The 72,089-nt window shown below is 35.3% G+C and overlaps 1 protein-coding gene and 2 pseudogenes across 1 annotated transcript; 1 reads left to right on the forward strand and 2 right to left on the reverse strand.

The window, feature by feature from the left end:
* Positions 1-23,124: 23,124 nt before the first annotated feature.
* Positions 23,125-29,542, forward strand: LOC138331080 (uncharacterized; annotated as a pseudogene).
* A 246-nt stretch (positions 29,543-29,788) lies between these two features.
* On the reverse strand, positions 29,789-31,125 carry LOC138330800 (uncharacterized). The gene is made up of 3 exons (XM_069278318.1): positions 30,950-31,125; positions 30,762-30,833; positions 29,789-30,659 (listed from the first exon to the last, which is right to left on the reverse strand). The coding sequence occupies exons 1-3, from the start codon at positions 31,105-31,107 to the stop codon at positions 30,524-30,526; spliced, it is 366 nt and encodes a 121-aa protein (XP_069134419.1). The 5' UTR covers positions 31,108-31,125; the 3' UTR covers positions 29,789-30,523.
* Positions 31,126-60,432: 29,307 nt separating this feature from the next.
* Positions 60,433-61,748, reverse strand: LOC138331159 (uncharacterized; annotated as a pseudogene).
* Positions 61,749-72,089: the final 10,341 nt, after the last annotated feature.

Genomic DNA, 72,089 nt, shown 5'->3' on the forward strand with positions numbered 1-72,089 from the left:
ATTTTGGATATCAGCAAACACATTTTGGTTAATCTATCACCACTACTGTTAGCAACTACTGTGTAACTCAGCAAATCAAGATAGGAGACATTGGTATTCGGTAAGAAATGCATATATTTGATGATACTGATGAATAAACGTGAATTTGAACTGTTTACAAAGTGTTGGGTGGTCGAATTGACTGATTTGAATTTACGCTGATAAAACGGATCCGACACATAACATTGACATTTTTCAACAGAAGAAGACAAACGAGGCGTCAAAATGACCACAATAGAACAAAAAATACATATCAGGACCATATAATCCAATATATGTAGTTATTTCTACGCAGAAAATGAAAAAATAGGATTTTTAGCTCAAAAATGGTAATTTTTAAAGTTTTCATATTTGGCTTGACGCAGCAAAAATGTTTGCCAACATCAAACAAATATTTCTAATAAGTTATTTGACCTCTTATCAATAAGTAAAAACAACACCAACCAAAAAATCAATGTTTACATTGTATAAGCTCCGGTTATAACGTCATCAAGATGGCCGCCATTTTACTGTTGGGCCACTTGGATTTTACGAATACACCAGAATGCCATTTGGACTTGCCAACGCGCCTGCTACATACCAGCGGCTGATGGAAGAGTGTTTGCACGGGCTTCATACAAAGATTTGCTTCGTCTACATTGATGACATTATTGTCTTTGCACCGGAATTCGAAAAACACTTATCCCGCTTGGAACAGGTTTTAGACCGCTTGCGAAGTCATGGTCTCAAGCTTTCTCCCGACAAGTGTTCCCTCTTTAAACCCAAGGTCACTTACGTAGGGACACGTAGTCTCCGAATAAGGCATTGAACCAGATCCAGCTGAAATAGAGCGCGTTATCCAATGGCCCCGTCCTGAAACACCAGAAGACGTGAGGAAGTTCTTGGGTTTCGTAGGATACTATCGTAGGTTTATAGGGAATTTCTCCAGGATTGCGAAACCTTTGACCATCTTGATGCCTGCACCTAAGAAACCTAAAAAGGTCAACAAGAGGAAGGCGACGGACAAGCCGGAACCGTGCAAGTGGATCTCGGAGGATGAGCAAGAGGACGCTTTCAACAAGTTGAAATGCAGTTTAACGCAGCCGCCCATCCTAGGCTACCCAGACTTTGGGAAACCATTTTCCTGCATACAGATGCTTCCGGTTTTGGACTTGGCGCCGTTTTATACCAAGAGCAGGACGACTTAAGAGGGTAATAGCGTATGCCAGCCGTGGGTTGTCGAGATCAGAGCAGCGGTATCCAGCGCATAAGTTAGAGTTTCTCGCTTTAAAGTGGGCAGTTACTGAGAAATTCAGCGACTATCTCTACGGTAACCAGTTCACCGCTGTAACCGACAACAACCCTTAACATACGTGCTGACCTCTACGAAACTGGATGCCCCCTCGCAACGATGGGTCGCGGCGTTAGCGGCATACGACTTTGATATTGTATATCGACCCGGGATAAACAATACAGATGCGGATTCGATGTCAAGACTTCCCAGTCTAACCAGCGGGATTGAGGATGGACAGACTATCCCTAATTCAATTAACGGATGTCCTAACCTGATTGACAGTAAGACAATACCAAATACTCAGCAAACATGTTATTTTTGCTATATTAACTATACCTGAGTTTACCTGTGTAAAAGTTGGCTATAGTCTGTATCAATTATGTCGATTAATTCCAGGTGTAAAGGTAAGAAGGGAAGCAGAATTTAGCTGTATCAAATGAAAATATATTTTTTATGAAATTATAAATTAAGAAAATGGTGTGTGAATTTGGCTGTACCAAATGTAAACCTTATGATATCTAAGTAATATGTTTAATCTATGTTTCAAAATAAGGATGCATGTTGATATGTATTGCATAATCATTTTTTTTCATTATTATATTAAAAAAATCTGTGTTATTTAATTAATCGTTAATTTACATTTTTTTTCATTTTAATATTTTAATTAATCCCCGATATATTTGAGCACATATGCTTTCTCTTGTTTTCCTATTTAGGACAGACTTTTGGTTTTGATGTATTCAAGTTATGAAACCTGTTGTCAGTTTCTGATACATTGCATATCACATTTACAATGTATATTTACAAACAAATGTACACTTTTTAGCTCGACATCAATTTTCGGATAACTATACATGTGTATCCCAGTCACTCCGGCTATATATATGCTGCTTTGCCTCAATTTTCAGTTATTTTGAAGGAAGATGACTTTATTTTTTTATATTTGTTTCAAATTTTGAGAATTCATTAAAGTAAATAATGGTGTAACAATCTTTTAACATACAGTAGATTTAAAGCTGACAATGCAAGTTAAAAACATGCATTTGAAATTTAAAAAAAAATATTAACGAAATATTTTTTTCCAAAATTGTTTCTGAGACATCCCCTAGTTATCACAGTGTGGTATCTAAGGAAGTGGCAGCCATTTTTCTTTTGCTCTGCTTAGTAACCTTCACTGGCCAACCCCCTATATAAAGCACGGGACACTTGACACACGTGTGTCATTCTAAACATGTCTTGTCTCAGATACACATGCCCCGATATTGGAAATAACAATATCAAATTGAAAATAAACATTGCACTAACCTGCCAATATTTCATTGAAGTAATAGATGAATGTGTTGTCAGCTATATCCCAACATATGTCCAATACGAGCTAATAAAACACTTCAATTTACACGAAGTTTTACATGTACATGTACATCGACACGTGTGTGTGATAGTTGTCGCTCGTTCGGGTCAGGTACGTAGTCACGTGTATACGGTCAGTTGAGTGCATCGGGTACGATGACATACGTGGAGATATGTGGACGGATTATTGTTTGGATTTCTATTCACTTGCGTTGAAATTTTATTTTGAGAAACATCTGAATGACAACTTAGAGGAATTGACATGTTAATTGCTAAAAAAAGGTCCCATATAGTTTTACAAGTGAGGGTTTTGTTTACCTATTTGTAGGTGATATATACTGTGGAATGCTAGGTGTATAGGTACATGAATGAGCGCACGTGTGTCGATTCACGCGCTTTATATAGGGGTCGGCGAGTCGTCGGAATGTAAAACAAAAATGGCTGTCCTCAACCGGGGAATGTCTCATAAACGATTCTTGAACAACGAGTATACTTATTTCAAAAAAGATCATTTTAATAATTTTAACTTGCATTGTCAGCTTTAAGGAATCTACACCGATTGAGGGATAAATTAGATAATCATTGAAATAACACAGACTTAACAGAGATTTGTTTAACATCTCATGACTAGAAATATCTATACCAAAGGGATATCATTCACCTCAGGAAAAATGACATTGATAGTTTCAATGGTATTATGACATCTAAGAGGTTCTTCTATGATTTCAGATGATCAAACAAAAACGATTCAGAAAATAATATTTTACTGTCAGTGTTATCAAACTAAGCACATAGTTGTTACCCGTGTGTAATCTAGACACTATATGTACATGTAAAGTGCAGTATTATATGACTCTTTCATATGTACATATGTAGGATAGAACTATTCCACCCGAGGGTACAGAATTTTGGGTCAGAACCGAGGCTTACATATGAAAGAGTTATTTTCTCACATTGCTTGTCGAATTACTTGCACGAAAGGTGAGGCAGCCATTTTGTGACAAAATCTTAACTTCTTAAATAATCGATCGATTTTAAAAATAAGAACGCCATTCGAAAGAGCTCATCAAAGTTTGGTTAAAATATAAACAAGAAATCTTAGGTAAAACTGTTTGAAATGCAAATTAAACAAATGAAATGGTAAATAAATCCGACAAATCAATCGAAATAGAAGAAAAATGACGTCAACTTTGGCTGACATGACGTCATCTCATTGTTTTTTCAATTGTGACGTCACAGCTATGTAAGATAGATTTATCTTACATAGCTGTCTTTCATGGGACAACTCTATCTTACATGGCTAGCTATGTGAGAATATATGACTCTTTCATATGTACATATGTAGGATAGAACTATTCCACCCGAGGGTACAGAATTTTGGGTTAGAACCGAGGCTTGCCGAGGTTTCTTACCCAAAATTCTTTACCCGAGGGTGGAATAGTTCTATCCTACATAATTTACATATGAAAGAGTTATTTTCTCACATTGCTTGTCGAGTTAGATGCACGAAAGGTGAGGCAGCCATTTTATGACAAAATCTTAACTTCTTAAATAATTGATCGATTTTAAAAATAAGAACGCCATTCGAAAGAGCTCATCAAAGTTTGGTTTATATTAATAAATATAAACAAGAAATCTTAGGTAAAACGGTTTGAAATGCAAATTAAACGAATGAAATGGTAAATAAATCCGGCAAATCAATCGAAATAGAAGAAAAATGACGTCAACTTTGGCTGATATGACGTCATCTGATTGTTCGGCAATTGTGACGTCACAGCTATGTAAGATAGATTTATCTTACATAGCTGTCTTTCATGGGACAACTCTATCTTACATGGCTAGCTATGTGAGAAATATATGTTCCCCGTTTTGTAAACATTTTGGCATTAATTTCTGTCATATTTTGGTAATAGGCTTAAATATATAATTCTATATAAGATAATAATTGGTTTACTAGTATTTTACATACAATTTCTCAGCATCTGCATTTATGTGAAAACCTATATATAAGACTAGGCTATTGAAAAATAACTATATTACAGCAGTATTATAAAACAGTTTCTATCATCCAATTAAAGGGAGAAAGATTACATTTGTTTATTTAACTATAATTTTATATCTAAATGCTCAGAAAGCAAATATATATAGATTTACAAAATGATTGTTAGATTGCCATCAAGATGTGGAAAATTAACATAATTAACTTACATTATATATAATAATAATAATAAAAATACTGTAAGAGGTATCTTCATAACTCCAATTGTTCTGAAATTAGAACGATTTTTTAAGTGTTCCAGCAAAATTAATGTAGTGTAACTTGCTTACTTTTGGAGAAAATTGACTTTTTGTGCCCCTATTTCCCTGATGCAAATATTCACTTTTGCCTTACTTGGAAGGTCTTTATCACAACGGTGTTTATTCCCGTTGAAAACAAGCGTTCTGACGCCCTTCGCGGGTAAAGTTCATTTTACGAATTTAAAGTCAACAAAAGAAGCGGAACGATATCAAGAAACAATGCATTTTCAGCTCTAATATCGACATTAGGTCGGACACAGAACTCGATACCGCAATAGGAAAATATTACTATGTCAGTAAATAAACGTTTGATTTCTTTTGTTTGATTCAATTTCTGATGACTTGATCCCTAGACTGGTTCCCTTCCCTTAGTTCTCTACTCTCCGCCAGGCTGCGCTCCGCTCACTAGGGACCGGTAGCGGGTAACCATGATGATTTTTTTGATTGGTCAATCTACATATCCGGTTCGCTGGCATCACTTTTTTTAGACGTGGGAAACCCCTTTACGCACGAAGCGACGGATCGTAACGTAAAGAATAAATAATTTATTTGAACGATATATAAACAAAAGTTAAATTAGGTTTTCAGTTTTGAAATCATTTCGTGCTAACAGAGTTTAGGGTGCTCATAGGAACGACGTTAATGACGTTATTTCTCTTAACGGAAGTAGCCGTCCCCATGATGACATATCATGCGCAGAAATGATGCGCACTCTGGAGTAGGAATTCTCACTCAAGATGGCTACTCGCTACCGGTCCTCAGTGAAGCGTACGCAAGGGAGGTAACTGAGGCGGGAACCAGTCTAACTTGATCCCGAACATTCCAGTGACGTCACTTTTAGTAGGAGTGAATGAAACGACAGTCAGTCCCGCCAAACAGTGACGTCACAATCACCGAAATGACGTCGCTTACATATTTCCCACGGTAGTAAAAAGGAGTACACACTCATAGTGAATGCAAATAACAGGCAATTTGCTTTCGTTTTGAATACCATCTTCTGTATGTATAATTAAAAAGTTGCAGGATAAACAGAATACACGGTCACTATCTTACAATACAATTTTTATCTTGATGTCGACACTGAAAACCGAGATGACTCGGCAAAACCTCCTCACCTCATTTCATCGCACAAACGATAGCAAAAGCAGTATCTAAATGTTATTCCGAGACCGTAAAATGCAATCTTGGTCACCTCAGTCAAAACACAGGGGCACGCAATTTATGACAGAAACGTTAACTAGCAATTTGAAACGTATGTCATTTAAAAGTATTGGATACCTTTTGATATGCACGTGTATATCATGATTTTTCAAGTGGCTGCCCATTGTCTCTTCACCGTAGGGAATGATCTGAATTATATCCTTTCTCATTGTGAGAGGATTATCTCCGAGCATCATACTTACCTGCTAGGTGAAACAAACTACATAAGGCTTATACCACTTCTCGCTATAATTACCCGCCGATAATAAAAAAAATGATTACTCCCCTTGGACTACAATGACTGGTCCCTCCGCGCATACGCATACCAATCTTTTATGAAGGTCTATAATGGCATTATAAATAAACAAATAAGAGGGGAGGTGGGCGGGTAGACCTAGCAGGTAAGTATGATGCTCGGAGAAAATCCTCTCACAATGAGAAAGGATATAATCTCCTTCGCATCATACTTACCTGCTAGGTGAAACAAACTACATAAGGCTACAGAATACAAAGCTTGTAATAGGAGGTGGGATTTGTTACTCACTCAACTAGGCCTCTTCATCCACCCTTCAGTCTTATTTCTGTTCTGTCGTTAGGACGGCACAACCAAATCTGCCAGTCTCACGACTCATATTTCTCAAATAGTGACTGGTGAATGTAGACTCTGACTTCCAGGAAGCAGCCTCCATGATATCCTCCATCGATACCCCTTTAAACAGGGCGAAGGAAGTGGACAAGCTCCGAGTATCGTGTGCCTTTGCCATTGAAAAATCTTCTTCCTTGGCCTCTTTATAACATCTTTCAATAGTTTGGACAATCCATCTGGAGATGGTATCTCTAGAAGCAGCATGACATCTATTATCCATGTAAGTGACAAAAAGCTTGTAAACAACTACGTCTTCTGCCTGAAGCAATAGCAACTAAAAATACAGTCTTGAACGTCAAAAATTTCAATGGACTATTTACAAGAGGTTCAAACGGAGCTTTCATTAAACAATTCAACACTAATGAAAGACTCCAAGAAGGTGCTAGCCTTCGTTGAATTGGTCTGTTATTTACATATGCTTTTAGCAGGCTCTCTAACCTTGGATGGTTTCCTACCTTAATCCCATTCCAACCTGGATGGATCAGCGAAATAGCCGACCTATACCCTTGAATAGTTCTAACTTGTAGGTTTTTCTCGGAAAAAAGATATTCCATGAACTCTGCAATCTGACTTACAGTTGCCAAAAACGGATCGATCCCGTTCTGTGAAGCCAATTTCGAGTAAATCCTAACTCTTGCATTGTTTGTGTGATAGGTACTAGATCGTCTAGCCCCGACTGCTCTCTCAGCAACTGCTGCTGAAAACCCTTCCGCATCATACTGTCTCATGACAACTTCCATGCAGTCAACTGGAGAAGTTGAGGAGATGGATGCAGTTTCTTGTTGTGAGGCTGTCTGATCAAATCCAGTCTCTCTGGTAACTTTATTGGATACTCTATTAGGAGATCTATTAAATCTGGAAACCATGCTTGTCTCTCCCAGAATGGTGCTATCAGAATTAGAGTTATCTTCTCTTGTTGTACCTTCCTTATCACTCGTACTACCAATGATAAATCGGGGGGTAAGCATAAGCGTACATCCCTTCCCAATTCTGAGCTAGAGCGTCGACAGCCAAAGCCTGACTGTCCGGTACCGGAGACATATACACCGGGAGTTGATGATTGAGTTTGGATGCAAACAGATCTATCTGTGGTTCTCCCCAAAAATGAAAAATTTGATTGAGAACCTGTTTCTGCATGGTCCATTCTGTTGGAATAATCTGAGACTTCCTGGATAGAGCATCTGCTGTTAAGTTCAACCTGCCCGGGATGTGAATTGCCCGGAGTTCTATCCCCTGTTCTATACATAACTGAAGTATCTTCCATGTTAGTATACAAAGGGTCGGAGAATGAGTCCCCCCTTGTTTGTTTATATACGAAACTACTGTTGAATTGTCTGACTGGACTAGAACTTTCTTTCCTTGTAGTAGAGGTATCATCTGAGAAACCGATAGGTGAATAGCTTTTAGCTCTTTCCAATTGATATCTTTGTCTATCTCGTGGTGTCCCCAGTGCCCTGAGAACTTCTGATCCTGAATGTGGGCCCCCCAGCCCTGTCCTGAGGCATCGGTAGTTAGGACTAGATCTAATGGTCTGTCCGTCAGATCTCTGCCTTTGAACACTGCTAAATCGTTCTTCCACCAGAGGAAAGAATCTGTTAACATCCTTGTTACCGGGCTTGAAAAATACACATCCCTTGTTCTGGGTCTCCAATGATACAGAAGGTACAGTTGTATCGGTCTCATATGGAGCCTGGCCCATGGAATAACTTCTATGCAAGAATTCATTAGGCCCAAGATCCGAAGAATCCAAAAAATCTGTACTTGCGCCATCGATTCTATCTGTACAAGACATTTTCGAAGAGCACAGATTCTTTCCTGTGGTGGAAAAACTAGACCCAGGTCTAGTCGAAAATGAGCTCCTATGTACTGGAAATCTTGAGTAGGGAAAAGTTGTGATTTCTCCAAGTTTGGAAGAAAACCTAGATTTGTGAGTTTGGGAAGAACTTTCTGAATTCCTCTGACTAGAGATCTCTGTAGACGATCGCGAATTAGCCAATCGTCTAAGTATGCATGAGGGTGAAGTCTCTGACCTCTCAGGTGTGCTAACACTACTGATATTACCTTCATAAAAACCCTTGGACCTGATGATATACCGAAAGGTAGGGCAACAAATTGGTAAACCCTTCCTAGAAAGGCAAATCTTAGAAATTTTTGACTGTCTTTGTAAATTGGAATGTGGAGATAAGCATCTGTGAGATCTATTGATGCTGCCCAATCTCCCTTGTTTAGGGCTAGAATGATTGACCTTAGATTCTCCATCTTGAAATGTTGGTATCTGATAAACTGATTTAGCGGTTTTAAATTTAGAATGGGTCTGTAACCCCCACTCTTCTTGGGGACAACAAATAGGGTGTTGTAAAACCCTGGACCGAAATCCCTTCCTAGTTCTATTACTGCCCCTTTCGTAACAAGAGCTTCTACCTCTGTTTTTAACGTTTGTGCTTTCAGGTTGTCTGATGGAACCTTGGTAAATATCACTGTCTCGGACAGCGGAGGTACTCGATTGAATTCTATCTTGTACCCCTGTGACACTACCCTCAAAACAAATTTGTCTGAAGTTATCTTCTCCCATGCTTTCACAAAGTACTGAAGCCTCCACCCCCCACTGGAATTTCTGGTAATGGAACTTGACTGAGACTGGGGGGGGTAACTCCTAGGGGTTCTGAGAGAGGCCCCGCCCCCTTCCTGTATTTTTACTAGATCCACCCCTATTGGACAGGTTATTGTTGTACGATCTTTCTTTGTTAAGGGAAAACTTTTGATTGTAGTTGAACTGTTTGGCTGGGGAAAAACTGGGTGCTTTGTTCTTAACACCCCCCTCTAACCTTCTGAACTTCCTGTCAGAGCTATTATGGGATTCATCCTGGTTGTTAGGGGCAGGAGGTCTCTTATTGCTCCCTGATCTCTGAACTGAGCCCAAAGTACGGGCTGTTTCCCTAACATCTCTGATCAGCTCCGAAGACTGATGAGTAATTTGTTGAACTTTGTTGTTGAACAACAACTTACCTGTCGGGGACACTTTAGTAAGTTCCTGCCGAGTGTTCTTATCATAAATCTGCATAGCGTCTAGATATAGATTTCTTCTCGCAAGAATACATCTAGATGAAGCTCGGATGGATAAGTCACCGATATCAGAGAGGGTGGCTGCTAAGCTTCCTAATAACTGGGACATTGTCTCATCTGAGACTCCTTGTACTTCTCCCCTTATACCCTTAGATAGGGCTGTCAGAAAATATGAAGCATGAGAGATAGCTCTCTGCTGATGACGAAGGGATTGATCAATGGAGACAAAAACATTGTCTTTCTGTGAGTCACGAGAGGGTAAATCACCCTTGGACCCCTTCGCACTCTTTTGACTATGTCTCATAGACTGAATGAAAGTGGAAACAGCCGTATCCACCTCGGAAACCTTCCCAAACTGCTGAAAATCTTCATCAGGTCAGCGATATTGGGACCTATGTCTTGCCTTAAAGGATGCAAATTTTGGAAATGATTTTTCATTTTCATTCCAAGAACTTAACAGCATGCCCTCTGCTGGTAACACTGGACCTGACTCCTTCGGGGTATTTGGTAAACCGGCAAAGGTCTCAGCCAAGAGGGAAGATCTAGAGTCCTTCTGTTCCTCTTTACATTCTATATTTAAAGGTAGGTTTCGCCAAACCAAATAAATATTTTTTTGTGAAATTCGATAAGCGGAAGAAAAGATGAAAAAACATATTAAAATATCTCAATTTAATTTCTTTATGTGTTTGAGATTGAACAAATGTGTCTTGAATCCAAAATTGAAGGAAATCCTTGATTTATTACGGTGTCCGTCAGACAAAATAATATGCAAATGAAGCTGCGATGGATTGTGTTGTCGAAGTTTGGCGCATGCGCATTGTCACGCACTAAAAGTAAACAAAATGGCTGAACGAAAGTGTGTGAGATGAAAAAAATATATCTGAATCGGCAACAAAGTGGAGGAAATTATAATGGATTCGGTAGCACCCTAGGATATCTATAGGGAATTGAATTCAGAGATGGCATGTAGCAATAGAAGAAACAGAAGCCACATCTCAAGCGGAACTTGCCGGGATCTGTTGGGACTCGTGTAACGGCATTGCACGTGGTGAGTTAAATTTCAACACATATGCCAGCGCACAAACAACCGCAGACTAACTACATGTATATTTGGTGTACAAAGTTAGCGAGCGTATGTAAGTAACATGAAGTGTTTTAGAATATATGATATGTATAAACGGTCCCTCGCACTTCGATTTGTTGTTGTTGTTTTTTAACTAAACATGCCTGGGCAAGACTGTCACTTCTATTTGACATTTTGTTGCACGCTTCCGTTTGTTGCTGCGGCCTCGTTTTGGAAAAAATACGTCATGTTCTACGTAAAGCTTGACTTCGCTCTATTTTTAGAGGAGTATTTTCCTGGTCAAGCTAGGCAACTGACCACCCATATCGTTCGCTGTATGCATAGAAAATGATCTGAATATTATATCTATGTATAGGATAAATTTCAATTTCGTAGTCTTTATATTTCATTGGGCGAAACCTACCTTTAACATAGTCTGTACATCAGAGACTAACTTATTCCACGAGGGAGGCACTCCCTCTCTATCAACAGGAGTCTGACCCTCGTCAGACTCAGCCCCCACAGATTGAGAGTCTAACTCAAAGTTAACATTAGAGCGACTGTTCTGGGGCAGAAAAGTAGAGAAATTAGGCGTCAAAGTACGATCTGACATCCTATGTTCCCTCTCCCAAGATCGTTTTTGTTTAACGGTAGAACACGAAAATGAGAACGAATCGTCCTCGTCATTCACCACTAAAGTATCCGGATAGTCGGAGAACTCGTTTTGGGCCGATTAGCTGACATAGCTTCTTTAATAAAGCTGCCCATCTCCTGTTTCCAGGACTGAAGTTCTCCCTGAATCATGCTCATAACCTCAGACTTCGAAATGCCTTTCGAAGATGACCCCTCATGGCGTAATCTGTCAGTCCCTTTACTCGGGGACTTAGCTCCATGCGAGGCTGATTTTTCTCTTTCCGGAGTCGCCCTCTCCAGATCTATGTTATGGGGAATGTTGCTCCCTTTACCAGGGTTCCCTCTTTCAGAAATCGAATTATTTGACCCTTTACCGGAGTCCGATTTCTTGTTATTTTTCGACATATTGACCGAGCACCGGAGCACGTGGTTACAACACGTTGGTGCTAGAATCGTCAAAAAACGATCAATAAACTGTCCGACAACGTATACAAAGTAAAGAAAACGTTGTCCAAATACTTTACAAGTTGTGAAAAATCGATAAAAACCCGAAAGTAAAAACTTACGTTGACAGAAAATATAAATCTTTAGATACGAAGTGGAATCCGAACAAGCTGCAATGGCCGCCGAATAAAAGATTGGTATGCGCATGTGCGGAGGGACCAGTCATTGTAGTCCAAGGGGAGTAATCATTTTTTTTATTATCGGCGGGTAATTATAGCGAGAAGTGGTATAAGCCTTATGTAGTTTGTTTCACCTAGCAGGTAAGTATGATGCGAAGGAGATGTTACATTTCGCATCCATGGGTATTTATCTAAATTCAAAGATTTACGGCAGTCAGAAATACATCCTGGAACAGCACACCAGTATTTTGTCTTAAAGTTCTCACCTTTGGCTCTGCCCATTTCACTGCATTAATGTGCATATACAGCGATTGCGTGAAGCTGGGCTGGTCGCTAATGACGCCATCAAAAATGTGCCCTAAATTCTTGGCGGTCACATGATCAGATCACCTATTTCTATCTCCGCATCAGAAGAGTTCATTTATCTCGGAAACGGCGTATTATACACAATATATATTATATGTTATAAAATTAGGTTAGCTTTTTATTGTCATTATTGTTATATACACTGTATGTGATATTTAAACGAAAACACATATTTTACCTAAGAAGCCAATTATATATATAATGTAAGTATCGGTTAGCTTGTAATAATAATAATAATTTATTTTATTAGAGTGTAACACATTTTTCAAACATACAATAAAATATATTTGAATTAAAATGTCCAGTCTAAAAGACTTACGAGACACTGTTAAAAATATAAACATTCGATATAGTACACGTTATAGCTTTGACAATATGTACATGTAGCTAAAAAGAAATTGAACGTCTTTTCTTTAAAAAACTGAATATAGAACTAGCTAAAATCGACTGCATTTCACTGTTTGACATCAAGAAATAAAAATTTTCATCAGAACTATACTTTAAAAAGTCATTATTGATACTATTAGCTTTGTTAAAAAGTCTTTGCCTTTCTTCATTATAAAAGGTACAGTCGCATAAAAATGTGATTCAGTTTCTATTTCGTTAGAATCACAATATTTACACAGCCTTTCTTGTAAAGGAGTCACTGGGTTCGTGAAGCGGCCTGTCTCTATATGCAGTGGTAAACTGCCACATCTTAGCTTATAAGCAGCTAAGACACTACGGTGTGGTCGTGGTAACGAACAGGTTACATACGGTTCCGGCTGTAGATCTTTTCTCAACTTGTTACCGTTCACAAGACCTCGGTCATTCCACAACTTATGAAACCATTTTTGTTCCTCGCGTATGAATACTTTGCGTTTGATTTCGTCGAGAATATTTCTTAATGCACTCGTAGCCCGATCGATCAATTCGTTGATTTCATAGTCTCGGGCTATCTTATGGGTTCTTTTGTACCATGACTTTCCTATTCTAGATGACCATTTGGTGACCTTATGTAATATTCTGTCATGTGACACTGATTGAAGCCGACAGTAAAAACGGAACACTTCAATGTGTTGTTTTCCTACGCAGGAGATCCAACCCATGTCACCAGCCTTTGCTACATTAGAGGTATTTCTTGTTACTCCCAGGAATATACGTGCTGCACGGTTTTGAATGTTATTTATTGCTCGATGCTCGGTAATCCCCCATATCGCAGAGCAATAAAACAGAATAGGTTCTACTAGATTTTCATAAAGTTTTGTAAACACAGCATAAGACATTTCACCGGATGCAATAAATTTAGTATTAAGAACACCTAAGGCTCTACCAGCTGATTTTGCGAGTTCCTTCACTGCAAGCTTTAAGTCCATATATTCGTCAAGCCATAACCCGAGGTACTTGTAGGCACTTGATATTTCCAATCGCTCCGATCCATACATAAAAACAAATTCAGTACGATTGCTTTTTGAAGGTCGAAAATGGACGACTTTAGTCTTAGAAATGTTAACTGAGAGCCTCAAACCGGAACACCACTTTTTTACAATATTAAGCAATTGCTGTAACGATTCCTCAGTTGATACGATGAGAACTATATCATCCGCGTAAAACAGCGAACACAATGTTATACCATCGATATGAATTCCTAATTCAGATTCATTTAATTTTTGTATAAGGTCGTTGATGTAGATTGAGAAAATTGCGGGAGACAACAGACAGCCTTGTTTTAGTCCATGGTTAACGTTGATTCCGTCTGTTAAAACGTCGTTTACTCCAATCTGATTAATATACAGATCCTTATTATCACTACGTTTGATAAGAGGATCTGAGAACATCCCATTAGGGGTCACGTCAAGTTGACCTTTTGAAATTGCCAATCAAATTGGCACTGCCAGAATCTTGCCTGGGGACGAAATAGTCTGAAAAAGCTGTCCAAATTATTTTCGTATATAAAGTCATCTCGCCCGAAGTGCACAACAAAGCTAATTGTATATGTATACTGGGGCGAAAAGACGTTTTCAATTGATGTTGTAAGGTGTAGAAACTGCATTTGTTCTGAAGTAAACGTGGTATAAAGGTCATCTGGACGTGACCCCTTATGGGATATTGTCAGATCCTCTATTGAACGGAGTGGTTATAAGGATATGTGTTTTAATCAGATTGTCGTTTACTCTGACGTAACATTTAACGTTGCTATACAACGACATAATGGCGTCGTAAATTTTGCCACGTACACCACATGACAAGAGCTTACAAGTACCACAAACATTCTCTATCCACCGTATCAAACGCCTTCTGTAGATCGATGAAACATGTAAACGTTGAAAGATTGGCGTTTTTTTAACTATCTGTAAGTTTTGTGTAAAATGATAGGTCTTTACATGTAAAATGTGATTTTTATTTTAGAAAAATAATATAAGAATAAAAGTAGAGTACTAAAGTACCTACTGTGTCCTTATGGTACAAGTGTAGCACAGGTAAATACAGGTAAGTCATTTTCTAAAACAGACTATAACTTACCTGTAATTAGCCCCCATTGTTCTCTATTGTTCCTCCGCCTAATGTTAAAATAGGATATGTTGGCTGAGTGGGAAGACACCCACCTATCACACAAAATCTATTGTTTGCTATAAAACTCACTGAGAACCAAATTATTATATGAATAAATTACTGAAATGATTTTTTGAGATTTGTTTAAATTATTATATATATTTATATTTATTATTATAATATTTTATAAATGATAATAATACACTGCATTATACTTTATATGTGAAGGGTGAATGACAACTCATATTTTAAATCATAAAACCACATAATGTGTAAAATAAACTTAAGAGACCACTCTCTATTAAGAGACCACTTTTCAATTTCCCTTGAGTGGTCGCTTAAGACAGATTCGACTGTATATGATTTTGTTTGTCAGAATTAATTTTCATAGATTGAAAGGTCTCAAGGCTCTCTACCAATATTGTGAATTTCATGGCCCTGTGGTCTCAGGATTTTCCCCAAGGGAGAGGGTCTAATTTACAATAGTTTATATAGGGAAACACATTAAATGATAATTATTTGCTCAATTTTCATAGGAAATGTATCAGATGTAATGGATTCAACATGGTGGCTGTCCGCCTGACTGTGTTTTGAGCTACACAAGCGCATGGGAGCAGTAGACAGGTAAGTCAAATAGCCAGACTAAATTGAATTCTTACAGATAAACACTTTGTTGATAGATCAATAATATGAGAGCCATTAAAATTTAATCTGTTGAAAAAAACGTTGGTTACATTGTAAATACTGGATCACTGATGCTAGGAGATGCGCATGTCAGTAAATGAGTTTATTTTTTATTTCAAATTCTTCAAAGCGTTGTGGCTTTTCTTAAGTTGGACATTGAAATGGTGGAAGAAGATTTTTTTCATGTCCTTGGCATTGCAGTCCTTACAAAGAAATGAGTCAACGATTCTTCAAAGGGTATTAAGGTAATGAAATACAAGTAAAAAAAACATAACGTCAGCTGATGAAGCATGTGTAGTATGGAAAAGAAAATATCTGTCTTAAGACAGAATAGATTAAAAAAATTGGGCTTTGAAGTTGCATTTTACTGTTAAATATTTAAAAAAAAAACCAATCAGGAATCCGGAACTTTGATCATGTATATATATGAATGTTTTTTTTTTTTTTTTTATAATTATCTTTTTATTCGTGATTTTCATTCAGTACAATTAAATATACAAATACACTCAATAGACTCTCAAACACATACATACTTACGTAAAAAACATACACTCATATATTTAACACATGCATATACATTCACATACATACAAATACAAAACTTAAATTTCTAGTACATACGTAGAAAAAATTATACGAATTAGGAGTTTGGAGATGAGGGGAAAAATTATATTGTACTGAATATTAAGGAAAGGAATCAAAGACAGGATTAGAAGAAAAAGAAAAAGTGATAGAGTTATAAAGAAAGAAAAAGGAAAATGAAAAGAAAGAAAAAAGAAAAAAAAAAGTTAAGAGTCTAGGTAGGATGGAGACGGAGGAACAATTATAACTGTATAAAAAATCTTTAATCAAAAAAAAAAAAAAGGAAAAAAATGCTATTTCGGCTTTGTGCAGGGAAAGGGGAAGGGGGGGGGGGGGGATAAAATGAAATAAAATAAACAAATTATAAATATGGATTTAAAAAGTTTAATAAAGTAAATGTGTGACAAAGTGCAATTATAACTTGATTAGTTTTTCCCATTTTCTCCATTCATTTTCAAATTTAAGTTTTACTTTTTCATCTTTACTATTTGAAATATATTTTTGAATTGTATAATGGTCTTTAATTGTGTTGATAAGAGCGTTGATGCTTAATGAGTTGTGTAAACATCTCATTCTGTAAATGTATTGCTTTATAATTATGATAATTTCATTGTCCACTCTATTACTATGGAGATAATTTTCATGCAAGAGTCCAAAAAGAAAGGATTTTTTATTAACAGAAAAGGGAATTAAGAGAGCTTGTAATAATGTGTCAAAACTTTCAAGTAATCCTTGCACTTCGTCACACTCCCATAACAAGTGTGTAATAGTTTCAGGCTCAGTATTGCAGAGTACACAAAGAGGGGAGATAACTACTCTGATTTTAAACAAAAATGAATTTGTTGCCAAAATATAATGGATTAATCTATATTGGAACCACTGTAGTTTAGTATTTGTTGTAACATTAAATGGAATTTTATATATTTTACACCAAGTTTCATGATCTATATTGTTAAAAATTGCATTCCATTTTCTAGGACCGGACGGTATTATATCGGACTTGTTTAAAAAGTTATAAAACAGTTTTGATCCTTTTCTATCTTTGAGAAAGAGTTGCAGATTAATAGGCATATATGGATAATGAATTTGTTTTCTTTGTAAATCATATGAAGAAATTAGTTTTTTGGTAGCTGAAACAAGACCTTGGTACTGTAAAAAATTTGTGTTAACTTGGTAAATCTGAATAAATTCTTGATATGTGTAAAATAAACTTCCTTCTACACTCTTAACAATGTCATTTATGATACACACACCTTTCTGATAATAGTTTTTATAGAAGATTATCTTCCTATCCACCTTAATATCACTGTTATACCAAATAGGAGCCATCAAAATGTTTTCCTGACAGATTTTCTCGTTATATTTTGAGCTTAACATATACCACGATTTAAAAAACATCACTCCAGAATTTATTTTTACATTTATTTTCACACATCTTTATATATTCCGAACCACAATTTGAAAGAAGATCAATATTGATAAAAGTTTTTAGAATTGTCTGCCATTTCTCTTTAGTCTGATAAAGTCTTCTTACCCATGTAAGTTTAAGAGAATTTATAAAAGCTATGGTATTTATCATTTTCAATCCTCCATTTGCATAATTTTGTGTGGTTGTCTCCCTTTTAATTTTGTCAGGTTTCCCATTCCATAAATAGTCAAATAATACTGAATTAAGTTTGCTTATAAATTTATTATCTGGATTGGGAAGAGATATAAAAAGATGATTGAATTGTGAGATAAGTAGGGATTTAATAATGTGAATTTTTCCTATAGGTGTTAAAGATCTTCTTTTCCATACTTTTAACAAAGATTTTAGTCTGATTAGTTTTTTTGTCAAAGTTAAGTTTTGGCATTTCATGGAGATTTACACTAAAAACAATACCTAGCAATTCGAATTTTTCCTTCCCCCTGTAATTTAAAAAAAAGAGTCTTCACTATATTTCTTGCTACCAATCCAAATCACTTGCGTTTTATCAACATTCATTTTAAGTCCAGAAATTTTTGCAAATCTATTAAGTTCCATAATTGATTCTTTTAGAGATTTCTCCGAACCGTCGAGTATAAGTGAAGTATCATCTGCATACTGAGATAACAAAATAGGACAATTTTCAACATTTACTCCTTTTATATCTTTATTATTTCGCAGTTTTATAGCCAGAATTTCAGCACAAAGAATAAACAAATATGGTGCGATAGGATCCCCCTGACGGCAGCCCCTTCCAATACCAAAGAAAGAAGATATATTTCCACCCTGATTAATAGCAGATTGTACTTTACAATGGAGAGTTTTAAACCAGTTTATAATACTATTTCCGAAACCAAATAAAAGAAGAACTTTTTTCTATAAATAGCCACGACACCGAATCAAAGGCCTTCTCAAAATCAATCATCAAAAGCATGCCTGGTATGTCATTTTCCTCAGTATAATGCATAATATCATATATTAATCTAGTATTTACTCCAATATAACGCCCAGAAATAAAACCAGTTTGATCATCACTTATTAATTTATTAAGAACGGTTTTTATTCTATTAGCAATAGTACCAGATGCAATCTTATAAACAATGTTTAAAAGTGATATAGGTCTCCAATTTTTAATGAAATGCCTAGGTTTATCTGCTTTTGGTATGCAAGTTATAATTCCTTGTCTCTGTGTGATAGAAAGTTGCCTGAACGGTAGCCAAAATTTATTGATCTTACAAAAAAATCCCCCAATTTTCCCCAGAAACATTTAAAAAATTCTGTAGTAAATCCATCTGATCCTGGACTTTTATTATTTTTTCATTAATTTTAAAGTTTGTCCTGCCTCTTGATATGAGATTTCCCCTTCCAAATGATCAGATTCTTCTTGAGATAACTTTGGCATTTCATTATAATTAAGATAGTTTGATAAATTCATATTTTGTATATTATCTTCTAGATCTGTATTTTCCGGAACACCATAGAGAGTTTTATAAAATGAACATACTTCCTCCAAAATATCTTCTTGTTTTGTTAATACCTTGTTACTTGGAGTCTGCAGTTTTGGTATTATTTTTGAGGTATAGTTTCTATTTTCCAAACTTAAAAAAATAACTAGTTGGTTTTTCCCCTTCTTCTGCCCATTTTACTCTTGATCTTATAATTCTACCTTCTATCTTATGTGATCTTATCCTCTCTAAATCCTTTTTCTTATCATTTAATTCATCTAAATTAGTGTTTTCCTGTGCCTCAAGTTTTTGTATCTCTTTCTTTAGATTATCTTCTCTACAGTTTTCTTGTTTTTTTCTTATATGATGCATATGAAATTGTACATCTTCGGATTTCCATGAGCAAGGTTTTCTAAAAATAGTTGATCATCAATAGAAAATTGAATCTCGGAATTAGCAATGTTTTCAATATTATTTAAAAGATAAACTGGTAAACAGTATTGCTTTTTCACTTTGCTAATGCAATTATTAACTAAATTCAGATAATCTTGGTCATACAGAAGAGAATTATTAATTTTCCAAGTACCTTTACCCCTTTTGAATTCATTTATTGTAAGAGATATATTTGGAAATGAATGATCTGATCTATACCCAGAATCTATGCCTGACTGGTCAATACTTGGCAGTAAACTCTCTGAAACAATGAAAAAATCAAGACGTGCTTGTTTCACTGGATTTTTTTTCCTCCAAGTATATCTCCTAACATTTTCGTGTTGTTCTCTAAAGACATCTATAAGACCAAAGTTTTCTATTATATCTAATACTTTTTCCCTGGCTTTTGGATTATTTATATTCTTGTATGTATTATCATAATCAAGAGTTGGATTTAAAACAAGGTTAAAGTCGCCACAAACAATAACATGATTATGGCCAAAGTCTTCAATAACATCGGAGATTTTTGAATAGAAGTCTGGACTATCCTGATTAGGACCATAAATATTAATAAGTGCAATATGTGCAGAATCGATATATATGAATGTTTTAAAGATGCTCCACCGCCGATAAAACATAAATGATACACATCATTTGAACAATAATTGGTGTTTAATCGTGTGTATATATGTCTAATTAACACAAAAAATAACTTAAAATGGTTAATTACTGCGCAATCAGTACTTCATTCCATATAGGACATAGTGCCATTGGATTTTTCCTGGATGTAATTAATTATTTTTAATATTTTTATCTTCAAGTGAAATTAGAAGCTCAAACTTTTCGATGGTGGTAATGGTGTTAAGTCAGTAACTTTTGTAATTGAAGAAAAATTCTAAATCGCCTGCTTTTGTTTTTGATAGAGAAAAAAAAAACATTTGTCAGCGGTGGATCATCTTTACTGCCAGTAATGGTAAATTAAAATTTCAATTTTAATGTATTTTATACAGGCAAGTAGTTTGTTTTTAAAAAAAAATATTAATGTTTCATATTAATATTTTGTACGTTGTTATATTCCGTGCTATTTTTCTGAGAGGAGGGTCAAGGGGCAAGTAAGAGGTAATTGGGTCAAGGTCTTATCACGCGTAGTATTATCTACTGACCAGTGCGCGTGTGTCAGCTTCATTACCCACTTTATCACAAGATGGACACAGATCAAGGTCAGTTTTTCTGATATTTTTCAATATTTTATCAGCATATTTGAAAGAAATAACATGGATCAAACGTCAGTTATCATACTAGGTCACAGTTTCGTTAGACGTTTGGGCGGTCAAATGTCAGGGACATGGGATAATTTAGGTTTGGATAACTCACTGAATGTCCATTGTGTTGGGAGGAGCGGCGGGAGGATACGCCATTTGTTTACTTCTGACATGTCACGTCCCATTCAGGATATAAGACCGAAGATTGTCCTTTTACAAATAGGAGGAAATGACCTTGACTGTAGTGATTATTTGGTGATACGAGAGACTTAGCATGGGATTTGTTCTCCGTTGTTCAGTGGCTAGTTAATGGCTTTGGTGTTGAGCTGGTCGGTGTTATTCAACTTTTGTATAGATCTAACACACGTAACGTGCCAATTACAGAGTATAATGCTGCTGTGGATTTTGTGAACAGGGCAATCAAACATCTTTGTAGTGTAGAAAAGAACTGTTTTTATTGGCGACATAAAGGACTAAAGGATGGGATCTTTGATAAATTGTGTCATGACGGAGTCCATCTTTCTCGTGAGGGATTACGTACATACAGATTATCAGTACGGGGCGCTGTGCTGTGGGGCCAAAAATTGACCCGCAGGGGCCGTAGCTCATTTGCATAAGGTAAGGGTTATGACGTAGTTGTTACTCACTGCGCAAGTACATTGGTATAGACGGCTTCCGCCCAAGTTTGTTTACGTTCCGGTCTAATTTTAGAGCGCGACTCGCTGTTTACATGATCTGTACTTAGTGGTTTACGGTGGCTAGGCTACCATGTGAGTATGAATTATTTAGACATTGCAGGATTCGGAGAGATTAATGTCACGATAACGGAATAACCTGGTTTGGCTATATTCATACAGTTTTGTATCTAGCTGCGCTGTTAATACAATGTATCACACGTGGGTTTCCTGTACTGTTATACTACAGGCATGCTATGGGTTAACGTTAACGTGTCTCGGACATTCCCTATCCATTACTATTTATAACATGTATGTGCAGGATTTTATTATTCTGTTGAGCATACATTCATGATAATTACATGGTTGTGCAGAAATGGTAGATTTCTGTTGAACAATCGCATGGGTTGTGTCTCTTTGTGCAGATTTTAATATTCTGTTGAACAAAGAATAATTATCTTCAAAGCGTATGGACTTGTGCAGAAATATACTTTCTGTTGAACGAGTGCCTATCTGTAGTTTGTGCAGAATGCCAGTATTCTGTTGAACAAACTAGATTAAACTAGAATTGATAACACATACTGTACATAATGCTTATTCCCACTGGTGAATATTTTACAACATTTCATTAAATACTTAACTTGGTAAAATGAGCTTTTATCTCATCTTAATTTCACATCACATATATTGAGTACAATTAATGTTAATTTGTTCCGACAGGTTATCTGTCTATTACATACAGAGTGAGTAGATATAGGGCAGTACTATTAATAATTAGTAAAGATCAACATCTTTACTTGAAATTAATAATGATCAGTTAGATTGAGAAGGTTAAAATTCTTCATTGCCCTGTCTACTCCATAGTACTTTGTTTATGCTGTTCATCTGTAGGATGACTTTCTAATCCATTTTACATTATTCCCAGAGCATATCGGCCCCTTGAGGAGGCCACGACGAAGGGCAGCGGTCCAACATAGTTTGGTCACCACTCGTAGACGATCAGAACTACACACTAATCAGGGGGACACACCACGAAGTACACCACAACGTACAGCTCAAAACATTGAAATTCCGCAACATGCAACAGAGAATGCTCCAGTGACTGTGGCTACTGTACATGCCGCCACAGAGAATGCTGTTCCTGTAAATGCTGCAGTGAACTCTAATCCAATCAATCCGGTCACAAATGCTTCAGTGTTCCCCACAGCAAGAGAAATAGCGTCAGAATTGCTGCAACAGATGCTCGAGAAAGGTTAGCCTCAGTATTGCCGGGGCTTCAGGCTCCGAGTGCTGCAGCCAGTTCTACAGCGCACGTGAACAATACTGCCACGACAGTTCCTACCCAGAACATTAACCCATTAGGACCAAACATCACCGGCTCGGCTCTCGGTGAAACTCAATATAGCGGTGTCACAAGGACATCAACTCAGGATCACCTCAGCCAAAATGAACAAATGCTGACTCTAAATCATCAGCTTCCGGTTTCAACAACAGCAACACTTCCAGCCACCATCAAGCCGCCAATATCCAATGTTGTTAACAATATAACAGGTGATGAAGCAAGCAGCATATCCAGACCTCTAGGCACTAATGTTGACCATAAGATAGTAGCAAAAATTCAAAACAATGAATTTGTAGAATTAGGCCAGTTACTCGCAACCTCACCTTCCCAAGATTTGTATCAATTCCAAATCCATAATGGGGAGGTGTCGGTTGTACCAAAAACTAAACAAGTTCAAATTAAATCTATTGAGCATTGGCTCCAGGCCTTCCATACATATGTAGCATTGTATGTAAGAAGCCATCCACAACATATGGAAGGTTTGATGAAATATGCTGACATAGTTCAAACATTGGCCCGTAGGTCTGGATTTGCTGCTAGCATGTTCTATGATAGCAACTTCAGGAAATGGTTTCAGGTCAACCCCAGCATGCTATGGGGAGTAATTAATCAAGAACTGTATGTCCAAGCATTAGGTATTGGTCTTAGAGCAGTGACTAAAAACCAGCCCTTTCTTGGGGGAGCCCCCCAACAGGCTCAAGGAAATGGTAAAAAACCAAAGGGGAAATGTTGGGATTTCTTACAATATGGCTCCTGTGCAAGGGGACAACAATGTAGGTTTCCCCATACATGTACAAAATGTGGGGGAGGGCACCACGCAAAACAGTGTAGAAACACCAACACCCCACGAAGCGCAAACAACTCGACCAACACAAGCAACAATGCAAATAAGCAGTTCGCTCCAAACAGAGACCAATCCAATCAAAATAAATAGTTCAAAAAGTTCCCTTCCCACTCCCGTTAGTGTTAAGGTTCTAGAACAATACTTACAGGGATATGATAAATTCAAATCAAATAAACTTTTGATGGGGTTTTCTGAAGGGTTTTCGTTACAATACACGGGCCCACGCCAATTTAGAGATGCCAAAAATTTAAAATCAGCAGAAGATAATAAGTCAACTTTACAAGAAAAGATTGAAAAAGAAGTTTCACTGGGAAGGATAGCGGGCCCTTTCGATCATATTCCAATGCCTAATATTCACATTTCTCCATTGGGTTTAGTGCCCAAAAAAGAAAAAAATGAATTTCGGTTAATTCATCACCTTTCCTATCCTGAAGGGTCGTCCATCAACGATGGAATTTCACGCGAAGATGCCACAGTATCATATCAAACAATTTCCGATGCCATAAAATTAATTCGGTTAAAGGGACAGGGTGCATTATTAGCTAAGACTGACATAGAAAATGCATTTAGAATTTTACCAATACATCCATCAGACTATGAATTATTGGGTATGAAACTTGAGGGGAAGTTTTACTATGACAAAGTGTTACCCATGGGTTGTTCTATTTCCTGTAATTTGTTTGAAGAACTGAGCACTGCTCTGCATTGGATCATGGTTACCAAATTTCAAGCTGCTGGAGTTGTTCATGTTTTGGATGATTTCCTGTTTGTAGGTCCCCCCCCCTTTCAGATAAATGCTTTAAAGATCTAACCACATTTTTAGCTCTGTGTCAGCGCATGGGAATACCAATAAAACATACCAAAACAGTTCAGCCTACAACAGTTATTACATTTTTAGGGGTAGAATTGGATTCCGATAAAATGGAAGCACGGCTTCCATCAGACAAAATCCAAAAAATCACAGAATTGCTTGGCAAATTCAACAGAAAGAAAAAAGTTACTCTCCAAGAGTTACAATCCTTGATCGGTCTACTTAACTTTGCCTGTACTGTGGTTGCACCAGGTAGACCATTTCTACGTCGTCTGATCGATCTGACACGTGGAATATCTAAGCCAAATCATTTTATTCGTTTGAATAGAGAGGCTAAAGCAGATATAAAGGCATGGTTAGAGTTTGTGGTGGGTTACAATGGTATATCTTTGTTCTTACCAGACCGTTGGGATAACTCTGAACATTTACATTTTTATGGAGGCGTGTGTAATACACGCCTGCCATTATGGAATCACTCATGGTTTTCAATTATCACCGGAACACTATACCTTGGTAATTCTATCGACAGTTTCCGGAACTACGGGAGATAACTTTACACTGTGTATTGCAACGTACATTGTGTATTATACAGCTGTCAGAGGTTCTCCGTTTATCACGTGTTTCAGTCACATTCATGTTTCAGTCACATTATAATTTCCCACTTAATTACTTCAGACCTATTTTCAATGTTACAATAGGGTATTAATTATTCTCACCGAAAGTGTGTTTCAATATCGGTACTTATACTAGTGAGTACGCTGCATCTGTTAGCCTTACTAACCTACGGCAGACTAACTTACAAACCGCGAATCTAACAATAATTACATATAAACTTGTTTGTAAGTAAAAATAATTCAACTGACAATAAATGCCTTTTCAATTACGGGTATTTAATCGAATATTGCTAGGCCTATCCACTAATATTTTATAAAAAATGAACTAGAATTTCCCCAAACAGACAAACATATCAACAAGAACACTCCGTACAAAGGGAGACAACTGTTACAAACTCTACCGACGCACTACAATGCAGAGTGTTACTATATAAAACTCAGAATAAATTAACCGAGAAAATCTGTTACCGGGGACGCCATCATGGCTTCTGCTGTTGATATTACGGCATATATTTGTAATTATAAGTACGATGTCATGATATTTAAATATCACAGGCCTAAAAAGATATAATATGACAATGATTTAGACGATGTTTTATTCAATTTGACCGAACGAAAATCTCACGTTCATGAAGAACGGCGAGGTCCCGTACTATCGCCATTACCTGACGCCGTGTTGGTCCTGGAATGGCTGGCGAGTTTACAGTCGTGAGTGTTGATAATTGTGTTAAAAACTTATTGTCAAAACTTCAATAAACCTTTAATATACTTCATTTAAAGTTGATAAGATTATTTTCGTGTATTTTTCAACGGCAAATAATGTACTAACATCCTACAATAAACACACTACTCGGAACGATATAGAAATTGAAAGAAGCGGTGAACGGACGGTGAATCGGCACGGACAAAGCAGAAATAACTGTTTTACAGAGCAAGCATATTGATGGAGCCACGATACAGATATTAATTAGTTAGTTTACGATATTCAGGTAATTTGTGCATATATTGTTTTTTTTTAAGTTATAAAAAATCGGCAATATTTTGAGTATTTCCGACAGAGAATATCGCCCATTTTCTGACATGTAAACGTCCTCATGTCGAATAATATTTGGAAATGATAGCATCACTGTGTAGTAAATAAATCCAACTTTAAAAAAGTATTATCAATCCAGACTGAAAACTTCACAAAGTGCCATTGAGATGGTCATACACTTGACAGATGTAATGTTCGTGTTGAACATTGTATAATGATGTGTTCACTCGATAGTTGATGTAAATACATGGTATGCTTGAATGCTATATGATAAGTTAAAACTTTTATCTGTCTAAAAGAGTCACTTGATCTGTAAAACTGTGAAGACAATATCTTGTTTATTTGCAGATGTTGTATATTCTATACAAAGGGGTATTCCGTTAAGATATTAACTAGTACTTTCATTACAACAAAATTTAATATTCCAATCCAGTTTTAACTTCTGTAAATTGAAATCAGGGGTATCAATGTTTATACCTAATATCCTGAGATGGGTTAGATGTTTTAATGGAATATCCCTAGAGAAAATCGTTGGACATTGATTTCAACTTCACCTTACACTGTTGTTAAAGGATTTGTGCAGCCAAATTTTTTTTTTTTTGATAATGCATCAGGATATTGCTTTTGATGAATGAAAAGTCCCACCCAACGAATCGCCTAGCTTTTAGCGCTATCGGTTGGTTTTTGTCGTGATTTACGGGTAGTGGCGACTACGGTTCAGAGATAATGAGCTAGGCGGTCACGTGGTCTTGTGATGCCACAGTAGTCCGTGGCTACACAAGGTAAGCCTAGTACTATACATCTATACAGCACACACACGTACATACGTTAGATCTACAATTTGAGTTTTTCGTGTAAATGGTTATTCCAGCTTTATGATGTAGATATTTTCAGTTTGAAAACATTCCATTTCAAACATTTAAACAATCATATATCTAAATTAAGATTAGATAATCAGTCCAATTTGATAGCGATATCAAAATGATGTTCGAATCAGTCTGGACTGTGATTTAGATAGCATATTATGTAAATTCCTTTGTAATAAAAAAAACCCAGTATGATATAACACTATCTTTTTACGAGTAAAATCCCAAAATTTAGCATGAATATATCTAGAATCCGTGTTTTTATTTCAAACTTCTGCCATAACGATGCAAACACTGCAGTTTTTGAGCAAAATAAAATGTGGACGGTTATCAGTTATGTGATATTGGAGTAACAGTACCGAACTTATACCGAAAATAATATGTATATCTATATTGTTGCCTTTGAAACTTTACCCATAACGTTTACTAAAAAGCAGAAATACATCAATGATATTTCTTATATATGTTTCTTAATTACAGTATAAGTGTAGATTTAAATTCATTATTTCAAAATTATACTAAATCTTTAAAATAGTATATTCATTGTCGATCCTTTTGTATATCATACCGAGATTTAATAGTATGATATATGAAAAGTTATCGTATTATCCAAAAAGTAACCACATATAGTGTACAAATGAAAAATGAAATTACTTGTATACAGGCATTATAAATAGATATACATAATGTAATAGTTTGTACCTTTTCAAAAATATACTTAGTGATATTTAAATAAGTATATTTAGTGTGGTAATGCTGTAACCCTTCTTGTATGACTATACAGGTAGATTCGAAACGCTGAAATACATGCTTAGAATTTTTACGAATACCTTATAAATTATGGGAGATTGCTATATGCCACGATTCCGTTATTACAGTACTAGACTGGAATAATTTTTAAGGTTAAATCTTTAGTTGAAATAGGTCATAGAACCATTTTTGTTTCTGAATAAGTCAACTTCCATTATTGTTTTACCTGTGTACGACATATATGTGTGTAATATATATTCCTAAGTATGATCAGGGATATTTTATTTCGATTTGCTTTTACATCTTCTTTTTAAAAATGGAGGTGACAATAAAAAAACCTAGAGCATAGATGTACGGGGTTTCCATAATTTAAATCACAATCCAATTAACGGATGTCCTAACCTGATTGACAGCAAGACAATAGCAAATACTCGATATAGTCCACCGAATAGCAAATTGCCCGCGGCCAGGTATTTACAGGTGAGTTCGATGAATGGCGTTGTGTACAGGTAAACAACATCCTGGTCCAGGTATTACATAACCATCAAACCAAAGGCATGGCTAATTATATATCTATATCGGAGTATCTACTCGTATATCAATTAAAAAATTGAAAGCGACCGCATGGTCTGAAAAAAATAGTTTGTTTTGCTTAATATCCCAATATTTAGATTTTTATAATATCAAAAATAAATTCTTTCTACCATATGTTGAAACGTTTTACGGTATTGTAATAAATGTATCTCAATTTATTCGGTTAGCAACACACAACACAATGTTTGTAATGATCAATCATCGGTGTGTATACGTGTGTATACGTACGTCAATACTTTAATCAAGGATTTCTTAAATTGTTACGTAAAATTTCATTTTACAGTCCCAAACTTTGTAATTCACAGTGTATCAAAGATACAGACTACAGGAAAATGTTATCTAATTAAAGCTTATTCGTTGCTGAACTCCTCGACAAAAAAATCCGAAATTTTTATTTCTGTGTGGATTTTCTTTCAAGCAGCATGTACCCCTTTATGATGGTACCACTGCCATCATAATTTTGAGTGCCGTCATAATTTTGACTGCCATCATAATTTTGAGTGCCGTCATAATTTTGACTGCCATCATAATTTTGAGTGCCGTCATAATTTTGAGTGCCATCATAATTTTGACTGTCATCATAATTATAACGGTACTCCCCGGTGCCATCATAATTATAACGGTACTACTAGGTGCCATCATAATTATAACGGTACTCCTCGGTGCCATCATAATTATAACGGTACTCCTCGGTGCCATCATAATTATAACGGTACTCCTCGGTGCCATCATAATTATAATGGTACTGGTACTCCTAGGTTTAAAAAGCACTGCTGGGTATCAGATATAAGAATGCAAATAGTTGACATATAGGATGGCATTTGTAGGGGTGCTACCAAGCATATTAAATGTTAAAATGGTGCTTTATATCTCTTTGATTGATCACAGAATTTCGTTATTATATGGTGTATAAAAAGTCGTACGACTCCCGGGTACCATCATAATTATAACGGTACCGTTATAGTTATAAGTCTAAATAATGTAAATAATGTAGAAATACAGTTTGAATTTCATTGTTGTGATATTGACAAGGAACGAATTAAAGATATTGAACTTAATTGTATCTTTGTTCTTTGTAACTTTTAATAGAGATACTTCCAATAAACGGTATACGTGTTGAAAGGGGAGCAACCATTATTCATAGAACATTCCATATTTTGCGTCTATTGTATTCTCTCAAGTTCTGATCTCAAAATAATAATCAATCGTTGTAATACGAAACAAGCGTGTACTGTTAGCATGCAAATTAAATATTCAAAAACTATGAAGAATATCCTTATCAACGAGGCAATTTACCTTTTTTTTCATTTGGTTCCTTTTGTCAAGAAGAATACATAAAACGTTTTCTTTTGTAAGAAATAAAAAGAACACATGATTCATATATCCATTCACGTCACAAAAAATACAGTGTCTAACAGTAATTCCGTGTGACTCGTGAAACTCTGGAAGTCTTATGACACAGACAACAGAGCGTGCAACGGATCGTGTCAAGTCACGTGGTATAGGCGATACCACTCTGACCATAGTGTACTGATAGGATAAATCCATTTCTTTCGCCTCTCAATGGCCCAACATTTTTTTTTTTTTGCTATAAAACCGGTCATTTTTTTCATATTTTTACACAGAAAGTAAAGAAGACTAACTGAATTGTGATGAAATATTTCGCTTTGTAATTGAGGTCTACGGACGTCGAAATAAGGTAAAGGATTTTTTTTTTCATTTATATAACAAAATAAAGGAACTTTTACGAAAGAAAAAAATCAAGACAGAATTGAATATCATTTTTTCATCTTTATTTATCTAATTACTATTGTTTTCCCCATTGGATTAACACCTGGATAACCTGTAGTTAGATTTTCCATATTCAAATTAGAGGTATAAGTTTTCATTAAAAAACACTATTTCACCAAATGAGTAATAAATACTTTTCTTTATGAACAAAGCAGATATTACATAACTTATATTATTTTACCGTCATGTGTACTGTAGCACTGATTATCCATATGCACTAATCCAATGGGAAAAAACACTACGAAACACTACACATCCTCCAGTGAATAGACATCCATTAGTTCTTCAATAGTCAATTGGAGATCTCTTCTGTGATATCCAATTTCCTGTTCATGGAAGTGGACCTTGTCCATTAGAAGTTGCTTATAATTCGTCCAGACAATGCTGAAAAAGACAAAAAAAGCATTGATAAAAAAAAGATATTACGACAAAAAAATGATGAAAGGAAAATCATGAATTGAATGAAAAATAACATTCATAACTTACTTTTTCGTCCACTGGACTGTGGTATCACACTGCTGGCCTTCTTCCACCATTCCAGTTGGAAAGAACATGTCACTGAAAAAAATAAAAATAGCATGTGAAAAAAAAAACAAATGTGACTAAAAGGAAAATATCATTATGATAATAAACAGATGATTTTAAAAGATATGAATAAGTTTATAGATACTTACACTGCAGCTTCATTTTGGCGCTCCTCCTCAGTGTCGTCGTCGTAATTTTCATCCTCGTCATTAGATATACTGCAATAAAGAGTACATTGAAGAAATACAAATGATATTTTACAAAGTATAATCATAATCAGAAGATACCATGTAATAACTGAACTCATTACATAACGAAAATGACATTGATATACCACATAGGGACAAATATACTTACTCGGAGTAATCCGTATCGTTTATATATAAAAGGGCACTCGTTCCCTCATCATCATATACCATTCTGAAGTAAATACAAATGGATGCATATAAGTATACGGAAACAACAGCTGGACATTGCACAAATTATATAAAAAAAATCTTGTTCTCCATAGTATTTACAAATTTCTTTATAGTATGTAAATGTTGCGTGACCTGTGACATGCTTATCATATGTATACATATACTCTGTTATTAATTTAAATGTATTGAGTGTATACATGTAGACTTACTGTATATTATCCTCCTCCGTAACACCGTTATTGGTCCTTTTTCTGAAGTGAAATTAAAGTTAGTATCATAAACTTCAAAAATATAACAGAATATAAAAATAAAGTCAGTAGGAATACCATACCACGTATACTTACACATAGTCTACATAAGCCTGTGCCATTTTTTGCGAGAATTGAAGAATATGATACGAGATAGAATTTTTGGGGGAACCTCGAGCTTTATACCTTCTAAACAAAAGCAATGCAATTATTTCTAGCGTTGGGTAGGGGTGGGGGGACGCTACTTAAAAAAAAGACAACACAAAGCCCATACAATTATTACTAGCGTTGGTAGGGAACCCCACTTAAAAAAATTCCTACTACAATGTTAAAACCAGAATAAGACGATAGTTGAACCGTAAGGTTAATATTGATAAGTGAGGTAATGGATGAAAAATCTGTAACACGAAACCTCAAAAGACTCGCTTTCTCAAGATTCATCTTGTCCGTTTACGTTACATGTTGTCCTCTAACGTTACAATAAAATTGACAACGGTGAAACTATAGGTTAAAATAGAATTGCAAATTGATAGCAAAATCCTTAGGGTCAGGATAATTTGGACATGATATCCCCGTGCTAAATAAAATTTCAGAAATACACAGGTAAAACAAAATACAAATATCAAAAAGCGAATAAAGTTTACATTTATAAATGACATGATTTCATTCATCTGTTTCAATTAATCACAACAAGAGATGAAATTGCGTCAACATAAATTGCAAAAAAAAAAGGTTATTTAAATTAACGGACATCACATGACCAGTCGCTAAATCAGGCTCGTTACAACGAAACAAAAATGGATACCTGTAAATGCATCGCAGTAATCGTAGTTATTGGAGCGGTCCACGGATGCGCAACACCCGATGATTGTTGCACCAGCACAGGACTGCAGTCCATCCAATACGATGTCAACATCGAAGGTTGCAGTTGCATAGACATGAAGACTCTCCACAAAGAGGTGATCTTCATTACACTGAACGGATATGCAGAGGCCATGATGGGGACAGAGGGGCTTGATCTACAGGTGTACACAGACGACATCGATCAGCCCCTATCATGTCAACCCGGAATCACCAAGATATCATGGAGATCGGATTCTGTTTCATGCAGTAAGTTTTGTAGCTTGTTTTTCACCCTCTTTATAGCCCAAAAACAATTTTACTTCGTGTTTATTAAGTTGACTGATTTTCTCTCCATGCATTGTCAACTTATCCTATCTCATTTTAAAGACGTATTTAAAGTTATAGTACAACAATCTGTACTCATTTGACTGTACTGTCAATGTAAATATCATGATTTTAGGCAGTACTGCCAAAATTCATTTTGAGCTCATGTGTGTGTAAAATCAAAACCTTCACTTTGTAAGTATTTAAAAATGAGTTGAATAACACATTAAAAGCTGCTCTTGATTTAAGAAAATTAATTTTTTTTGTGTCATGATTAGACTGTCAGAGATCATCTTTTCTCTTTATAAAAAAATCATCATTACATCAATACAATCAGTTTTCTGAGATTTTGACAATATATCATATATTTATCAGTAAGATCATGTTACAGAGCTGTCCAAACTCGCGAGTGCGTCTCCGTCGTTATATTACACACCAAGCGCAAATTAGCCTAATCGGTACACTGATTTTTATGTATACCTGAGAACGAATCCCACTTAAAACGACCCCACTGTAAAAACGGCCCCACTGCAATAACGACCCCAGTCAAAACGGTCTCGATACGAAAAATGTTTAAAAAGGGAACATATGATTATTTCAACTGTATATTCAGCGCTGATTTTGTTTATTTTGTTTTTGAAGAATTTATGTATTATCTTGTACATTACAATGATAGAAAAATACGAAACACGATTTCGGATGAAATATGTCTATGACCCACAGTCCGTTCTAAGACTCCGTGATAAACACGTATATTTCATTGACTTTATTAAAAGACTAAATGTACAAATCGCTAGAAATGTGACCAATTTCACTTTTATTTTCGTCTAATTTGATCATTCGTTGATCTAATAATGAAATATCAGAAACAAAAGTCTCCATAATTTAACATTTATTCTGTCAAGGAAACGTTTCAAAGAGGTGTATAATTTACAATGTTGTGTTGTTAGAATAAACAGTTTCAATTTGACAAAAATACGTTGTACAAAAGAAAGAACAAAACACAGCAAGAAAAACTATCAAAGATATCAAACAATTTCAATGTAACAAGCATTGTAGAATATCTAGGCATAAATTCTACAGGTATATAATGAAATGATAAGTTACAAATTAGTGCCGTGTTTCGTATTTTTCTATCATAATGTACAAGATAATACATAAATTCTTCAAAAATAAAATAAAAAAAAATCAGCGGTGAATATACAGTTGAAATAAACATATGTTCCCTCTTTAAACATTTTTTGTAACGGGGCCGTTTTGACTTGGGCCGTTATTGCAGTGGGGCCGTTCTGACTGGGGCCGTTTTTACAGTGGGCCGTTTTAACTGGGATTCACGGCCCCAGTCAGAACGGCCCCACTGCAATAACGGCCCAAGTCAAAACGGCCCCGTTACAAAAAATGTTTAAAGAGGGAACATATGTTTATTTCAACTGTATATTCACCGCTGATTTTTTTTATTTTATTTTTGAAGAATTTATGTATTATCTTGTACATTATGATAGAAAAATACGAAACACGGCACTAATTTGTAACTTATCATTTCATTATATACCTGTAGAATTTATGCCTAGATATTCTACAATGCTTGTTACATTGAAATTGTTTAATATCTTTGATAGGTTTTCTTGCTGTGTTTTGTTCTTTCTTTTGTACAATGTATTTTTTTCAAATTGGAAACTGTTTATTCTAACAGCACAACATTGTAAATTATACACCTCTTTAAAACGTTTCTTTGACAGAATAAATGTTAAATTATGGATACTTTTGTTTCTGATATTTTATTATTAGATCGACGAATGATCAAATTAGACGAAAATAGCCGTGAAATTGGTCACAGTTCTAGCGATTTGTAAATTTAGTCTTTTAACATAGTCAATGAAATACACGTGTTTATCACGGAGACTTAGAACGGACTGTGAGTCATAGACAAAAAAAAATGTTCGAACACAATCATATTTCATTCGAAAGCTTTACTTTTATTTTCCATAGCCTCGGTAAAAGCAACAACTTTAATACAGATAGCTTTTGCTGGAAATACTTTCGAATTAACTTCATACAAACATTTTATTATTGCATACATCTCGGTTATCTGCATAAGGTGTGAATATACATGTATATAGAAAGGAGAAGAAATCAGAGAATATTACATTTTGCAATAACGATAGTGAGGCTGAATTTTATTCCCTTAAAAATGCAAAGTGTATGAAGATTTCATATTAGAAAACCATATTTTGTCCGATATCCCAACATGTTTAAGTTGGTTCAATTACTTAATGCAAAAAAAAAATTTATCTTTGTAACTATATTCCATTAGCCCTAGAAAAGAACATTACTGTTATTAAGATTAAGACCAAGTTTTGTGATCTCTTTCTCTACTACAGTACATTTCAATTTCATCAAGAATGTGTGTTTTTATCAAAGTTGTGTGTGAGTGTGTGTGAAAGCGTATATTGTCGCTGTAAACCCAAAGCAAATAGAGAATCTGAACCCATCACAAGTTATGATTGACAGGTGTCACCACAAGATGAAATAGCCGTGGTCAGTGTATACGTAATTATATTTAACCGTACTCCTCACTGTAAAAACGGCCCCAGTCAGAACGGCCCCACTGCAATAACGGCCCCACTCGTAACGGCCTCACTTTTATACAGGCAGATATAAGACAAAGCTTCTGACGGAACACATTGAGATTAATTAAAAGTAAATTTAAATAAATGAACGTGTTTGTTCACTATCTTATTAAAGATGGTTGGTTAGGTTAATAATTTTATACCTACATATACAAGTAAGTAATGTTGCAAATGATGATTTTTTACGTTCACGATCTCAAGCAGCGTTTGATAGATCTAATATTCAAGTAAGAAATCAATTTGAAATGTCCTCAAAATACTTTTAGTATTGATTTCTCATCGATTCATGTATGCTTGAGACGAAGATATTGTTGGAAAGGGAAGTTCTAGCATATAACTCGGAAATTACTTGTACTTGTTTAATAGGAGTTTTTGATATTTTGACAAACGAAAAAAAATTGAGAATGCAGTTAAAGTAATAAATGTATTCAAATCTTTAATTATTGCAATATTTTTCAACATGTTCAGTGTGTTGATTATATACATTGGTCTTCTAAATGTTCACTGTAAAGTATGTGGTAAGTTTTGCTTGTAACATTATCTTACGTACAAAACGAACATGTAGCTCACATTTCAGTATCTAAGAAATTACAAGAAATAAATTATCTTTCTCATCAATTAGATAGAAAACGTCCAAATGTTAGTATGTGAAACATTTGTTAAACTATTAGAAATCATATGTACATGTGTCAAACATTTAGTGAATTTGAGCAAATGTAATGTTCTTAGTTATGAGAGACGTTAAAATAAGTTTTAATTATGTGAATTATGATGACATGCACTGAAATTTCGAAGAGAACGGCCTGTGTGTTTTAGATGAGCCTACCAGAATGTATGAGGCAGAATTGAATTGGATCTATATATATATATATATATATATATATATAGACATGTATTGTTTTACTGATATTCATGATTTAATTTGCATGTTCTTTCCCGTACAGTTTACCGTAATTTTGTGGGATATCCTTTACAATTTACAATTTAGCGTATCTAATGGTAATTTTTCGCACACACATGACTGTATGTATTACGGTCCGTAAGTGCAAATTATGTACAACATATGTAAAATATACAATTTATATTACAAAAGAGATGGAGAGTGATTCATGATTCCATAGAAATTAAATTTCCTGCCAAACATCTCAACTTTTTAAGCTTTTCTGAACTTTTCTTAATCTTTCATTTTGTTGCTATCGAAACAAAAGACCTATAAACTACATGTATATGTAACATAACTTTTGATATGCATCTTTTTATAAATCCCTTAAAAACCTATTGATTGAACATCGCTAATATAATTGTGATCTATATCATTGTTTTCTTCTGATGGATTGTATGTTTATTTTTATGGTGTTTGATAACTTAATAAGTAACTATATACTTGTATGTATATATTCTTAATCCTTTCGTCTATCCGTTGCGTAATAGGAATAACTACACAGTGTACACTATATAACTACCATATAAATACGTATACACTGACCACGGCTATTTCATCTTGTGGTGACACCTGTCAATCATAACTTGTTATGGGTTCAAATTCTCTATTTTCTTTGGGTTTACAGCGACAATATACGCTTTCACACACACTCACACAACTTTGATAAAAACACACATTCTTGATAAAATTGAAATGTACTGTAGTAGAGAAAGAGATCGCAAAACTTGGTCTTAATCTTAATAACAGTAATGTTCTTTTCTAAGGCTAATGGAATATAGTTACAAAGATTATTTTATTCTTTTTTTGGTGCATTAAGTAATTGAACCAACTTAAACATGTTGGGATATCGGACAAAATATGGTTTTCTAATATGAAATCTTCATACACTTTGCATGTTTAAGTAAATAAAATTCACCCTCACTATCGTTATTGCAAAATGTAATATTCTCTGATTTCTTCTCCTTTCTATATACATGTATATTCACACCTTATGCAGATAACCGAGATGTATGCAATAATAAGATGTTTGTATGAAGTTAATTCGAAAGTATATCCAGCAAATGCTATCTGTATTAAAGTTGTTTTTTTTACCGAGGCTATGGAAAATAAAATTAACGATTTCGGATGAAATATGTCTATGACCCACAGTCCGTTCTAAGACTCCGTGATAAACACGTATATTTCATTGACTATATTAAAAGACTAAATGTACAAATCGCTAGAAATGTGACCAATTTCACTTTTATTTTCGTCTAATTTGATCATTCGTTGATCTAATAATGAAATATCAGAAACAAAAGTCTCCATAATTTAACACATTTATTCTGTCAAGGAAACGTTTCAAAGAGGTGTATAATTTACAATGTTGTGTTGTTAGAATAAACAGTTTCAATTTGACAAAAATACGGTTGTACAAAAGAAAAGAACAAAACACAGCAAGAAAAACTATCAAAGATATTAAACAATTTCAATGTAACAAGCATTGTAGAATATCTAGGCATAAATTCTACAGGTATATAATGAAATGATAAGTTACAAATTAGTGCCGTGTTTCGTATTTTTCTATCATAATGTACAAGATAATACATAAATTCTTCAAAAATAAAATAAAAAAAATCAGCGGTGAATATACAGTTGAAATAAACATATGTTCCCTCTTTAAACATTTTTTGTAACGGGGCCGTTTTGACTTGGGCCGTTATTGCAGTGGGGCCGTTCTGACTGGGGCCGTGAATCCCAGTTAAAACGGCCCACTGTAAAAACGGCCCCAGTCAGAACGGCCCCACTGCAATAACGGCCCAAGTCAAAACGGCCCCGTTACAAAAAATGTTTAAAGAGGGAACATATGTTTATTTCAACTGTATATTCACCGCTGATTTTTTTTTATTTTATTTTTGAAGAATTTATGTATTATCTTGTACATTATGATAGAAAAATACGAAACACGGCACTAATTTGTAACTTATCATTTCATTATATACCTGTAGAATTTATGCCTAGATATTCTACAATGCTTGTTACATTGAAATTGTTTGATATCTTTGATAGTTTTTCTTGCTGTGTTTTGTTCTTTCTTTTGTACAACGTATTTTTGTCAAATTGAAACTGTTTATTCTAACAACACAACATTGTAAATTATACACCTCTTTGAAACGTTTCCTTGACAGAATAAATGTTAAATTATGGAGACTTTTGTTTCTGATATTTCATTATTAGATCAACGAATGATCAAATTAGACGAAAATAAAAGTGAAATTGGTCACATTTCTAGCGATTTGTACATTTAGTCTTTTAATAAAGTCAATGAAATATACGTGTTTATCACGGAGTCTTAGAACGGACTGTGGGTCATAGACATATTTCATCCGAAATCGTTAATTTTATTTTCCATAGCCTCGGTAAAAAAACAACTTTAATACAGATAGCATTTGCTGGATATACTTTCGAATTAACTTCATACAAACATCTTATTATTGCATACATCTCGGTTATCTGCATAAGGTGTGAATATACATGTATATAGAAAGGAGAAGAAATCAGAGAATATTACATTTTGCAATAACGATAGTGAGGGTGAATTTTATTTACTTAAACATGCAAAGTGTATGAAGATTTCATATTAGAAAACCATATTTTGTCCGATATCCCAACATGTTTAAGTTGGTTCAATTACTTAATGCACCAAAAAAAGAATAAAATAATCTTTGTAACTATATTCCATTAGCCTTAGAAAGAAAAGAACATTACTGTTATTAAGATTAAGACCAAGTTTTGCGATCTCTTTCTCTACTACAGTACATTTCAATTTTATCAAGAATGTGTGTTTTTATCAAAGTTGTGTGAGTGTGTGTGAAAGCGTATATTGTCGCTGTAAACCCAAAGAAAATAGAGAATTTGAACCCATAACAAGTTATGATTGACAGGTGTCACCACAAGATGAAATAGCCGTGGTCAGTGTATACGTATTTATATGGTAGTTATATAGTGTACACTGTGTAGTTATTCCTATTACGCAACGGATAGACGAAAGGATTAAGAATATATACATACAAGTATATAGTTACTTATTAAGTTATCAAACACCATAAAAATAAACATAAAATTCATCAGAAGAAAACAATGATATAGATCACAATTATATTAGCGATGTTCAATCAATAGGTTTTTAAGGGATTTATAAAAAGATGCATATCAAAAGTTATGTTACATATACATGTAGTTTATAGGTCTTTTGTTTCGATAGCAACAAAATGAAAGATTAAGAAAAGTTCAGAAAAGCTTAAAAAGTTGAGATGTTTGGCAGGAAATTTAATTTCTATGGAATCATGAATCACTCTCCATCTCTTTTGTAATATAAATTGTATATTTTACATATGTTGTACATAATTTGCACTTACGGACCGTAATACATACAGTCATGTGTGTGCGAAAAATTACCATTAGATACGCTAAATTGTAAATTGTAAAGGATATCCCACAAAATTACGGTAAACTGTACGGGAAAGAACATGCAAATTAAATCATGAATATCAGTAAAACAATACATGTCTATATATATATATATATTATATATATATAGGATACAATTCAATTCTGCCTCATACATTCTGGTAGGCTCATCTAAAACACAGGCCGTTCTCTTCGAAATTTCAGTGCATGTCATCATAATTCACATAATTAAAACTTATTTTAACGTCTCTCATAACTAAGAACATTACATTTGCTCAAATTCACTAAATGTTTGACACATGTACATATGATTTCTAATAGTTTAACAAATGTTTCACATACTAACATTTGGACGTTTTCTATCTAATTGATGAGAAAGATAATTTATTTCTTGTAATTTCTTAGATACTGAAATGTGAGCTACATGTTCGTTTTGTACGTAAGATAATGTTACAAGCAAAAATTACCACATACTTTACAGTGAACATTTAGAAGACCAATGTATATAATCAACACACTGAACATGTTGAAAAATATTGCAATAATTAAAGATTTGAATACATTTATTACTTTAACTGCATTCTCAATTTTTTTTCGTTTGTCAAAATATCAAAAACTCCTACTAAACAAGTACAAGTAATTTCCGAGTTATATGCTAGAACTTCCCTTTCCAACAATATCTTCGTCTCAAGCATACATGAATCGATGAGAAATCAATACTAAAAGTATTTTGAGGACATTTCAAATTGATTTCTTACTTGAATATTAGATCTATCAAACGCTGCTTGAGATCGTGAACGTAAAAAATCATCATTTGCAACATTACTTACTTGTATATGTAGGTATAAAATTATTAACCTAACCAACCATCTTTAATAAGATAGTGAACAAACACGTTCATTTATTTAAATTTACTTTTAATTAATCTCAATGTGTTCCGTCAGAAGCTTTGTCTTATATCTGCCTGTATAAAAGTGAGGCCGTTACGAGTGGGGCCGTTATTGCAGTGGGGCCGTTCTGACTGGGGCCGTTTTTACAGTGAGGAGTACGGTTAAATATAATTACGTATACACTGACCACGGCTATTTCATCTTGTGGTGACACCTGTCAATCATAACTTGTGATGGGTTCAGATTCTCTATTTGCTTTGGGTTTACAGCGACAATATACGCTTTCACACACACTCACACAACTTTGATAAAAACACACATTCTTGATGAAATTGAAATGTACTGTAGTAGAGAAAGAGATCACAAAACTTGGTCTTAATCTTAATAACAGTAATGTTCTTTTCTAGGGCTAATGGAATATAGTTACAAAGATAAATTTTTTTTTTGCATTAAGTAATTGAACCAACTTAAACATGTTGGGATATCGGACAAAATATGGTTTTCTAATATGAAATCTTCATACACTTTGCATTTTTAAGGGAATAAAATTCAGCCTCACTATCGTTATTGCAAAATGTAATATTCTCTGATTTCTTCTCCTTTCTATATACATGTATATTCACACCTTATGCAGATAACCGAGATGTATGCAATAATAAGATGTTTGTATGAAGTTAATTCGAAAGTATTTCCAGCAAAAGCTATCTGTATTAAAGTTGTTGCTTTTACCGAGGCTATGGAAAATAAAAGTAAAGCTTTCGAATGAAATATGATTGTGTTCGAACATTTTTTTTTGTCTATGACTCACAGTCCGTTCTAAGTCTCCGTGATAAACACGTATATTTCATTGACTATGTTAAAAGACTAAATGTACAAATCGCTAGAACTGTGACCAATTTCACGGCTATTTTCGTCTAATTTGATCATTCGTCGATCTAATAATAAAATATCAGAAACAAAAGTATCCATAATTTAACATTTATTCTGTCAAAGAAACGTTTTAAAGAGGTGTATAATTTACAATGTTGTGCTGTTAGAATAAACAGTTTCCAATTTGAAAAAAATACATTGTACAAAAGAAAGAACAAAACACAGCAAGAAAACCTATCAAAGATATTAAACAATTTCAATGTAACAAGCATTGTAGAATATCTAGGCATAAATTCTACAGGTATATAATGAAATGATAAGTTACAAATTAGTGCCGTGTTTCGTATTTTTCTATCATTGTAATGTACAAGATAATACATAAATTCTTCAAAAATAAAATAAACAAAATCAGCGCTGAATATACAGTTGAAATAATCATATGTTCCCTTTTTAAACATTTTTCGTATCGAGACCGTTTTGACTGGGGCCGTTATTGCAGTGGGGCCGTTTTTACAGTGGGGTCGTTTTAAGTGGGATTCGTTCTCAGGTATACATAAAAATCAGTGTACCGATTAGGCTAATTTGCGCTTGGTGTGTAATATAACGACGGAGACGCACTCGCGAGTTTGGACAGCTCTGTAACATGATCTTACTGATAAATATATGATATATTGTCAAAATCTCAGAAAACTGATTGTATTGATGTAATGATGATTTTTTTATAAAGAGAAAAGATGATCTCTGACAGTCTAATCATGACACAAAAAAAAATTAATTTTCTTAAATCAAGAGCAGCTTTTAATGTGTTATTCAACTCATTTTTAAATACTTACAAAGTGAAGGTTTTGATTTTACACACACACATGAGCTCAAAATGAATTTTGACAGTACTGCCTAAAATCATAATATTTACAATGACAGTACAGTCAAATGAGTACAGATTGTTGTACTATAACTTTAAATACGTCTTTAAAATGAGATAGGATAAGTTGACAATGCATGGAGAGAAAATCAGTCAACTTAATAAACACGAAGTAAAATTGTTTTTAGGCTATAAAGAGGGTGAAAAACAAGCTACAAAATTTACTGCATGAAACAGAATCCGATCTCCATGATATCTTGGTGATTCCGGGTTGACATGATAGGGGCTGATCGATGTCGTCTGTGTACACCTGTAGATCAAGCCCCTCTGTCCCCATCATGGCCTCTGCATATCCGTTCAGTGTAATGAAGATCACCTCTTTGTGGAGAGTCTTCATGTCTATGCAACTGCAACCTTCGATGTTGACATCGTATTGGATGGACTGCAGTCCTGTGCTGGTGCAACAATCATCGGGTGTTGCGCATCCGTGGACCGCTCCAATAACTACGATTACTGCGATGCATTTACAGGTATCCATTTTTGTTTCGTTGTAACGAGCCTGATTTAGCGACTGGTCATGTGATGTCCGTTAATTTAAATAACCTTTTTTTTTTGCAATTTATGTTGACGCAATTTCATCTCTTGTTGTGATTAATTGAAACAGATGAATGAAATCATGTCATTTATAAATGTAAACTTTATTCGCTTTTTGATATTTGTATTTTGTTTTACCTGTGTATTTCTGAAATTTTATTTAGCACGGGGATATCATGTCCAAATTATCCTGACCCTAAGGATTTTGCTATCAATTTGCAATTCTATTTTAACCTATAGTTTCACCGTTGTCAATTTTATTGTAACGTTAGAGGACAACATGTAACGTAAACGGACAAGATGAATCTTGAGAAAGCGAGTCTTTTGAGGTTTCGTGTTACAGATTTTTCATCCATTACCTCACTTATCAATATTAACCTTACGGTTCAACTATCGTCTTATTCTGGTTTTAACATTGTAGTAGGAATTTTTTTAAGTGGGGTTCCCTACCAACGCTAGTAATAATTGTATGGGCTTTGTGTTGTCTTTTTTTAAGTAGCGTCCCCCCACCCCTACCCAACGCTAGAAATAATTGCATTGCTTTTGTTTAGAAGGTATAAAGCTCGAGGTTCCCCCAAAAATTCTATCTCGTATCATATTCTTCAATTCTCGCAAAAAATGGCACAGGCTTATGTAGACTATGTGTAAGTATACGTGGTATGGTATTCCTACTGACTTTATTTTTATATTCTGTTATATTTTTGAAGTTTATGATACTTACTTTAATTTCACTTCAGAAAAAGGACCAATAACGGTGTTACGGAGGAGGATAATATACAGTAAGTCTACATGTATACACTCAATACATTTAAATTAATAACAGAGTATATGTATACATATGATAAGCATGTCACAGGTCACGCAACATTTACATACTATAAAGAAATTTGTAAATACTATGGAGAACAAGATTTTTTTTATATAATTTGTGCAATGTCCAGCTGTTGTTTCCGTATACTTATATGCATCCATTTGTATTTACTTCAGAATGGTATATGATGATGAGGGAACGAGTGCCCTTTTATATATAAACGATACGGATTACTCCGAGTAAGTATATTTGTCCCTATGTGGTATATCAATGTCATTTTCGTTATGTAATGAGTTCAGTTATTACATGGTATCTTCTGATTATGATTATACTTTGTAAAATATCATTTGTATTTCTTCAATGTACTCTTTATTGCAGTATATCTAATGACGAGGATGAAAATTACGACGACGACACTGAGGAGGAGCGCCAAAATGAAGCTGCAGTGTAAGTATCTATAAACTTATTCATATCTTTTAAAATCATCTGTTTATTATCATAATGATATTTTCCTTTTAGTCACATTTGTTTTTTTTTCACATGCTATTTTTATTTTTTTCAGTGACATGTTCTTTCCAACTGGAATGGTGGAAGAAGGCCAGCAGTGTGATACCACAGTCCAGTGGACGAAAAAGTAAGTTATGAATGTTATTTTTCATTCAATTCATGATTTTCCTTTCATCATTTTTTTGTCGTAATATCTTTTTTTTATCAATGCTTTTTTTGTCTTTTTCAGCATTGTCTGGACGAATTATAAGCAACTTCTAATGGACAAGGTCCACTTCCATGAACAGGAAATTGGATATCACAGAAGAGATCTCCAATTGACTATTGAAGAACTAATGGATGTCTATTCACTGGAGGATGTGTAGTGTTTCGTAGTGTTTTTTCCCATTGGATTAGTGCATATGGATAATCAGTGCTACAGTACACATGACGGTAAAATAATATAAGTTATGTAATATCTGCTTTGTTCATAAAGAAAAGTATTTATTACTCATTTGGTGAAATAGTGTTTTTTAATGAAAACTTATACCTCTAATTTGAATATGGAAAATCTAACTACAGGTTATCCAGGTGTTAATCCAATGGGGAAAACAATAGTAATTAGATAAATAAAGATGAAAAAATGATATTCAATTCTGTCTTGATTTTTTTCTTTCGTAAAAGTTCCTTTATTTTGTTATATAAATGAAAAAAAAAATCCTTTACCTTATTTCGACGTCCGTAGACCTCAATTACAAAGCGAAATATTTCATCACAATTCAGTTAGTCTTCTTTACTTTCTGTGTAAAAATATGAAAAAAATGACCGGTTTTATAGCAAAAAAAAAAAAATGTTGGGCCATTGAGAGGCGAAAGAAATGGATTTATCCTATCAGTACACTATGGTCAGAGTGGTATCGCCTATACCACGTGACTTGACACGATCCGTTGCACGCTCTGTTGTCTGTGTCATAAGACTTCCAGAGTTTCACGAGTCACACGGAATTACTGTTAGACACTGTATTTTTTGTGACGTGAATGGATATATGAATCATGTGTTCTTTTTATTTCTTACAAAAGAAAACGTTTTATGTATTCTTCTTGACAAAAGGAACCAAATGAAAAAAAAGGTAAATTGCCTCGTTGATAAGGATATTCTTCATAGTTTTTGAATATTTAATTTGCATGCTAACAGTACACGCTTGTTTCGTATTACAACGATTGATTATTATTTTGAGATCAGAACTTGAGAGAATACAATAGACGCAAAATATGGAATGTTCTATGAATAATGGTTGCTCCCCTTTCAACACGTATACCGTTTATTGGAAGTATCTCTATTAAAAGTTACAAAGAACAAAGATACAATTAAGTTCAATATCTTTAATTCGTTCCTTGTCAATATCACAACAATGAAATTCAAACTGTATTTCTACATTATTTACATTATTTAGACTTATAACTATAACGGTACCGTTATAATTATGATGGTACCCGGGAGTCGTACGACTTTTTATACACCATATAATAACGAAATTCTGTGATCAATCAAAGAGATATAAAGCACCATTTTAACATTTAATATGCTCGGTAGCACCCCTACAAATGCCATCCTATATGTCAACTATTTGCATTCTTATATCTGATACCCAGCAGTGCTTTTTAAACCTAGGAGTACCAGTACCATTATAATTATGATGGCACCGAGGAGTACCGTTATAATTATGATGGCACCGAGGAGTACCGTTATAATTATGATGGCACCTAGTAGTACCGTTATAATTATGATGGCACCGGGGAGTACCGTTATAATTATGATGGCAGTCAAAATTATGATGGCACTCAAAATTATGACGGCACTCAAAATTATGATGGCAGTCAAAATTATGACGGCACTCAAAATTATGATGGCAGTCAAAATTATGACGGCACTCAAAATTATGATGGCAGTGGTACCATCATAAAGGGGTACATGCTGCTCTTTCATAATTACACGAAGATACCTGCTATTAGAGATTAAAGTGTACACGGAACGGAAAATGATATCTAGATATGTTATTCTGTTTGATCTCCTGACAAGAATGTTGAAAACCGCATCAAAATCGGCCGCTTCAGTACCGAGATACAGCCCTCCGAAGTGCTCGATTTTTACCTGTATATCGACTGCTAATCAGGGAATCGGCCGCTCACGCTGATTTGAGGAATAACCGGATGTGACGTCATGAGGACAACGGCAGTGAGGTGTTTGGTAGTGGGGTTATAGCAAAAATGGGGACATATATGTATTCCTGAAATGGTGTTACGAGAATTTTACAAATATATATACAGTATACAGTTATGTTGACGATCTAATTATATATATAATAGGAAATATTACAACTGAAATCAGGCTAAATACATATGTAGATAAGCGGAAACATGTATACGTTATTTATGTTTCTTGTACATTTAACTAGAGATCTTATCTCTGTTTTAACAACTTTCTAAATTATCAAACCTCGGAAATATTCCATTTTCATAATGTGATCTAAAAAGGGACGAATTAGAAAAATGATGGTTATATAATTATTCATTTGAATATGTTTCTGTATAAATAAAATTTCTCTCTAGGCCTATGGATTTCAACAGAAATATATATGTATGTATGTTTCTGATTTCAAGAACCAACATAACGAAAAGAAAATGGTTTAAATGTATTTCATAGTTCAATACACGTAGATATCGTAGACATAAGTTAGGAGGGGAGTAAAAAATAGATATCCGAAATCTACTATCAGAAATATCAAAATTCTGACATTGAGCATTATATTTGCATTGTTCTTTCTCGACATGCCATTTGTAGATAATTTTGTAGTTTTTGTTATAAAAATACATTTACGTGTAACCAGAACATATAAACAAGACAAATGTATAATGAGTCTTTCTGAAATATATAATGTACATCTAGTAATTGATACAAATATTACATTATACAGCAATTACATGATGGTCCATCGCTAACTTACCTGTGATCTTACTTTTAACACCTGACGCGAGCTAATCAACAAAGCGTGACAGGTCACTAAACACCTTTCTTACGTAATCTGGTTAGCCCCCTCATTAGTATCGGTTGACCACGCGGTTTAGTTACTGCAGTATACAGGTATAGAGATTAACGCAGCACGACATTGGCTATTCGGAATGACAGTTCTGTTTTTGTTCTGTATTTGATATCTGCTTCTTGGATTAGACTTGTCACATAGACATCTTCAGTCATTGTTTTCGTCTGACCCGTGCATGATTTATTTTTCAATTAAAGACACTAATGAATGAACTTGAGCGAAATATCAACAAGTCGTCGAGTGTACTGTATTATATGTAAGCTGAATATATTTCGTCAAAAAACAAATAGATCGATTTCAGATGTAGATGCATTTACATATATGCAAAAAATTCTGTTTGGAATCATAACTTAATCGTATGGGCAGGTTTTATAAAAAAAAAGTCAGAAATCTGTTAAGCGGGTTTGACCAGTAGACATTCAAAGACCCGAGTCGGGCTTTGGATAACATAATCAAGAATCCTTGATATAATATTCACATATATGTGGTTCCAACCACCGCAGATATACAACGTACGTGGATTATTATGAACATTTTATAGTGTAAAATTATGCAGTAATTGTGTAGAGATGTTCATTTATCTAAGACAGGTACATCAATATACATGAATGCATGGCATAAATCCCTGTTTTCAAGCGTTTTTCAAACTCATATCTGTGATTAAGGATAATATTGAATAGGTATCGGACATGAACACAGATATTTGTGTCTTCAAAATTGATATTTACAAACAGATAGTTTATATTATATGGCAGACACCAAAAATCGCCTCTCTATCTTATGCGAGTAGAATAGGTCCCGTTGTCCTCGTGACGTCACAGGTCAGGGGTCCCGAATCGGGATCAATGGCTTGGGGCTTCAGGTGTGTTTTAGAGAAAAGTCGCATTATCTCTAATACCGTAATCGCTATGAAACTCGTAGTGTCGTACTTTCTCCATTCTAAATTTTATCCAAAGACGCATTTATCAAGCCTTATATACCAAACCATTCCGTGTACACTTTAAATTAGAGTATTTGAAACATCGAATTTCACTCTTTTAGTTATGTACATTCGAGCCAAAGTTATTGTACGATTAACTTCACTCAAAAGTATTCATAAAAATCGTTGATCGGCTTTTCCTGTAACCGTCGATGTAAGTGATAGCTAATCAGTTATAATACAGCTATAAGCCACGGACTATTATGACGTCACATGGTTTAGAGCTAGAAAATATGCATAATCGGGTGGTCATAATTTTGGACCTCGATATAGACGGCTTACAGATTATTCCGGTCGCGCGCGGCACGAAGAGGTTTCTACACGTGCTAATAAAGCCATTTCCAGCATAAACTGAAATTATCATTTTTGACTGCACAAATCCTTTAACATTGACAGATTTACACTGGATTTGGCAATAATTGATTATTGGGTTCATTAATGGCATGGACGGACTCCAATGTACGTTGTGTGTAGCATGCACGGTCTTCTTGTATAGTGGAACTCTTGCCCTTTCATTGTGCTATATGTATAATGATATCACGTGAACATGCCGCTGAAGACACCCAAGCATCCCAACACACCTGGTCACATTAAACTGACAATGGGTCAGCCAGTCGTTCTACTGCCAGTACAGTCAAACCTCGATGTACCGAAGTTCAAGGGACCGTAAGAAAAACTTCGAAACATCGAGACTTCGAATTATTCGTGGTTGAAATTAGACCGATTTTTTTTAACCATGACCAACTGTGGTAGTTGTGTACATGTCGTCTCCGTTCCGTAATTGTATTTACCACAAGCAAAACAAAATTAAAACGAAGTATGCAATTAATCACATGCATTGCTATCGTTAGCAATACATACGTATATTATAAACAAGACTTACGTGTACTAGGCCTAACCCATGTACAAGTGTTCGATTGGTGACTATTTAAGCGATGGTTAATATTACGGAATGAATATAAAAACGAAAACACGTTGTAAAAACGAAACTAAAAAGGCGGAACCGAAAGCGCTACAACACCTACAAAATACTTCGATTTTGCTCCAGTATTGATGCTAAAGTTGTGCAATGAAACAGTTTTGAGTATGATTTACTAATTATGTGGCTCGCTATTTACCGTTCCGTAAATTCTACAAACCGCTACCAATGGCGGCGGCGAACACCAAAAACGACTAACTGTATCTTTGCCGTACTAATGATTTCATAACGCAGCTTGTAAAAACAAAGCACCGGGCATCGACCTGATTAGTGTTATTAATTTTCTTGATGATATCAGGCTAGCAACACAAGCTGTCATAATCCCTATTGTCCGGCGAAGGGCCGTCGCGAGACAGCTAGGTGTGACAGCATGCCGCGGGGTATCGGCGAACACCTGATTTGTACAGGTAAATTTTTATTCGAATCATCGAGTGTCAGTTACCTATGTTTCTATAACAAATGGTCCATGAAAAAAGTTCGATACATCGAGAACTTCGATTCATAAAACTTCGATTCATACATGGGTTATTTAGTAATGTTATATAGTGAAGAAATTCGGGACCAGACAAAAAGTTCGATACAGCGAGAAATTCGATTCATCGAAGTTCGAATCATCGAGGTTTGACTGTATATGCTGAGCTCAGCAGGAGCATAAATACCACTTTCATACACTTTGCCCAGATGGTAGAAAGTTCAAACCATGATTGAAATTTAAAAATGTAAAAACCAACACAAACTTTCAAAAGGAATATACATTAGTCTTGCATCATTTTTATTCTATATATCATTATTCATTGTTCATATGTATTCCCATACAATATTTTCAAGATCTTTGGGGCATTTATTTTTAACAACCTTACAAGATTAAACATTTCCATGATTTAACCAATTTTCAAATATTTGATCCACATTATCCTATAATAAACAACAGTCATTCTGCGAAAGCACGGAATTTTCAATCTGTTATTTCAATCCATATTGATTGAAAATAACCTGAACATGTACTATTACCTCTATTATGATCTATCTTTAATATTTCAATATATCATTACCCTGTCTAGAATCTGAGCTACGCCTCCTTCAGTACTTTCAGTACTTTGATTATACAGATGCCAGTGGTATAGGGTATGGAGCGGTGTTTGGCAAACAATGGTTTTATGGAGAATGGCCGGACCATTTTAGATCTTACCATATTACCATTAAGGAGTTGTTCCCCATAGTCTTAGCTGTAGAGATTTGGGCTGACCATTTATGCAATAAATGCATTATGTTTCATTGTGATAACGAGGCGGTGGTAACCATATTGACTAAACACACAAGCAAGGATTCAGTTGTTATGAAATTAGTACGCCGTCTCATTGTTCAGTCTTTGAAGAATAACTTCTTATTCTCATCTGTTCACATTATGGGAAAGAAAAATGTTTTAGCTGACCGTTTGTCTCGTTTGCAGGTCACAAACGTTCGGGACCTTGCACCTCACATGGACAGTCTTCCAGTCCTTATTCATCCAGCCCTGATGAAAGTCTGAATGATGTGGTTGAGTCATTGTTAACATCTGCAGTTTCAACGTCAACACAGCAAACATATTCTCGTGCATTTCATTTATTGCACGAATTTGTACAAACATCCCTCCAAGGTATCAATTGCCTTCCAACCTCGGTTGACACCTTAGTCTATTTTATTGCACACCTATTTAGCAAACACTTTGCAGCTGCCACTATAAAAACGTATGTAGCAGGCATCGGTTACATCAATCAACTCGCAGGTTTCAGTGATCCAACCAATTCATTTCTGATTAAGAAAATCCTAGTAGCGGTGCAAATGGGATCATATCAACCTGACTCCAGACTCCCTATTACGCCGTCTATTTTGAGATGTCTGGTTCAGGCTTTAGCACATACAAACCTTTCGTACTTTCAGCAAATTCTGTTGAAAGCGATGTATCTATTAGCTTTTCACGCATTCCTTAGAGTAGGAGAGATGATATCTGGCAATGGCACAGATCATTCTTCTATAACACGGTTAGAGATCACTTTTCATTCCTACAAGGGAAATTATAATATTCGTCCTGTGGTTATATCGATTGATCGGAAACAGGATACCTCCATCTGCCCAGTACTGGCTCTCGAGCAATACATTAGATTAAGGGGGACCACACCAGGCCCACTGTTTCGGCTGGCACCAAATATACCAATTTCTTACCATTTTTTCGGCATATGTATGAAACAGACGGTGATTGCAGCAGGTCTACCCCCAAATAGTTACTCCAGCCATAGCTTTCGCATAGGCGCTGCAAGTTCAGCTGCAGCTGCAGGCGTACCCGATGAGGAGATGCAACAGATGGGTAGATGGAGATCTCTTGCTTTCAAACGGTATATACGATTACCTACATTCTATGACAATTAGTCTATTCTAGCAAATAGATTAGGCTGGTTAGTATGGTTGGAAATAATGTTATTATACAAACCATTTAATTAATGTTCTTGGGCATAGGGTCGAAGAAAATTTTTGTCTTATTGGTAAAAAATGTGGAATACTCCCAAAAGCTGTACATCTAATACTGTGTCATATATGAGTTTGTACACCGAGTGTTATGGTAATTAGCTGTTTTTGGGCATTGGGTCGAAGAACAACGGTCACATTGCACTATAGCAACTATAACAAATTATTTATAACCATTTTTGTTAAACTTTTGTATTATGTCAACTTGGGCATTGGGTCGAAGTTGATTTACTATGTTTTAGTAACTAAGGGCGGCTGGATGCTGACTAGAGACATCTTACCATATATACTTATATTACTGAAAGACTTTGGGATCCATAAATTGGAGGGGTTGTATAATATCAACTTGGGCATTGGGTCGAAGTTGATTTACTATGTTTGAGTAACTAAGGGCGGCTGGATGCTGACTGGAGGACGTGTATCAACGTGTTTACTATACTAAAAACGGACACTACTATCTTATCATATATACTTACTGAAAGACTTTGGCATCCATAAATTGAGTGGTTGTGTGTACTAACGTACGATGAACTTTTCATGTCTTTTCAGTGTTTACACTTTAGAAGGCTTTTTGTATATATATGTGCTTTAAAAGTTTAACAGTGTCTCCGCCAAGGGCAAAAGCCTTGACACATTTTGTTCTGCCTAATTTTTTCATCAGGTTTTTCTATACAATTATACATATTATCCACTAGATCAAATATTCAATGTCGACTAGGGCTTTGGTGGGGTATGTTTATCAGTAACTCATGAGTAAATCAGGAGTTTCTGATAAACATTGTGGCGCTTTTTATCCCCACCTTGGACCATATCTTAAATTTGCTTATATGCTTTATAAAAATGAAAGAATCATTTTCTGTTTATGTCATATCTCGTCGTTTATCATAATAAACGGCCATTTTCAATTCATATCATGTTGTTGGTTTTCTTTCACTTGCTTGGTCCAACAAGCTAGCCCTTGTCGACATTACGCGCCGGTATAATGGTAAATTAAAATTTCAATTTTAATGTATTTTATACAGGCAAGTAGTTTTTTTTTTTTTTTTTAAATATTAATGTTTCATATTAATATTTTGTACGTTGTTATATTCCGTTTTAAATTGAACAAATAACAGAGATTCAAGTTATGTACAACATTTAATAACATTCAATAATTAAAAAAAAACATTCAACATAATCAACATAAAATGGCACGCATCTATTATATATATACAAAACACATACTTCTTATTAACATAACAACTACAACAATTTGGCACATGGGGCAATCTCAGCTATATCTTATAATTATAAATGATGCTATTCTGTATTGGTTAGATCACCTCTTGTGATATATTTAAGCTTAGAATAATGATAATTGTATCTTAAACCCAGTAGAATTATCCTTCCAATATAAGAATAGCATCTAGCACAGAAAATTTGGTGGACCTACATTGTCATACTGGCTGTAACGTATGGTTACATTGTTCCAGAATGATACATAATATTGACTGGCTGTAACGCATGTCACATTGCTCCAGATCAAATGTATGGTAAGTCTATGAGTAACTGTAGATCATAATAGTGTCTGGCTGTAACGTGGGTTACATTGCTCCAGATATGTAGTTTAGTGATCTGACTGGCTGTAACGTTAGGTTACATTGCTCCAGTAGTACAGATAATTAATTGATTATGGTTAGCAATACAAAGACAGCTTCTAACAAATTTAGGGGGTATATTTCCTGAGAAATTACATACTATAATGAAATATAATTTCGAAAGAAAATAAGGCTAAGGCCTTGGTCATGAAAACATATTCAAAATGAAATGAAATAAGGCTAGCTGAGATTGTCCTAATTGATCGTTCCTGTGTACTAATGCATGTAATAGACATAAAAAGGTAACGAAAATTTAAAACTATATGAATATTTCACATTTACCATGAATCATTTCAGGTAATGGTGGCTGGGGTGGTGGTGGTATTGCGTTCAGCCGACAGGACCCTTCTCAATGTTTCAGAGTCTGGCAAGGAATGACGCTAACAAAGAGCCCCTACTTAGTAGGGACTGACCAATCAGACCCTACTGGACAATCACGTGACTGTCCGGCCCTAATCAGTACTCCCTCATAATGAGGCCCCTACACTGTATACCCTTATCGGCAGCTACACGAATTTATATGTATAACATATAAGTTCTGCAGATGAATAAACTATTGAGCTGTTGACATGCAATTGTTTAAACAGCTACCAAAAATATACCTATCAAGAAATATACATGTTGTATTTTAGTCTGGATGAAGATCGAGGTGTCAAATTTATTAGTTCAATTTAAACCTGGCTTATATACATAAGCCTCAAGCTATTTTTCTGAGAGGAGGGCCAAGGGGCAAGTAAGAGGTAATTGGGTCAAGGTCTTATTACGCGTAGTATTATCTACTGACCAGTGCGCGTGTGTCAGCTTCATTACCCACTTTATCACAAGATGGACACAGATCAAGGTCAGTTTTTCTGATATTTTTCAATATTTTATCAGCACCCACCTCCTCCCCATGACCTTCCTCAATTCTGTGGCTAATAGCTTTAATATAATATTATAGTTTGACCACATGTTGTCTTTGTATCGAGTTGCATCCTTGCAAGTTGTATCTTGCTTTTGACCATGACACATGTCTAGATTCTTTTCATGTTTTACTTATTAGGTATATCATGTACTTTATGTAAGAATTTTCGTTAACTATTGAGGGGGCGCTTTTTATCCCCACCTTGGACCACATCTTAAATTTGCTTATATGCTTAATAAAAATGATTGAAAGAATCATTTTATGTTTATGTCATATCTCGTCGTTTATCATAATAAACGGCCATTTTCAATTCATATCATGTTGTTGGTTTTCTTTCACTTGCTTGGTCCAACAAGCTAGCCCTTGTCGACATTACGCGCCGGTATAAATGGGAGTACACAAAATTGACATTGTAGCTTTTTTGTGTGAAATCATGAAAGTTACATTCTCATAATATATTAATTTTACAATTTCAGACTAGAATTTATCTGCCATCTTTTAATGGAGGCTGATGTAACAGGACCAGAATCTAAAGGTAGGAAGAAGGGAGACAACCTTCAGCGCCTGTCAACGAGACATTTCTTAGGACACCTTCCATTCAACGGGAACCAAATCAGCAGCCAGGAGGAAATGTGTTGTCTGTGGGCCTGGTGAGATGGAGCTGTATAGAGCACGGCATTAGGGACGTCCTGTCCCAAGACGTCTTAGAAGGGAAACCACTTTCCAGTGTAAACAGTGGTGTGTTCCATTGTGTTTTGAACCCTGTTTGAATTATATCACACTAAGGCAGAGTTTGTGTTAGCTTACAGAAGGCTTAGAGTAGACTTTGATCGTGAAACATTGATGAATTGAAGAAAACCATGTTGTGGAAAAGAAGTTTGTTAAAATTTTAATTGTTTACAAATGGATGAGAGTTGAGAATGAGCAGAAGGCAATAAGGATATATATGTCTAACAGTCACATGAATTCTAATTTGCACAGTTATAAATAATGTTTTGCTTTTAAACAAATATGTCTCAGCCCTGTGACTTGGCACATAGGTCAAAATCATTGATTTGAACAAACTATGTATCCCTTCATCTCAGCATGCTATGGCTCAATATCATGTCCATGTATGAGGTTCTTGGTTGTTAAGAAGATTGTAAATTGTTTACAGCAGACACTGGATGATGACAGCCAAAAGACAATTGCAATAGGTCACTTGAGACTTCACTCCCACAGGAGGAGATTAATTCAACACACAACCATTACATTACAACATTAGGGACGTCCTGTCCCAAGACGTTTTAGAAGGGAAACCACTTTCCAGTGTAAACAGTGGTGTGTTCCATTGTGTTTTGAACCTTTTTTGAATTATGTATCTTACTAAGGCAGAGTTTGTGTTAGCTTACAGAAGGCTTAGAGTAGACTTTGATTGTAAAACATTAATAAATTGAAGATTGCATGCTGTGCCAGATGTCAAAGTTCATGTATATACTCGACAATTACTTGAAACGTCATCTAATAAAGTTAATTGAAATTATAATTGATGTTGACCAGGAAATGTACCAGTCTAAATTTTGGTTGAATAATGCATGAAAAATGAATTATAATCTTAACTTTTCCACTTTGTGGAAAATACTTCAAAACGGATTATCTCCCCTGATTGAAATATTATGACAAACCATGTACATTTGCTATGATATGAAGTTGTTTGTTTATTATTTTTTTAAATTCAAAACTGAATGCAGATTAAATATATTAATAAAATATGTGGATGAATTTAATTTGAAAAAAAATATCAATACAAAACATTCATGATTGTAATTTTATTGTTGTTGTTTTTGTACTTGCTGTAAAGTGAGAAAAACCATGTTGTGGAGAAGAAGTTTGTTAGAATTTGAATTGTTTACAAATGGATGAGAGTTGAGAATGAGCAGAAGGCAATAAGGATATATATGTCTAACAGTCACCCGAATTCCAATTTGCACAGTTATAAATAATGTTTTGCTTTTAAACAAATATGTCTCAGCCCTGTGAATTGGCACATAGGTCAAGATTATTGATTTGAACAAACTCTGTATCCCTTCATCCCAGCATGCTATGGCTCAATATCATGTCCATGTATGAGGTTCTTGGTTATTAAGAAGATTGTAAATTGTTTACAACAGACAATGGATGATGCCGGCCAAAAGGCAATTGCAATATGTCACTAGAGAATACACTCCCACAGGAAGAGATTAATTCAACACACAACCATTATATACTTTAAATACTTTTTCTCATAAATCATTACATATAATTCTTGTACACATCCACATCTATAGACAGTGGCGACGCTGACACTACATTAATGAATATGCAAAATAGCGTGCGAGCGTCGAAGGGTCGAGATTTTGGTGTTTGAGGGTTCGGGGATCTCACCCGGAAAAAATGATAACGATTTAGAATGGCTGAAATGAGTTTTACGATTTTTTTTTTTTTTTTTTTTGATGATTTGGCGAGCGCCGAATGCGCGAGATTTTGGTGTTTGGGGGGTCTGGGGGTCTCACCCGGAAAAAAATATTACGATTTTGATGATTTTGCAAGCGCCGAATGCGTGAAATTCTGGTGTTAGGGGGGTCCGGGGGTCTCCCCCGGGGAAAAAATGTTACGATTTAGAATGGCTAAGATGAGTTTTAAGATGTATTTTGAGGATTTTAAAGAATTTCTTAATGTGGTCATTTAATTGTCTTGCTAAGACATATAAACAATTTAATATTTTAAGAGACATTTTTGAAAAAGTAGAATCCCTTGATGGTTTTTTTAGTTTAGTTCATGCGTATTGAATTTTCATTATTAAAGGTTTGAACATTACGTGATTGAACGTTTTAGGAAATGTGCCGCACAGCGGCAACATTTTCTAAAATGAAGTAAGAGAAATGTGTAGGAGGACTATTTTTCTTCCTACGCCCCTGCAGTTGCACATTAAATTTTAATGAACTTAGTACCCACTACTGCCTGATGTAAATCATGCCAATAAAAGATGGATCTTTTCTCTTATTTCTATTATTCTTTACCCTTTTCTTTCCTCTTGGAAATATTTTATAACATGGAAAAACTAAAAATGAAGTCTATATAGCGGTAATAAAACAAACATAGCCACCTATCAGCCATGTTTTTTTTCTGATTGGTCACCTGAGTTCGGATACAGAATGAAGCACCATATATTGGCCTATCAGGCCCATGCAATCAGTCAGTGATGAGGTATCAATTTAACCTTTTAATCTATGAGGAGTATTTGATTCCATTACATCTGTTACATTTCCTATGAAAATTGAGCAAATAATGCTCATAAATGTTTTATATAAACTATGGTAAATTCGACCCTCTCCCCTGGAGAAAATTCCGAGACCCCAGGGCCATGAAATTCACAATGGGGTCTCCCCCGAACACCAACCCTGGGTAGGGTGTACATATGTACATATGTACATCCAAATGTTTATGAGACACTTTGATAACATATCTTATCATTATAGATTATTTTGGAAACCATTGAATTACCTTAGTGCTTAAATGATATACAATAATGTAATAAAATATATGATGATTTAATAAAACTTTAAATTTTATTGATTTATGATTGTTTTGAAATAGGCTTTGTGTAAAATAGTGCTTAAATTAATTGCTATTGTAAAATATAGATATTGTGCAGTGTGTATTATCATATGATTATTTTGGGAAAAAATAGTAATAATTGATACAAACACTTCAAATAATACTTGCAATTAACAAATTGTACATTTATTGTATCTTATAATGTATCTTATCATATTAGTTTAAAAAATTACCTGGTTCAAAAGTTACCTGAGTTGGTGTTAGATTTTGAAACAGACTATAACTTAACTTCAAAATGTTCCCTACATAAACACCTCCCTTTGTCTTTACCAGAGTTGGTGTTCGGGGAATTCGCCTTCACAATATTGGTAGAGGGCCTTGAGACCTTTCAATTTATGAAGAGTATTTCTGACAAACAAAATGATACATTTTCGTTCGGATCCTACCGAAGCATAATGAGTTAGGTCCTATGGGTCCCAATTTACCCCACAGGGACTTGTAACGTAGGTTGTGAGAAAATCTGTTTACTATATAAAAGGACAAGGGAACCAACGACTCGCTTGGAAGAGGTACACCTGCCTCTACAAAAGTCGCCCGTATTCCGTCAAACATGGATAAATATGTACATATATAATACCAATACATTCTTAAATAAATTTTCGACATGGAAAACACAACTTCAATCACGATATAATATATTAACATACCTTTATTTCACTATGAACGTGGAAAATGCAGTCAGATTTCCTCGCTGTCGTTTTGCTTGTCCACTGAAATCTAGGTTAAACACGTTTGAGTGGATATTGTGTACCCCATACCCGGACCCGAACTGGAAACCCCATATACACAGTGCCTGTATACTAAAAGCTACAATATTAATGTGGTAACGGTAAAGTAAAGATTAGAGTCTCGACTTAAGTTAGATTCCTCAATTAATGATACGTGTATTTCAAATAAAGGTACTTCTAAGAACCTTAACCATGAAACTTAATTTATACAGAGTCTGGGTACAGAATTTCAGTGCAGTAGCGGGTAAGGGCGAGTACACTAAAAAGGTACCCATCATCAATTACAATATGGCGGATTATACGAACAAGAGTCGAGTGCTGGATAAAAAAAGTGTGATTCCTCGCTTAGTTGTTGGATTGGATTAATGAAAGCGTTATCGGAGATAGCCTATTTGTATTTGCAATGGGAAAATATCACCAGAAAGTGAAATGAATGCATACAAAATTTGTTACAAGGGAATATGAGTGCCTTTGACCTAGATTTCACTGGACAGGCATAACGACAGTTAGGATATCTGACTGCATTTTCCACGTTCATGATGAAATAAAGGTATGTTAATATATTATTTCGTGTCTGAAGTTGTGTTTTCCGTATCGAAAATTTATTTAAGAATATATTAGTATTAAATATATACATATTTATCCATGTTTGACGGAATACCGGCGACTTTTGTAGAGGCAGGTGTACCTCTTCCAAGCGATCCGTTGGTTCCCTTGTCCTTTTATATAGTATATAGGCCTAGTACACATGTATACACAACAGATTTTCTCACAACCTACGTTACAAGTCCCTGTGATTTACCCTGGGCGTGAAGCTGCCATGTAAGCACATACGCCCGTGCATGCACATCATTTTCCTGAGTATGTCATCCTCGATACTCCAGGGCTTCCGATCACTAGCGATCTCTACACCCCTGGACTATCTCATAGTGAAATTGAAGGCAGTTCAGCCGAAAACATTTGACCAATCACAGGCCAGCAAAGATTTCCTTTGAAGACTACAGAGAGAGCGATGACTAATATCAAAGCCACACAGTCGACCACAGTGTACCGTTATACGCTCTTTTGATGTACATCAAATGACTAAATTACCTGTTCTATTCTGTTGCCTCCAGTTTTACTATGAGATAGTCCAGGGGTGTAGAGATCGTAAGTGATCGGAAGCCCTGGAATATCGAGGATGTGAGTATGTGTACACATGTATTAGATTCCCAAAAAGCTAAGTGGGCTTCGCAAATACTTAACAATTTGTATGGAAAGGATATGGAAAATAAACAATGATATGATAGTATTGCTTAGCAATTTCAAATGGTGGAAATGAAACCACGATCCGTAGGGGATTTTCCCCATAATGGTACTAAAACACGCGCTCTTTGTAGTCAAACGTAGTGAAACAAGTCACGTGCTTATACCTCATTCATGCCATTGGCCGAAATAAATTATGTAATTGTATTATTGGTAACTAGTGATCACATGATTTGTGTTTACTTCAAAATATAGTGATTTCTCTGACCTGGTATTTAGTAAATATAATTTGGCCTTGTGTTATGTGTATCTGTTCTGAAACCTAAAGCAGGTAATTATATATATAAATATGAATTTAGAATTCTACGAATTTAGCCGGGAGTAGCCGATCTTCGTTGATCCTAGATTAGACGGTTTCAAGTTTTTATTTTCCAAATGCAATACATAAATACATAATGCAATAATCATTGTTATGTTTCAAGATGGCGGAGGATAATTCCGATATACTTCATTACAAATTAAACAAATTGACTAATACATGAGTATGATATACTACTGCAGATTAATGAGAATTTTCCTTTTTTCTGTTGCCTGGATCAAATATTTCCCAACAAATTTAAGCTCTTTACATTTTTAGATGAAAAAATATAATTAATTTATATACGCTTGGGTGTTTGTGGTAATAAGATTTTATAAACTTTTTACGTTACTCAGAATAAGCAGGACATTGTAATACAAAATACATTTCATCTTCTATATCATTCTTGTCACAAACAGTACAAAGTCTATCGCCTCTGGGAACGGCGTTATAACGGCCAGCTTCAATATGCAGATAGTGGGCTTGCATGCGATATTTACTCAATATTTGTTTAGTTTTAGAATTCAAAGGCTTCTTTAAATAAAATTGAATTTCAAAGTTATCAACAAGATGTTTATAAATGCGCAACGCAGTTCCTGAATAAATATATCATGCAAGCGCTGTGAATACAATTCCAAAAAGCGTTTGTAATTATCTACATTCTGAGCAATCCAAATATTGTTGAAACCACATCTACCTAAATCATTTTTTACATCATACAACAAATTTAATTTATAATTGGGCTTTTTGATAATGAGCTCAAATAGAGCATTATAGTATGACTTTAAAATACAGTTATCTGTTCTTAATAGCTTTAACCAATATTCCATCACCATTATTTTACGCTGTATATGTAAAGTAAACCTACTAGTCTCAAAATACACCATAGAACTATTGACTGTTTTTTCACATTCAATAAACTCTTCAGGAATAAAAGATGTACAGATTCAATCTTAGGTGCTGGGTGAGAGCCCCATACCTCGCAACAGTAATTAAGCACACATGAAACATAAGTATCAAATAAGGATAATTTTGTTTCATCATTAAGCATATATTTTTTCATTCTACTATTAAGGAGATAGTATGACTTTCTTCCTTGTGATGCTAGAGTATTAAGCGCTAGAGTAAATCTCCCATTATAACTGAAAACTAGCCCCAAATAACAAAAATTATCAACAATATCTATAGCCCTTCCTTGAAAGGTCCAGTACTCATCAGCCTGTAGGCGTTTACTTTTTCTAAAAACAACTATTTTGGTTTTATCTATATTAATAGATAAACTCCATTTATTTGCATAATTTTGCAGACAATCCAACATATTTTGCAGGTCATTAGCATCTTCAGTAAACAAAACTGTATCGTCAGCATACATAAGTATGAACAAATTTAAAAGTTGCTATTGATAGCTTTGACAATCGGAGTTTATCAATTTACTTTCTATATCATTAACAAAAAGAGAATAAAGTATCGGAGACAAAGATTCCCCTTGTAAGAGTCCGACATTTAACATTGCAGATAATTTTCCACTTAATTTAGTACATGATTTACCATTATCATAAATTGATATAATCACTTTCAACAATCTGTGGTTCCCGACTTTGTAAGTACAACCACTTCCCGGGAGGTTTATCATCCCAAAGGTTGAACAAATATTATATTTTGTACATGGCCACTACCTTTCCGAAACGGCTTTTATTTTTTTTAAATGGGAAAGTAAAACGAGATCGATAATTTTGTAGAGGTGCAAAAGTTATTAATTTACAGATAATACTACAGGTATCATCACCTTCTGAACAATTTGTTTTAAAACAAATAAAATGTTAATTTTCATAACGCGGGTCATCTTATGTTTCCCGTCGTCGTCCTAAATACCGCGCGGTAGTTGACTATCACTTCGCCAGACGGCAAAACAGCGAAATAACTCTTCACTCTTATCAAACATTTCGCAGGGAATCTTGCATATATTTGGTGTTGTAACCTCATCTTATGCCATCGATATATATTTTCTGAATGTGTTTATGTTTTTAAGAAACATTTATGTAACGTACCGGCGGGGGTTGTTACCAAGATATACCTGGGTCCCTATTATGAATTACCAACTATACTACAGCAGCCAATATATACAGATAAGCTAGGTCACAACCAGCAACACTAGTCAATGAGCTATGTACAATACACGTTATAAGCACAATACGACAGAGTACCTCTCTGTACTACAATGAACTAGATGAAGGGAGACAACTCCTATAACAATAGAGTGCAACACACTCAGTGCTGATCACGGCCCTTCACATCAACAAATATAACGACTGCCTGTCGTTAAACGTGTACACCGACACACTACCCCTGCTCGATTCGTCAAGAGCGGGCGGCCGCCGGCGACCCGGCGAGGCGGCTAAGTCACTCGATTCAAAGAAAAAATGCGCCGGTGGCGCGACCGGCGTACGCCGGATCAGCCGGTTTTGATTCACCGGCTAATACCGGCGCAAGATGGCGGAATGAGGGTTAGATATTTGTTGACGAAACTCTCTTTAAGCAAAACTCATTCCGTTCAGACATAAATTCTCCAAACATTGTGATTTTCTTGTTGTATTCATTAACGGACAGGAATTGAAACCTCTTTTGATACGCTAAGGTATGTAGATATCCATTTATGAAGCGAATACATCGAAACGAGCGGTGATGTATAGACTTAGATGTATGTACCCCAGGCGTTTGGCTCTATAGATATTTTTTCTCTATATAATGTAATACATACGGTGTCACAGCGTTTTATATCAAATGCCTGTGTATATTCATTCTATTAGTGTGATTATAATAAAATTTGTAAATATAATGTATATAAAAATTGAATGTTTTATTCCAAGTATATTAAATTTCAATGACTTCTCTTGGACTGCTTATCAATAACATTAAAAACAGATTTAAGATTTACACTTTCGAAAACAACACATTTAAAGTTCTAATGAATCGTTTTCGTCAAACACATGTAATTCAGAGTGTAACATAAGAAAATAGATTTATGTGTACAGTATTATACCTACATGTACATTGTAAATACATAATTCAGAAAGAATGCTCAAAAGTGAATATGATTGTACGGGCATTCTGTTAATTCCTATATCATGACATGAGATAAAGAATTCTACTGGTGACATGTAGTAAGAAATAAACATTGCCACACCAGGGTATCAGTTTAAACCCAGTTTGTTACTAGTAAGATAACTCATGCTTTACTAACCAGTGCTTCAGCGATCTCCTGAATTTTAGTTAGAATAAATAATGATTGGTGTGTGGCTAATTGCAACAATGCAAGGAGCGACAGTGCTTGGAGCGACAAAAAACCTTGCCGATATCACGCGACTGTGCGATAAAACAATCATGTCGCTCTGTCGCATTAGCGAGAAAATAAAATTTGTCGCACCGACACTCCGACAGTGTATTTTTGTTGCTATGTCACTCCGCGCATTATCTCACTGTTGCTTCGCGTACTGTCTTGTGATGTGAAATTAAATTCCAAGCTGTAATGCTAGAAAATTATGTCTTATTATATGTATATAATTCTACAACACAAATTACAATGCATCATACATTGCATCAAATGTGGATTACTATCGGAACGCACGGAGCGATTTTGTGAGGAGCGGCAATGCGACATGGCCGAAATAGGCCATCACATATGTTTTCTATTTCAACACAAGAGATTAATGCAGTTTGATGCAATTTCTTATATTTTTTCTTTTGGAATAAAACAACATACACGTGTATATTATACAGAGTAGCACGCATGATGAATAAAAACTAAGAAGGGGGGGGGGGTCATTTTCCAATAGGCGAACAACAAAACAATAACATTAGCCAGTCATGGTGTCCTATTAATATTAAACTCTAATGATTTATGAATTTCTTAAAGTTCTTGGCCCAGTAATGAAAAATAGGAATATTTGAATGCTAAATTTCTTATTGGCAATATCGCTTTTTTCCAAATACGCATTGATCAACTTGAATTCAGTCTTTGATTGTGTTTGATGTAAAACTTCAAATATAACTAAAGCTCTGAAAAAATGTTCGCCATGATGGAATACGCCGGTTATGCTTGTTTTGCCAGATCGCCCGGTCGTCGCCCGGTCACGTGACCGGCGTACGCCAGTAGCCGCTTTTCAGAACGAATCGAGCAGGGGTACTGTTAGCTCGTAGCCCGCTGACTGCGAGCGTGTCGCCAACACTAACACAGCTAGCTGTTACCAGCCCTACTCACGACTACCTATGTCGTGAGTGTTCACGACTACCTAGCTAGTAGTCGTGAGCTGATGTCGCGAGTTACTCGCGACCTTTTGTCGATATGTGTGTACCACCCTACGTATAGCTAAGAGCTGCAAAGCTCTAACCTCAACAGCTATACAATACGACTACTGGTCCTGTCGCTCGGTATGACACTGATCAAGGCAAGACTTATTCAGCCACTTCTATCTTTCAGTGCCACTACCTACTACCTTGTCGATGTTAACAGCTCGACGTTCAGGACCAAGAGGTGAACAATCCGCCAGCTCGCTCCCTTTTATACTGCGCGAGAAAGCAGCGCTACTAGCGGCAATCATCGTAATTATCTCGGAACTCCTCGGGTTTAATTAACGTATTAGAGGTGTTCGCTACATTAAAGTCACCGAAACGCTTACACTGTATACTGCCACGACAGTGAAGCGTCTGCCTAACGTTAACAATAACAACACACGTACAGCGAAGCACAAGTGTTACACATGACATAGCGGTAAGGCCTATTTTCGCCACACTACCCACGCCTCCGAAAAACAATCGACCTAGCTTGCAAAACAACATACATTAAGTATGATACCAACGAACTATATACAACTATTTACAACCATCTTCACCACGATATGTACCTCTGATAAGTATTTCCTGGACAGTGCTCGAGGAATCAGAAGTAAAGAATCCCTTGCTCATAAGCCAATATGTTTTTGCAAAGTCAGAGTGCCCCGCTGGTGGGCGTCTCGCTCGCCCTGTCCGCCTTCAGGTTACTAGCGTGTCCTCATCCTTCTCACTATCTGATGAGGTGTTGTCTGCCAACTCGCCTGAAGAGTTCTGCATATGGCATGTCTCATGTGATGTTGTAGCATCTTCTATGGAACAACTCTCATCGACCTGGACCTTTGCATCCTTCAGTCCATTACGCTCCTTGGCACTCTCCCCTTGAAGAATCTGCATCTGTCTTCGTTTCAGCCGGTCTGCATGTACCACTTGAGACTTCCCTTTGCGACCACAACGTACCCTATATGTTACATCAGTCAATTTGGATAGTACTTTAAATGGTCCACGCCATCTGCATGCCAATTTCGGACTCAGTCCTGATTTCACATTGGGAAAGAACACAAAGACTTCATCACCTGGTTTAAACTTTTCCCAAGACAGTTTGTTGTTATGATTCCTCTTCTGTCTCTGCATAGCTCCCTTCTTGTGATCTCTCACTAGTTGATGGGCGTCCTCCATGGTTTCCTGAAGTTGCCAAGCCCACTGGTTCTGAGGGATAGCTTTCATGCCTCTGGGGATGGCATACTGGATATCCAGAGGAGTGCTAGTTTCTCTGCCAAGCATCATGAAGTTTGGAGTACTTGACGTGGTCTCGTGTTCTGCTGACCTGTACGCCATCATGACATAGGGAAGATGTTGGTCCCAATCAGTTTGATGTTCATTTACTACTGTTCTTAGCATGGATATCAATGTTCCATCTCGCTGAACAAAGCACTCTCAAATTGGACTCCCTGGTCGGAGTGTATCATGTTTGGAACACCGAAGCGGCATATGACCTCCTCTACCAGTACTCGAGCTACAGTTTGACCCTCAATGTTCGGTAGAGCGTGACTTTCGGTCCATTTAGTATAATAGTCCGAAATTACCAAAAAGGGTCTGTTCCCATGATCAGTTTCAGACAGCTCACACAAAATGTCTATTGCTATGCGCTCCATAGGAAGTCCAGTTTCAACTACCTGCATAGGAGCTCTCTTTGTCTGGTTAGGAGTTTTGCCTCTACAACACTGTAGGCAACCGACAACATTGCGCTTCACATCAGCCTGAATCCCCGGCCAGTAATAGGACTGCCTGATCTTTGCAAGTGTTTTTCTCAACCCCAGGTGTCCTGCAGCCTTATTGTCATGGGTATGCTCTAATGCAGTTCGTCTTTCCGATTTGGGAAGGACAACTTGTGAGGTCCCATTAGGACTTTTCCTATATAGCAGGTTATCTTCCAAGGATAATAGTGGAGCAGATAAGTGCAGAAATATGGCCAAATTGTGCACATTATGATAAAAGCATGAAACTTGGCACAAATGAAGTTTAGGCCAAAAGAAAACTTTTTGGCCTCTGGGCCATCGCGAATTAGCCTTATGACGTCACTGGCGGCCATTTTCCAAGATGGCGGCCAAATTTTTCAAAAACCTCAATTTAGATCAATAATAAGCAATGTTTCTGATTTTTTTCCCTTTATTAATTTCTAAATGATGTATGAATGAAAAAAAACCATTTGCGACATTAATTTTTTAAAATTGATAGAAGTTGAAGAAATTTTATATCAATCTGACGTCATTGGGCGCCATTTTCTAAGATGGCCGCCAAGTTTTTTCAAAAACCTCCATTTAGATCAATGGCAAGCGATTTTTATTCATTTTTTTTCATTTTAAACAACCCTTATTGAAGTATGAATGAAAAATAAAATATTTGCAACACTTATTAAAAAAAAGTAATAGGATTTTAAAAAAAATGTTTTATCTATTTGACGTCATTAGGTGTCATTTTCCAAGATGGCCGCCATTTTTTTTTCAAAACCCTCATTATGGATCAATTGTAAGCAATTCTTCTGATATTTTCATTTTATTAATTCAAATTTCATGTATGAATGAAAAATAAATTTTTAACATTTGCGACACTATTTTTTTTAAATTAATATACATGTAATATTAAGAAATTTTATATCAATTTGACGTCAATAGGTGTCATTTTCCTAGATGGCCGCCAAACCTTTTCAAAAAACTCATTATAGATCAATGGTAAGCAATATTTCTGATTTTTTCATTTCATTAATTCCAATTTCATGTATAAATCGAAAATAAACATTTTAAAATTAGTATAATTTTAAGAAATTTTATATCAATTTGACGTCAATAGTTGTCATTTTCCAAGATGGCCGCCATTTTTTTCTTCAAAAACTTCATTTAAGCTCAGTAGTAAGCAATATTTTTGATATTTTTTTCTTTATTCATTCCTTATTGATGTATCGTTGAAAAATTAAATGTTTGCGATACTATTTTTAAAAAAAAATAATAGAATTTAAAGAAACTTTAAAAAAGTTAGTCGTCATTGGGTGTCCTTTTCCAAGATGGCCGCTGATGACATTTGCTGAAAACAATTGATATTTGTAATATCAGCACATGTACTAGGGGATGCTACATGACGTCATTGCTGCCTTTTTCTAAGATGGCTGCCAAAAGTACTGACCGTTTTCCTTTTTTGTTTGAAGTCTATCGAACTTATTTCTTTCTCAAATGATGTTTGAACATTTAATAAGTAAATGAATACATTGCAAATAACTATTTTGACAAAAGTACTTCAGGGAAATTTAATATGAAGGCATTGACTCCTATTTCACAATATGCCATCTAAACCATTTGTCGCATTAAAGGGCAAATTGGCCATATATTTTCTATTCAGTTGTATTTCATGTATGCCAATAGGATAATTTGACAATAAGTCAAAATAGGATACAAGTCTTTGTAGTCCTTTCACCAAACTGTTAATTGCATTTTGCGAAGAATAGTTCTCTCCCTCTTCACATCAACATAATATTACAATGTAGATGAAAAAGTTTTGTCTAGACAATACAATAGAAGTCATGTGACTCTAATCACTCAAAAGGGTGGGGAAAAATGTTCTAGAACCCAAAGAAATCAAGTTGTGATATATACTAATCGATCCGATTAAAATACAGATCCTTTATCGTCACAACGTTTTGTAAGAGGATTTGACAACATCGCATTAGGGGTCACGTCCAGGTGACCTTTGGAAATGGCCAATACATTGCTGCCGCCAGAATCTTGACTGGAGACGATATTGTTTGAAAAAGCTGTCATAATAATTTTTTCGTGTATGTACGAGTAGTCATCTTGACTGGAGACGAAACTGTTTGAAAAAGCTGTCATAATTTTTTTTTCGTGTATGTACGAGTAGCCATCTCGCCCAAAGAACTTAACAAAGCTAACTGTTCGTTGTATGTATAATGGGACGAAATAGCGTTTTAATCAATGTATCAAGTTACAGAAATGCATTTGATTTGAAGTACAGGTGGTATAAGGTCATTTGAACATGACCCCTTAAGGGATGTTGTCAACGGAGTTGTTAGAAGGATCTGTATTTTAATCAGATTGTATACTAATGGAATACAAACGCAAATTTTTCTGTTACCTAAAACAAATTCTATAACAAGTTGACCTCAAGTATAATTATTTGCATTGAATTTTTTCATCCAATAAAGAGCAGTGACTATGTTGATGATTCGACATTAGACCCTGAAATACATGCCAAAGAAAGTATATGATCTGTTTAAAGCACATACATGTACATGAATGTACATTATGAAAATCTGGAACAGTAGTAGGTTGACAGTTTAAAGATGAAAACATACATTATTTTCAAAATAATCATAACCATTTTTTTCATGCTAAGCTTTATACTAATGCTATCAAGGTTGGTTGATACAATCACATTCAAATGTAGTACCTAGTTACCTTCGTAGAAATCACAAACAATTTTGGCATCAAATTAAGAGAATTAAAGAGTTCTGAATATATATTTTGTAGTTTTCTTTGCAAATTTAATATAATTATCATAACATTTTAATTCTATATTTCAGCATTACGTCTGAAATTTAAAAGTAACAAATAGGTCAAGGTCATCCATATTAAGAATCCTGGTAGCGCATTATATCAGCATGTTACAGGCCCAATAACATTTCTCTAGGCTTTCCAGAACTTGACAAGAAATGGTTTAAAGATTTAAGGTAATGCCAAAGCATATGTGACCTTAAACAAAGGTCATTCATATTATCATATTAATTTGTAGTAGACCTTCATTTATTTCAGCATGCTGTAGACCCCTATCAGATCTATAGACATTCCAGAACTTGAATATGTCATTTGAAAGTTGTAGGTGTTTTGGGCCAGTGACATTGAATGAAGGTCAAAGTCATTTATGTTAACAAACTTAGTAGTCCTTTATATTATTATTATTGATCTTCATGTCATAACAGGTATATTGGCGTTCCAGATCTTGACAAGAATATTTTTAATTAATGTTTCGAAGATTTCCACTTAGAACTTTGACCATTATTTCCAACCGGAAGTTGCCCTTTTAAAGAATACCATTACATTAGTTGTTGCTTGCATCTTTTTATTCTAGATAACAGATCCAAAAAAGAAAGAAATTTGTTTAGCCGTTAACGAAATATTGACAAATGTAAGTTAAAAACAGGAAGCGAGTTCAGAGCGGCCATATTGGATTTTTGACAAAGATAAAATGGCTGCTATCATGCTACTCATGCCATACACAATGATGACACCTTCATTTACATATATTTTACCATTTCGGTGATCGTTTAATTTTATACAACTTTAGATACAGAAGAAAAAAAACCAATAGGTCTTTCACCCGAAGCCCTAACAATTGTTTTTATTTTTATTGGTAATGACGATAGGAGTTTTTATATGGCCAATCTGCAAAAACGTGTTTCAGAAGTTTCAAAAATTGAGGAAAACGACCAAGAATTAATCTGTAACAGTAGAATGTGGCAGTCATGGTGTTTATTGACCTCATATTAACGTCTTTAAATATATTTATATTGATAAAAACATATTTAAAATATTTTATTTTTAACATTTAAGTAAGATAAAAAACTGCAAATTCTCTAAAAAAACAATCAAGGTATTTAAATCAATGTTGGCGGCCATCTTGGAAAATGGCTTCCATTGACGTCATCAGAAATTGTCGCTAAATCGCTAAATACTACCTTTTAAATAATAAAGTCAATAACTAATCTAATCATATAAACATTGTTTGAGAAGGATCAACGGTGAAACGGAGAGAAAAAAAGAATTACAATTACATTCTGAAATGAGCTATTTAAGTGTTTTTAGTGGCCATCTTGGAAAATGGCGGCCAGTGACAACGTATTTATGTCTGTAAATACTTTTTTATTTAGAAACAAAATGTTTATTCATTCATTTTCAACATTTTAGTATCATTTTAGTATCATTTACGGAGGAACAAGTGTTTAAAAATGTCTAAAAAATCAATCTATTACGGGGTTTTAATCGATGTTGGCGGCCATCTTGGAAAATGGCCGCCGTTGACGTCATCAGAAAATGTCAGCCGCTCGAATGTTGCGGGCGCTGATGTCAAACCAAAAGGCATTACCCGAAACTCATACAACCCAATGCGTGTGGAGAACGCTGTTTTGGGTTGGTCCTCTGGCTCTACTTCCACTTGCCAGTACCCGGAGTTTAAATCTAGGGTCGAAAACCAAGAACATCCTGCCAGCTGATCCAAAGTTTCATCTATCCTTGGCAACGGATAGGCGTCGGGAATACTCACAGAGTTCAGTTGTTGATATTCGACACAGAACCTGATCGTACCATCCTTCTTCTTCACTAGAACAATTCCAAAGCTCCATGGACTTGTTGACTTCTGTATCACCCCGCGCTCCAGCATATCTTCGACCTGTCTATCCACCTCTGGTCCAAGGATTCCTGGAACTCTTCTTAACGGCTGCTTAATGGGACGAGCATCCCCTGTGGGACATCCGTACGTCCAAGGTCCGAGTCTGTGACTGCAAATAGTTTTTCGTACCTCTTCAATACGCTCAACAAATCCTGTTGCTGTGCTTCGGTTAGATTAGCCTTAGAGGCTAAGAATAAATCATTAAGATCTTGTCTCAAAGCAGTATCCCCTGTTGTCATCTCCGGTTCCTGACTATTGACTACCGTCTGTATGGCACAAACTTGACCAATGGTGGTGCCAGGGTATATCTTTTGTTCTTCTGCTCCGAGATTCATCATACGCACAGGTACAGTAGGCATGTTCTGAATTAGTGACCTTCCGACTAATGCTGTGTCTCGTCGTAAAAAGGTTTCAGCACCTTCAACACTAAAAGCATTTCTCCTTGGATATGATCACCTGGTGGGGTGCACACTTTCCCCGGCACAATAACCTCACTATTTGCCGGCAACAAAACTTGCTCTGTAGAATAAACTCGAAAGCAACCCATTGCACCCTCGTACTGGGTGGCGATTTCAATACCATCCAATACTAAACGACCTTTCTCAAAGTCTAGAGACCCATACCTCTCCTTCATGACATCAAGCCCTAATATGCCATCTGTACTGATTCTGGCTACGACTGCTTCTATATTCATATTCTTGCAGGCTTCGAGTCTCACCATGAAACTACCACGCCCGACAACGTGTAGCTTGTCACCTCCTGCCGTGAAAATATCTTGGTGTACCTTGGTAAGTCTCGGTCTCTCTGATGGTGTGATGCTATCAAACACTCGTTCTGAGATTATACTAACAGTTGCCCCGGTGTCTACCAAGAGTTTCACCTTGGATCCATGTACACCTGCTTCTATGTATATACCAGCTTCATGAGCTGCTGCAGAGGCACCAATTGAAGCTTTAGATAGCTTCTTCCTACGTCTCACTCCTACTCGCTGGGCTGTTGGTCGGCTATCTTTTTTCTTCAGCTGTGGGCAATCCCGCTGGAAATGTCCTTCTTTCTTACACTTGTAGCAGTT

This window comes from Argopecten irradians, chromosome 9 (assembly GCF_041381155.1).
Source record: "Argopecten irradians isolate NY chromosome 9, Ai_NY, whole genome shotgun sequence".
Taxonomy (NCBI): Eukaryota; Metazoa; Mollusca; class Bivalvia; order Pectinida; family Pectinidae; genus Argopecten; species Argopecten irradians.

Coding starts and splice junctions, on each gene's coding strand:
- LOC138330800 (XM_069278318.1), bottom strand. CDS start 31,107: ATGAGTTCAGTTATTACATGGTATCTTCTGATTATGATTATACTTTGT. Junction 30,834..30,949: donor CGCCAAAATGAAGCTGCAGT/GTAAGTATCTAT, acceptor TATTTTTTTCAG/TGACATGTTCTTTCCAACTG. Junction 30,660..30,761: donor ACAGTCCAGTGGACGAAAAA/GTAAGTTATGAA, acceptor TGTCTTTTTCAG/CATTGTCTGGACGAATTATA.